Here is a 71,810-nt window from a genome sequence, read left to right on the forward strand (position 1 = left end):
AAAGTATCTGAAAGAAATACCATTTTGTTGATTCCAAATGTTAATAGGTGTTTTGGGGTGTTGGTATTATAGATGATTTTTACTTTCTTTTATCTTCTGCACAGTCTGAAATTGTTACAGTATGTGTGTAATAGAATGTTAGACTAGAACTCTTCCTGCCTCAGTTTCCACTGCAGCACAAATACAATGGATACCAAGATTCCCAGGTGAGTGTGAGGCAGACACCACATATGCAGAATTTACAAAAAGAATAAAGGAAAATCTGCCCCCTCAGTCAGGCCAAAGATAGAAAAACATCAGAGGAAAGGATGAAGTTGTTTCTTTAGAGAGAGCCACTGCCAGCCTCCGAGTTCCTTGGGTCCCCTCTAACCCCAGGACCCCAGGAAAGATGCCTTAGTAGGAGGTCTTGGGGCCCCTCCTGCAGCATGGGGGGCCCAGACAGGTGCCTGAGAAAGCTGAAGCTTCTGTGAACAGGGCCTGACTGCCTGCAAATCTAAAAGATGATAAGGGGCCTTGGAATGGAAACCAGAGAGGGCTGCTGCCTTGGAATTGGTCTGCACTGCAGGTGTCCTGAGAGCCAGATGGGGTCAGACAGGTGGGGAGAGAGCTTCTTTAGAGTTGTCTTAGGTTGGAAGGGAACTTTTGGATGCCCAGGGGTTAAGAAAGGAGCTACAAGTGGCTACCTACATAGAAAGATAGAGAACCACTGAAGAGCTTAAAAAAGTGGCCAAGAGGGGAAATATCAGCTTTAGTCTGCCAGGCTCCCCAGAGACACCAGCTTTAAACATCTGCCAGGCCTAGAAGCATTGAACCACCCCTACCTATCCTAGCTCTCCACTGCCCATCCTCCACGTTGGCCGGGGTGGGGGTGGGGGTGAGCTACAAGTGATTAGAGAGGAAAAGCTAACCATGCCCCCACCCCTTTTCCACTGGAGGCTTTAGTCTGAAACCAACCTAAACTGGCGGAGTAGAAATGATGCAATGCTTTTTGGAATTTTTATTGTTATAGCAGAGACTATCCTAATTTCTGAATTGAGACTGCATTTGTTACTTAAAGTGACATAGCACTGTGTATTACCTAAAAGGAACAGAGAAGTAATAGGACCTTCCAGAGTTTTCATCTAGAAGCAAGAAAGACTAAAGGAAGAATGGGAGAACAAATAATCAAATTGTGCATTTTATCACAATCCCCATCATCTTGTTACGGGAACCCAGATGCCCCCTGGTGCCTACTTCTATCATTTCTTGCCCCCACAAAGATAACCCTATCTAGTCTTCTAACAATATAAATTTTTCCTGTCTTTGTACTTCATATAAATGAAATCATTTAAGATGTGCTCTTTTGTGGCTGACTTCTTTCACTCAATTTTATGGGAGTTTCATTCATATTATTGCATGTAGTTGTATTTCATTTGATTTTATTATTATACTAGAGGCCCGCTGCACAGATTCGTGCACCATGGGGTCCCTCGGCCTGGCCTGCACCCTCTCCCAATCTGGGACCCCTCGGGGGATGTCAGACTGCTGGTTTTGGCCCAGTCCCACAGGCCAGGCCGAGGCACCCAACGGGTTCACAAATCCGTGCACCAGGCCTCTAGTATGCATATAAGATCTTTGGTTAAGGGGGCTGGCAGGACCCTGACCCCAAGATGGTGGCGCCCAATGAAGTGGAGGCACCTGTCTCAGGGAAGGCAATGGTGTGGTGAGGGTAGCTGCTTTGCATGCTGGTTGGATGGATGGTTGGAGGCGCCTCCATCCTTCTGCAGGAGGAGAAGAAGGAGGAATAGAAGCTGGACACTCTGCAGGGCACTGTCTCTGCTTTCCTGAGATGGAGAGAGAAACATTGATGGGAGAAGGCATTGACAGGCTGCCCCATGCATGCGCCCTACTTGGGATCGAGTCTGCAACCCAGGAATGTGCCCTCACCTGAAATTGAATTGGCAATCCCTCAGTGCATTGGACAATACCTAACCACCTGAGCCACACCAGCCAGGGCACAACCACCATCTTCTGAAGCATTCTCTAATTTCTCATCTAATTCATCCTGCACTCGATTGACAGATTAATTTTCTTAAACCATTGATGTGATCTATCACTTCCCTACTTAAAAAATGTTTAATAGTTTCTCAATAGACAAGTCAAATAAAAAAACTTATTCAGCTTAAAAAAAAAAAAAAATCTTGGGGGCCCGTGCGGTCCAGCTGCTCCGGGCAGAGCTCGAGTGTATGGCTCCGCAGAAACCGGCTCCTGGGCCCCATAACGGTCCGCCCCCGCAGTTCCCGGCGCGGGGAGAAGGTCTTCTCTGATCTGAGAATGGCTACCCCTCGATATGAGCCAGTGGCTGAGATTGGTGTTGGTGCCTATGGGACGGTGTACAAGGCCCGTGATCCACACAGTGGCCACTTTGTGGCCCTCAAGAGCGTGAGAGTCCCCAATGGAGGAGGTGCCGGAGGGGGCCTTCCCATCAGCACAGTTCGTGAGGTGGCCTTACTGAGGTGGCTGGAGGCTTTAGAGCATCCCAATGTTGTCCGGCTGATGGATGTCTGTGCCACTGCCCGAACTGACCGGGAGACCAAAGTGACCCTGGTGTTTGAGCATGTGGACCAAGACCTACGGACGTATCTGGACAAGGCACCCCCACCAGGCTTGCCAGTGGAGACCATCAAGGATCTGATGCGCCAGTTTCTAAGAGGCCTGGATTTTCTTCATGCCAATTGCATTGTTCACTGAGATCTGAAGCCCGAGAATATTCTCGTGACAAGTGGTGGGACCGTCAAGCTGGCTGACTTTGGCCTGGCCAGAATCTACAGCTACCAGATGGCACTTACACCTGTGGTTGTTACACTCTGGTACCGTGCTCTGGAAGTTCTTCTGCAGTCTACATATGCAACACCTGTGGACTTGTGGAGCGTTGGCTGTATCTTTGCAGAGATGTTTCGTCGAAAGCCTCTCTTCTGCGGAAACTCTGAAGCTGACCAATTGGGCTGCCTCCAGAGGAAGATTGGCCCCAAGATGTGTCTCTACCCCGAGGAGCCTTCCCCCCCAGAGGGTCCTGCCCAGTGCAGTGGGTGATACCGGAGATGGAGAAGTCTGGAGCACAGCTGCTGCTGGAGATGCTGACTTTTAACCTACACAAGCGAATCTCTGTCTTCCGAACCCTGCAGCACTCTTATCTACAAAAGGAAGAAGGTAACCCAGAGTGAGCAATGGAATAGCTGCAACAGAACCAAGAGAAGCTGTCATTTACCTTCCTTTGAACACTAGAGTGCAGAGCCTCCACCGAGAAGGTGCTGTGTCTTTTTATCTGAGGCTGTGGAGACACTTCCTCCAACTTTTTACAGAGAATATCTTGCTGGCTGCCTTAATGACACTCCCCTCCCTCCCCTCCTTTGGGGATTATCCTTCTCCTGCCCTCCTATTTCCTTATACCAAGGAGTATGTCCCTTGTTCTTCCCTTCCTTACCTTGATATTGGGATCCTTTTTTATACTGGGGTGGTGGGGGGAAACAAAACTAAGAAAAAAAAAATCTTTGGTTAATCTCTTTCCACCCTCCCTCCTCCCCTCTTCCCTCTGAGATTTTATCAGTCTGTTTCATGTTTCCATGCCTGTGCATTGAACATCTGCCCCCTGGTGATCAGTGCGTATCATACCTACTGGTCGAATAGTCAAACGGTCACTTAGGCTTTTATATATATAGACTAGAGGCCTGGTGCATGAATTCGTGCACGGGTGGGGTCCCTCGGCCTGGCTGGCAATCAAGGCCTATTGGGGGGCCGGCCCGGGGGAGAGACCCTGGGAGGTTGGCTGGCCCCGCCCTCGATTGGGGGGCGCCAATCGGGACCAGAGCGGGCCAGTTGGCCGCCGCAATGCGTGTCATAGTGACCGGTCGTTCCACTGGGCTTTTATATATATAGATAATGTTCTATAGTGTGAATATACCACAATTTTATCTATTCTACTGGTTATGGGCTTTTGGATAGCTTCCAGCTTTGGCCTATTACAAAGAATCTATACTTATAAAAGCATAATATGCTAATTCGATCAGACATCCTTCTGGATGACCTTCCGGATGAAGCTGGGGCTGCGAGGGAAGCCCAGGTCCCAGTGCCTGCCGGCGGCTGGAGGGAAGCCTGGGTCCCGGGTGCCAGAGAGAAGCCTGTGCCGGCAGCCAGGAGAAGGAAGGCCTACTCTAGCACAAATTTTGTGCATTGGGCCTCTAGTACTACTATGAATAGTGTGTTATGTTTAATATTGGGGGAGAGCTATTTAAAAATCTCTTGTAGCCTAGCCAGTTTGGCTCAGTGGATAGAGCATCAGCCTGCAGACTGAAGGTCCAGGGTTCGATTCTGGTCAAGGGCACATGCCTGGATTGGGGGCTCGATCCCCGTAGGGGGCGTGCAAGAGGCAGCTGGGCAATGATTCTCTCTCATCATTGATGTTTCTCTCTCTCCCTCTCCCTTCCTCTCTGAAATTAATTAAAAATACATGCAAAAATAATCTCTTGCAGATATTCTTTCCCTTCCATTCCCATTACTATTGCCTCGATTCAGGCCTTCAGAAACGTTCACGTGGACTCTTAGTAATAGCTTCCTGATTAATACCTCTATCTGTAGTTCATCATAAATAATGCCACAGGTTTGTCTTCCCAGAACAGCAAATTTTAACTGGTGTGCTGCAAGAATTTTTAAAACATGAAATACCTGACTAGCCAGAGGTACTGACCTCTTTTCTCTTTGTCAAATAAAAAAATGACAACAGCCAACAAAATAACTGTCTGGTGTGAATGAATCAAAATTATACTTTTTTTTTGTCAGGTTGGCAAAAAAATATATTTTTGGGGGTGCTGCAGAATTTTAGTAATTAGTTTATGTGTGCCAGGAAATGAAAAAGGTTGAAAATTGCTGTCCCAGAACATAATTCTAATCATGCTGCTGCTTTTACTGAAAACATTAAATGTCTCACCGCTGCCTTCTAACCAGAGCCCTCGGTTCCTTCGCTTGGCATTCAAGGCCTCCTCCCTGCATTTGTACCCTAATCCAGAACATTTTGTGTCCTAGTCAAATAGGCCATGGCCACGCCCTAAGCACAGGCTCTTCTTTCCCCCCTCTGCTTCTTTGTTCATGCCACTCCTATTCCATGTTGTGTTGTGATGTCACCCACACTGATCCCACTCTGTCAGAGTCCTTGTCTTCCCAAGCTGTACTTGGATATACTTCTTTCAGCAGGCAGCTTGCTTCCCCTATGGCCCAAGGTAATTTCCCACCTGCAGTCCTTTGTTGGAACCTGCCTTATGTATCATGAGCTGCCTGTGTTAGTATTCATGTTTCATCTTCCTCACTGAGCGCTGGTGGGGACCCCGTCTGTGTCTCAGAGTAGCCAGCTCAGCTTCTTGCCCATAGAAGGGGCTCAATAAATGTTAGCTGAATTGCTTTGGAGAAGTTGTTTGAAAATGTCTTCCTGATTTTTATCTCTGATTCCCACTTCTCCTTTGTGAATTCCCCTCTTGCTCCTAGGTTTGTTTGTTGTTTTAACTCTTCACCCAAGGACATGCTTTTACTGATTTTCAGAGAGAGAGAAACATCAATCGGTTGCCTCCTGTACCCTCCCCAACCTGGAATTGAACTTGCAACCTTTTGGTGTACAGGACAATGCTCCAACCAACTGAGCCACCCAGCCAGGGTGCTCCTAGGTATTTTGTGTATGCACTGGCTAGCTCAAGAACATAGTCACTGGAGTCTGATATTTTGACTGATCCTCAAGAAATAACTTCTCGCCCTGACCGGTTTGGCTCAGTGGATAGAGCGTCGGCTTGCGGACTGAAAGGTCCCGGGTTCGATTCCGGTCGAGGGCATGTACCTTGGTTGCGGGCACGTCCCCGGTGGGGGGTGTGCAGGAGGCAGCTGATCGATGTTTCTCTCTCTCATCGATGTTTCTAACTCTCTATCCCTCTCCCTTCCTCTCTGTAAAAAATCAATAAAATATATTAAAAAAAAAAAGAAAAAAAAAGAAATAACTTCTCAATGCCACTCTCTATAGTCACACCATTATAGTCAGACCCCCCCCCCCATGTCTTAAATGAATTAAATGTTTACTTATTAGGCATCTATGTACATGGCATTATGATAAAATTTGCTCTGTACCTATAACACATCATTCCAGAGTTTTCAATCTTGGAAATGTTTTATTTTTTCTTTTTCTGATATTTTTACATATTATTTTTCAATTATAGTTTACATTCATTATTTTGTATTAGTTTCAGGTGTACCAGTACAGCATAGTGGTTAGACAATTATATACTTTACCAAGTGTTCCTCACAATATTTCCAGTACCCACCTGGCACGATACATAGTTATTACAATATTATTTACTACAGTCCTGCATTCCCTGTGCTGTACTTAATCTTTAGAAATGTTTTAGATCTGCTGCCTGTAGTTGACTTTTGTTTTTGTTGATTTTTTAAGAGGGAGAGAGAAAGAGTGGGGAGTGGGGGGAGACATTGATTTGTTGTTCTACTTATTTATGCATTCATTGGTTGATTCTTGTACTAGTATGAGCCCTGACTGGGGATTGAGCCCTCAACCTTGGCATATCAGGCAACACTCTAACCAACTGAGCTACCTGGCCAGGGCCTGTGATTGATTTTTTTAAAAAACTTGCCCTTGTTTCACCACTATGAATGAAGTGCAGTTGATTAAGTTTGGGGACTTTAGCTGAGATCCATCAAGTCCTTTCACAGCAAGTGAAAAATAAAACTAGAGCACTCTTTTGCTTTCTCAATAACTGGGTTCTCAAGAACTGGTTCCTAAATTAGTGACTGAAAATATTGGTGATAATGGTCCGAAACCTCATTTATTTGCTCTCCCTGCCATTATCCCAAGAGAATTTGGCTTGTTCTGAGCATCAGAGATGACTTAATTTGTGGTAAGAAAATAGGAATTAGAGGAAGCCAATTAGGAAACCTCAAGGAAGAGGAACTATCTCTAGGCTAAAGGGAAGGCTGTTGAATCTTATTTCCTCTCTGTTCTTGACTCACTTTCTTGGTTCCTGGCCAACCTCTGCACCTCCCTATCCCCACCTGATCAAGGGGCTGGAGTGGGGGTGGGTGTAAGGGTGAAGATGGTGAACAGAGTGAATAAAGTTAAATACCATTCATAAAGACCACAGGGTGAAGGGAAGCACCACGAGTTGAAAATCTCAATGAACTGTTTGATTCTTACTGTTCCCACCCTCCTGTCCACAGTCATGGGTGAGGTTGCATGTGTATGGGACAGGGTGGGTAAGAATTGGCTGCTTTCTGAGTTAAGAAAACAGACTGAGTTTCACTTCTGAACAACAGCAGAGTACAGTGCAGGTTGGTGTAATACTTGGTTTCCTTCTCTATTAGGGATAGATCAAAGCAAAATAGCCAGCAATCTAGGCCTTACCAGTCCCTTTCACAGAGAAAAACTGAGTTCAAGCTTACTAGTAGGTGGCTTATTTTCACTGTAGTAATTAATATTTTTGTCCTCTATACCTATAAGGTTGATACAACATGCTCACCTTTTGGCCATAGTCACCAGGTTAGTCTGTGGCAAGGTTCAAATTCAAATTCAGCGCTTTTTAAAAAATATATATATTTTATTGATTTGTTACAGAGAGGAAGAGGGACAGAGAGTTAGAAACATCGATGGGAGAGAAACATCCATCAGCTGCCTCTTGCACACCTCCTACTGGGGATGTGCCCGCAACCAAAGCACATGCCCCTGACCCGAATCGAACCTGGGACCCTTCAGTCCGCAGGCCGACGCTCTATCTACTGAGCCAAACCGGTTAGGGCAAATTCAGCGCTTCTGGCACTCAGAGCAGAGCCTAACCATGTTCAAGACTCGGGTCCCTCTCTTCCCCATCTTACTTTTCACTGGAACATTTGGTGGTTTCTCAAGCTATAAGGCTTTCCTGTTATCATGTCTAAGGGGAAGTTGTATGTTAAAACCACCAATGGTTAAGCCCAAGCCAGCTGGGGTCTCCCATTGCTCCTTCCAGTATGCTGTGGAGACCCAAAAGAATTCTCAGTGTTTCTCAAAGTCCATGGCTTTCAGAAACAAAAGATCAGTCGGTCCTTTGAGCACTGGGTCTTCATTTAAGAGGGAATTTGGTAAAACAAGAAAAACATCAAAAGTTGTAAGAGATAATATTGAAGTTGTTATAGCTTAAAATCAATGATAAACTGAAAGCTAAAAGTTTGGGCTCTATAGAAGGGGTAGTTTTAGTTAAATGGCCTTTGGGTTGAGCTCATAAAAGTTTATTCCCTTTCAAATCAAAGGATGGCATTATTATTATTGGGGATGAATGATATAATCCAGGCACTGAATTAAAGAAAGGAGGGAGGAGGGGAATGCCAGTTGTGTGACTGCTATGTTGCTAGACACCATTTTGTACTCACTACTAGTACTGGAGGGTGAGAGAACCACACTAGATTTTATGGACAAAGTGGGGAGGGAAGTATTGCTTTATTGGAATCTGGTCAGGTAAGAGGTTTTTGAGTAGAAGCATAATCAAATGCCTCATGTAAGCACACCCCAACTCACAGTTGATGCTTCATTTGTCCCTCTCCTTTGCCCATAAATTATAGAACTGGAGTACAGAGAAACCACCCTTTTCTCCTTCCCAGAGACTGAGCTAGAATGACAATTCCTAGGCAGCCTACCATAGTTATTGGAAGAACTGCAGGACTGAGATTGGTGTGAGAATGATTCAAAGAGAGCTAGGTTCTTGCCCTTAGTCCCCTGAGGAAGCATCTGATTGGTGAAAGTCTGGCCAGGGAGCTGGGCAGAGCTCTGCCTCCCTCCAGCTGTTCACCCAGAGCTGCTACATCCCTAGCTCTGTCCTGGCCACACCTGACCTTTGGGGCCCCTTAACATCGGGGAGTCCCAACTTTCCTAAGATACTCTATTACCAGTGTTTATGGCCAACTTACAGGGAAGTGTGTTTCAACACCTGCTAATAGCATATACACTGAGTGGCCAGATTATGATGATCTCTGAACGCATAATAATCTGGCCACTCAGTGTATATCCTATATAATAAAAGGCTAATATGCAAATTGTCCCCTCGACCAGGAGTTCAACCAGCAGGCAGGGCGGCCAGCCGCCCATGTCCCCTCCCCCATGTCCCCTCCCCCTGGCCAGGCTAGCCAGACCCCACCCATGCATGAATTCATGCACTGGGCCTCTAATACACACACACACACACACACACACACACACACACACACACACACACACTGAGTGGCCAGATTATTATGCGTTCAGAGATCATAATAATCTGGCCACTCAGTGTAGAAACACAGATAAGCTTTCTTTTTTTATTCCCTGGCTCTGAAACTGCCAGCAGAGCATCATAACCTAAGGGCTAAATTCTTATTTGTCTTTAAACACCATGGCATTCGGCATGTCTGCAGTCACTGGGAACTTACCCTGCCACTCTTTACCTTTGCCTTCTGGGTAACCCATACCTTCCATCTACCTCCACGCCCAGGGGAGAATGTGAGCCTTGCCAAACGGAAGCCACCAGGAGATTTTTCCAAGATTCACGAGATGTCAAGTCATCTCTGAAATTTTTCAAAAAACCAGAAAGTCATTTCAAAAAGTCTAACTTGGTGGCCCCACAGAGAGGAAGAGCAAACTTTCCACACCAACACAGCAAGTCTGCCCCCATAGGCTTGTGTTAAAGCTGCAGGAGTATTTGTACTCAGACTTTGGTGAAAGCTCAACCCAAGGGGAAGTCCACCTGGTTGAGTAGTTTAGCTGCTGCTTGGCACCCAGTGAAATCTGCTACCAGGGGATTTCCCTTAGCAATGGAATCAGCAAGGGGTTTTGTCTTTCTGAAAGATTTCCCAGAGGAATTCATTTGCCTATGTAGAAAAATCTCAAATTCTAATATAAAATCTCTGACCTTTTTAAGTTTTTGAGATCTGGATTTCTCATTTATTCACAAATCTCTTCAAATGAAAAAACAAACACAATAGAAAACCCAAATAGTGAGAATGCATATTTAGTGAATGATCTGAGTATTTCATGCTAGGCAATGTTTGGCATTGAGATATACTGGAGAGCAAAACACATCTAATTCTAGCTTTCACTTTATGTTTGTATTGAAAATGAGGTTGATTCCTTCCAGTATTAAAGTGTATGTAGCATCCAAAATCCTATGTGTCTTTCAGGGCCCAGCTTAAATACAACCTCAAGAAGGAATCAGGATTTGTTTAATGTGAGAAATAATTCTTACAGCCTGCAGTGTGTGTAGTTTAAAATATCCCAAACTTCCCTAGCCAATTAGCTCAGTTGGTTGAGCGTCCTCCCATGTACCGACAGGAAAACTATAGGAATTACAGTACACGAAGCTCACTTAGAGTCTGAGAGAAAAAATACTCAAAAGGTCAGGAGGAGCCCTAGCCAGTTTTGCTCAGTGGGTAGAGCATCAGCCTGCGACTGAAGGGTCCTGGGTTCGATTCCGGTTAAGGGCCTATGTCTGGGTTGCGGGCTCAGTCCCCAGTAAAGGGCATGCAGGAGGCAGCTGATCAATGATTTTCTCTCATCATTGATGTTTCTCTCTCCCTTCCTCTCTAAAATCAATAATATATATATATATATATATATATATATATATATATATATATATATATATATTTTTTTTTTTAAAGGTCAGGAGGAGTTGGTCCTGAGTGAAGGGACCTGAACCAAAGCAAGGGACTTTTATCAGGACACTTGGGAATTAGGCAGAGCTGGAAAGTACCCTGTGTGCCAGAGATGCACTGAAGTATTTTCTCAATCATGTTTCAGTTTTGAATTTTTTTTCAGGTTAATAAAATAGAAGTTTATTAAAAAAAAAAAACACTTGAGAAACTGGAGGTTCCTAAAGAAACTGCTTAAAAAGTTCTTACAAATGTTTTATTTAAATGGAATGTGAATTTAAGAGGAAATGCATTAAAGAGGTAATAATCCCTCCTTAATGTACTTACAGCAGGCATTAAAGTGGCAGAAACCTTGGTATATCTGGCCTTCCTGGTGCACAAACTAGGGGGGAGGGGCACACAAGCCTAACATCATGTTTTTCATTTTATATTCAGAAGAAACTTTTTCTATTGCCAGTGGCTACCATAACCTAACTAAAATTAACGGCTGCAATCCATTTCTCCCCACAGCAGGAAGGAAAGTGGGTGGGTAAAGAATAGGCTAGAAAGGGTTGTGGGTTCATCCCCAGTGTGGGGCGTGCAGGAGGCAGCCGATTAATGATTCTCATCATTGATGTTTTTTTCTCTCTCTCCCTTCCTCTCTGAAATTATATTTAAGAACAGGTTAGAAAGGACGCCAGCAATTTAGACGCAGGCTGGTTATACAGGGCCCAAAACTAACGAGAGATGAGACTGTGGAATACACGATCCATTTAGGTCACACTTAATGGCAAATCACTACTCTGGACCCAGAAAGTTTTTTCGTTCTTGCTATAGTCAATTCATTTTCCAGATGACAGCTCTAAACAACAACCGAGTTTCACCTGGCATCCTGAAGCTGCGCACACACGACCCTGACGCAAGCGCACTCCGAGCCCCTACGTCCCTTTCCCCACCCCCACCAGGGGCGGGGCTCGGAGCTTTCTCCGCGCGCGAACTGACGCTAGAGTCGTGAGTTCGGCGCGCAAGAGCGGATGAATCTGGCCGATGCACCGGAAGCAGTCGCTGCGGCTTCCGGAGGGGTTTGTACGCCTGGTTTGGGAGCTACCAAGCCCAGAGACCGTTCTTGAAGTAGTGGCTGCTTCAACATGTCCCGTGGTTCCAGCGCTGGTTTTGACCGCCACATTACCATTTTTTCACCCGAGGGCCGGCTTTACCAAGTAGGTGAGTGAACCAGGTCCGCCTTTGATCCACTCGAATTGCTCTGTCATGGTGCGGCCTGGAGTTTAGTCCGGGGCTGAAGCATGGCCGGAGTTGGGACGGGAGAAGGGCCTAGTCTGGGTTGACGTCCCGTGGTGTTCTCACCCCAGACTGGAGGCAGGGATCAGGGGCCCGAAGGCTGAAGGCCTCTTGCTGTTGAGGGCGAGCGGCCGCACTGCCTGGGCACAATAAAGAGTTAAGGAAGGCAGGACCTAAATGTCTGACTTCTGACTTCCTGAGGCCTATTAACTTGTTACATTTTGGCGTAGGTGGACTCGATGTCTGTACTTCTCTAAAGGGTCATTAGTTCCTTAACCTCCCAATTAAAACGTTTCCTCTCCGTTTTCCTTTGTTTGCAGCATGCACTTCCTTGTCCTGAGGTATTTGTTTCCACACAGGCATTCAGAGCCTTCTATGTGCCAGATACTGCTGGTCCTAAGGGATACAAAGATGTCACAGCCTCTCTTATGTTGAAGCTCGCAACTTAAAGGGAATGCCAGATAACGTAAACAAACGGAGAAAAAGAAAAAATACCAAATTACTGGTATCTACAGAGTTCAGGACATCTTTGGAAAACTGGTAGATAGAATGAGTGATTGTCAATTGTAGAGCTGCTGGTGGAACATCCCCTTTTAACCCATATCTGTTTGACTACTGTAGTTTAAAAGCGGTTGATTGTAGATGAGGTCTAGTGAACTAGCTCTTTACTGAGGAGCAACTCTAGTGGGAATAAACACTATACCTTATCAGTTATTCAGTATTACAGTATATTTTATTGGCTCTAAGTGGTGTCAAGAGTTTAGGTTATGATTCTAATTCGGATCCTTAATCTCTTGCCATAGAGAATTTAGTATCAAGAGATCCTGATTTACATGTGGCCCAGAATGGTTTTATTTTTGAGTGAGTTTAGCACCTCATGCCTTGGCAAGGACAGTAATACAACCTGTGTTTGGAAATCATAAGGATAGAGTTGGCCTACAGATGAGGTTCTCTTCACCTGTACATTTTAGAAATAGTTAATTTGGAATGAAACCAGTCCACTATATGGCTACATACTTAATATAATGTAGCAAGAAAACAACATCATATTGGGTAATTCAGTAACCCTTTTAACTCATCACCAATTGAAAAATATGATCAATATTTTGATCAATAATGACCAATATCTAGACAGAAATATGATCAATAATATGTAGTAGAATTATTTTAAACTCTGCCTTGTAAAATAACACACTCCCATTGCTATTCAGGGCACTAATTAGACATTGCTAGGAAAAGGAAAGTGAAAGAATAGTTAGTATGAGCAAGCAGTATTGTGGTGAAGAGTTCAGGCCCTGGAGCCATAACCTGGGTTCAGATACCTGCTCTGCCCCGTACTAGCCAACCAAATGATATAACTTTAGCCTAGTTTCTCTTTGCAAAATTGGGCTGATAATTCCTTGTGGTTGTTTTGAGGATTAAATAAGGTGATGTTTGTAGAGTAATTGTACAGTATTAAGTGCTCAGTAAGGGTTATTAGATTCTTGTTTTTCTTTTTCGGTGTATTAGATTAGTTGCTCTGTAGACCTGGAATATATCCCTTTTTATAGTCCATGCATGCTTAGTTCTCTAGTGAAATATATGTACATTATCTTAATATCATAAGTGCTGTTCATTAGTTTATAACTTTAGAACCTGCCTAAGATAAAGTACATAAAATTTTAGAATGCAAACTTTAACGTTGATAGTGGAAAAATGATATAACAAAAGTGGGAAAATGACAAGGGAAGGAAAGATTAATGGAAAAGTGAGTATGGCATGGCCCAGTGGTTGGGCATCGACCTATGAACCAGGAGTTCACTGTTCGATTCCTGGTCAGGGCTAATGCTCAGGTTGCGGGCTCGATCCCCAGTCGGGGGGGGTGTGCCGGAGGCAGCCAATTAGTGATTCTCATCATTGATATTTCTATCTTTCTTCCTTTCCCTTCCTCTGTAAAATCAGTTAAAAAATATTTTAAAAAAAATGAGTATGCTTCTCATCTTTCATAGTTGGGACTCGAGATAAATGTAGTCTAAAGTTGATAAATCAAAAAATAGAAGTATAAATTTAAAGTTACAACGCTAACCATAATTATAAACAAACGGTTGACAGTGTTTGCTTCCAGGGAGTAGGAAGAAAGATTTTTTTAAAATTGATTTTAGAGGAATGGGGCGGGGGGAGAAGAATATCGATGTGAGAAATATCAATTGGTTGCCTTCTGCATGTGCTTTGATGGGATTGAACCTGCCACCTTTTGGTGTATGGGACAACACTAACCATCTGAGCCACACTGGCCAGGACAGTGAGAAAGATGTTTTTTTTTTTTTTATTGATTTCAGAGAGGAAGGGAGAGAGAGAGAGAAACATCAATGATGAGAGAGAATCATTGATCTGCTGCCTCCTACACACCCCGTACTGGGGATCGAGTCCGCAACCCAGGCATGTGCCCTTGACCAGAATCCAACCCTGGACCCTTCAGTCTGCAGGCCAGTGCTCTATCCACTGAGCCAAACCAGCTGGTGCAAGAAAGATTTTTGATTGTCATTTGTACCCTATGTAACTACTGAAAATTTTCTCTTGACATATGTATTCAAGGTATGTGTATGGGCGTGCCCGTGTGTGTGTGTGTGTGTGTGTGTGTGTGTGTGTGTGTGTGTGTGTATAGAAAAACTGTAGAGCTATATACAGAGCACCTACCTTTGAAATCTAATTTTAGGAATTCCCGAAGTTATCAGTGGGGCAACTTAAGGCCCAGGTGGAACATATAAGCCTGGCTGTTTTCAAAGCCCTCTTCTGCTTGCTGATCTTTTGCTGGATAGGTCTGGCAAGAGAGGAGAGGAGCAGTCACTTGAATTTGGCTGCCAGGTGGATGTGAGCACTGCCTGGATGCTTCTAAGAAAGGAGCATATTGATAAAGGACAGGAAAGAAATGGATTGGTAGAGACAGACTAAAAGTGGACAGTTTTCTAATCTGTATTGAAACCAGGATTCCTGGGTTCAAGTCCTTGCTCCACACCAACTTTGAGAACTTTCTTCATATGTAAAATAGAAATAATAATTCCACCTATCTTATGGGGCAGTAAGATTTAATGCATTAATAGATGTAAAATACTTATAACAGTGTCTGTCACATAGTAAGTGCTCAATAATTGTTTCTGTGAAGGATGCTGTCAGGAAGAAATAAGTGACTGACAAAAATGGAATCAGGAGTTTACAAATAAATGGACTGAGAAGTACTAATTGTTTGCCTCTTTTGCTGTTAAAAAAAATACTCTTGTTTTAAAATAATGTTTCTCAACCCAGACTTCTCATGTCTTCCTTGAATCTGATTTGAAGTTTAATGTCGGGGTGTACACATGCATACATCTGTATGTATGCATACATAAACACATACCTATTATATGTATACATAAATACATACCTATTATAACTACATACAAAAAAGTAACGAGATCAAACACTGCTATGTTTTGAAACTTCATATTCCCCTTCCCACCACTGCCAAGATTTTTAGTGACTCCATCTGCTTGTAGGTCACTGTTTGAAAGTGTAATAGTTGGAGGCGCTTGAAATGAAACACACTTCCCATTTAAGTTACAAGGTTAGAGAAAGAACAACTTCCAAAAACCTTAACAAAAAGTTTCTAGTCATACGGCATTGAAATTGAACATAAACTTATCCTGCAGAGTACCAACCTACCTTCTTGCCTCAGAACAATTCTTTTAATAACCAAATTTCATAGAATATATGGGTCTTTCAATTCATTTTTTCACCAGCCTGTGAAAAATGGGGGGGGGGGTATTATTTGTTTCCCAAAACTCAGTCAACACTTTAAACAAAATTATGAGTGAGAAAAATCTTGAAGTGTATTCCTATGATTGGCAGAACTTCAAAATCACCTGTAGATGCTGATGAGCATGCCTAAAGGGGATGTGCGTCTCCACTATTGGTAACATCATACTGTGAGCCATTGTCTGGCATTGTGTGCTTGTCCTGAACACTTTGTCACAGTGCCTTTTATATTTAGTTCCTGTTTTCCCCCAGTATTACACAAACGAGTCCCAGAAATGTTGGGGAAGTGTTGGGGAAATTTGTAGGGAAGGAAGCAAAGTAAGAGATTACTGTGAAAAAGAGTCTCTATACAAAACAATTATTTATTAACCATTTTGTGATCAAGGAAGCATTCTACTCTTATGGTTTGCTGTTAGGTCGATTTTGATCATTTTTTTACCTATAAAATGACTTTCATGTGGTTCAACCAAATATTTACATATAGGTACATACTTTACTATTATTTAAGTTACAATCTAAAAAATTGGGGACTCAGCAGTTGAGTGTAATCCATTATAATTTATCCCATTTAAAAAATGGGAAATGGACTCAGCCGGTGTGGCTCAGTGGTTGAGTGTTGGCCCATGAACCAGGAAGTCATAGTTCTATTCATGGTCAGGGCACATGTCCAGGTTGCCGGTTCAACCCCCTATAGGGGGCATGCAGGAGGCAGCTGTTGGATGTTTTTTTCTCTCTCTCTCTCTCCTTCTCTCTAAAAACCAATAAAATATATTTTTAAAAATGGGAAATGGGCTGTCAGTTATCATTTTCCTGCATAGTCTTGGGCATTCAACAACAGATTACTAAGATTACCGTAATGGTGTTTGCTAGTTTTACAAGTTTCTGACATTTTATCCAAATAAAATAAAATCTTTAGTGATGTAAATAAAGTGTATAATTACTATTTCCAGCATTTGAATTCTGGCTTTAAAAAATAAATATGCCTTTTCAATGCTGCCTGTAAACAGTTCTGTTTTTTTCTTAAGTGGCCTTCCTTCTCACCTCTGCTATTGGGGGGGGGGGAGGGGCAGTATTATTTGTTTCTTTAGAAGATATTCTTTGGTTATTAAGTTATCTCTAGGTCCTTTACCTGGCAGTTTCTATTTTTCGGGAAATTATTACACAATATATATTTTTTGGTAGTAGTATTATAATGGGGATTCAAGTATACAAAATTTTATTGAAATTTATAACATGGTGAGTATTAAAATAACAGTACAAAGTAAGGCACTGAAGGAAGTGACACTTCCAGGGAGAGCCAGGAAAGGTTCCTCAGAGAAGATGACTTGATTTAGATGGAGATTAGATAAAGAACTTTTGGGGGACCAGTGCATCGGTCAGTGTGACTGGAGCATAGACAGTTGACAACTGGAAAAATAGAGTGTAGCAAAATTTTAAAGAGATTTGGGTACCATGCTAGGGTTTGGACTTTGTCCCATGGGTTTTGGACATAGCTAGCAAAAGTCATTAAGAGTGACAGGATTATTAAATCAGAATGCAAGAGGGTTGAGTGCAGAATTAGAATTACAGTAGAAAGGGGCTGATGGCAGGAAGACCAACTAGAAACTTAACTAATCCATATAAACCTTAATGAGGTATTGAGAGAGAAAGGATAAAGAGGAGATTGAGTAGATATAAAAGTGGACACTTGATAGAGAAGGGGTGAAGAATCAAGGATGGTACCCAGGTTTGTAGCTTGGAAAACTAAGTGGTTAGTAATACCATTGATATAAGGACTATAAGAAAAGTAGCAGATTTACAGAGAGAGGAGTTTGTTGTGGTACATGCCTGTGGGTGAAATAGGCATTGGCAAGTATGGGTTCAGAGGTAAAGATGACAATAGTGGTAAGATAAAATCACCCAGGGATAGGGAGAAATGACAGAATCCTGGGAAATACCAATTTAAGGAGCTGGCTGAAGAGGTGGAAGCAGTGCAAGAGACTGAGAAGGGAAGTTCAGAGAAGTAGGAATGATACTCTTTAAGAACTTCAAAATTCAGTTCCTCAGTACTCAATAGCCACATGTAGCTAATGGCTTTTATATTGGACAATGCAAATATAGAACATTGTCATCATCACAGAAGATTATTTTGGTTAGCACTAGTCTATTTATAGAGGGAGGGAGGAAGAGGACTACTTGAATGAATCCTGGCAAATTCACAAGTGCATTTTCTATTGAGGAACATTTTTTAATATGTAAATAATTTTTATTTTGTGGGACAAGATTTTATTCTGTGGTGGAGGGTTGCTTTATCTTTTGTGGCTTTTATATTTTGTATATAAGCAGACCAGATAAATAATACAAATGAGTGCAACATGCTAGGTGAGATATGACAAGGAGTGGTGGGAATTGGAAAACTGCAAAATATGTGCCAGCCCTAGATGATTTTGCTACGTGCGAATGAGGGGCGGTATTAACAGATTTTTTTTTCCTAAGAAAAACTAAATCCTAATTTTATTTTTATCTGACTTTTAGTTAATTTGAATCTTTCTAGAAAACCATGCATTCCAAGCCAACTTCAGTAAGTGGGATTGGGTCCATGGCCAACTTTTGACTTAGTATCTTCTGGTTGGCAAATTTAATTTTAAAGTTTCTTGGTTCCTCCTTTCTTTGACTGGATGTAGAAGGCAGAAATACATATTTTCAAATGCTAAACTTAGTGGTGAAATAGGAAATGCTATCGGAATCCAGAGAAAGTGTCCATGGGAAATGGCAGGGGCTTAAAGGGGAAGGGCAAGCTTTGGCTAGGTGGACATAAGAGCGAGAAGGCCATCCAGGCTGGACATAAAGAAACAAAGACATGAGTGTGGGAAGGATCAGGATCTATAAACATAAAGGGTAATGTAAGAGGAGAGTTGGTAAGTATTACAAATAGCTCTCTATGGCCTTAGATGGGATGTTTTTTAGGCCAAAATTGTGTTCTGAACAATTGGGTAATAAAAGCAAGCAATAGACAATTAGGCAATATTAAGGATAGTGACATAGATATAAGAATCATCTGTATGGAAGTGATTGTTCCTTACCTCTGTAATCTATAGTGATAATCCCTCCTTTAGTCCTGATACTGATGATTTGTGTTCTCACTACCTTGATTATTCTAGCTAGTGATTTATATTAGTTTCCTCTGGCTGTTGTAACAAATCACCACAAACTTCGTGGCTTAAACAACAGAAATTTATTTTCTCACAGTTCTGGAAACCAGAAGTCCAAAATTAGTATCACTGGATCAAAATTAAAGTGTCGTGCAGGGCTGTGCTCTCTCGAGGCTTTTAGAGAGAAGGTATTCTTCACTTCTTCCACTTCTAGAGGCTGCCAGTATTCTTTGGCTTATAGCTTCATCACTTCAGTCTCATAGACCAACATCATTGTCAAATCTTATTCTGCTCCCTCTTCACATCACCTTTTCGTTCTATGTGTGTAAAATCTCCCTCTGGTTCTCTTATACATATGATATGATTGCATTTAGGACCCACCAGGTTAACCTTCCCCTCTCAAGGTCCTTGAGTTAATCACATCTGCAAAGATCCCTTTTTTTTTTTTTTTTTTTTTTTTTTTTTGAGCCATAAAAGGTAATACTCATAGGTTCTAGGGATTAGACATGGATATCACTTAGGGACCATTTTTTAGCATACCAAAGTGTTTATAATTTTGTTGGTTTGTGTAGTTTATCCATTCTGGCAATTTCTGCTTTTTATTGGAGTATTTTGTCCATTAACATTTAATACAATTGTTGACATGATTAAAGTTTACCATTTTATTATTTGTTTTTCTGGTGTTCTTTTTTGTCTATTTCTTTGATTTCTGATCTTTATTTCTTTTTTTCTAATCTGGATTTATACCATTTTGCCCTTTTCTAGTTTCTTTTTTTTTTTTTTTTAATGAGGTTTTGTTTCATTTATTTTTTTATTTTTTTTATATATTTTATTGATATTTCACAGAGAGGAAGGGAGAGGGATAGAGAGCTAGAAACATCGATGTGAGAGAAACATCGATCAGCTGCCTCCTGCACACCTCCCACTGAGGATGTGCCCGCAACCAAGGTACATGCCCTTGACCGGAATCGAACCCGGGACCTCTCATTCCGCAGGCCGACGCTCTATCCACTGAGCCAAACCGGTTTCGGCCTTTTCTAGTTTCTTATTGTGGAAACTTAAGTCTTTGATTTTAAACCTTTCCTAATATAAACAATTAAGACTATTGTATTAGTTTTCTATGCTGCATAAAAATTACCACAAACTTAGCAGCTTAAAAAAACACACACTTGTTATCTCACAGTTTCTTTAGATCAGGAGTAGTCCCGGCATGTTTTAGCTGAGCCCTCTGCTTAGAATTCTTACAAGGCTGCAATCGTAGTGTTGTCCGAGCTCTGTTCTCATCCCGAGGCTCAATTGGAGAAGAATCTGCTTCCAAGCCTCACTGAGGTTGTTGGCAGAATTCATTTCCTTAGGGACTGGACCCCAGCTACTTGCTGGCTGTTCACAGGGGATTTCTTGCCATACACCTTACCGAGCCAATAAGAAGAATCTCTAAAGTGAGTCTGCTAGCAAAACAGACACTCATCATGTAATCAGGAGTGAGATATCCCATTCTTTCATTATATTCAGTTTGTCAAAAGCAAGTTATATAGGTCCTGTCCAAACACAAGAGGAGGGGATTACACAAAAATGTGAACACCAGGAGGCAAGGATTGAGGTGGGGAGGCCACCATAGGGCCTGGCCCCCATAGCAATAAAATCCCTTAACACTGTTTTATCTGCATTCTGCAAATTAACATTCAATTCAGAATATTTTAAAATCTCCCTTCTGATTACTTCTTTGACCCAGGGACTATTTAGAAATGTGTTTTTAAATTTTCAAATTACTTAGGGTTTTCAGTATTTTAAAATTTATCAAGACTTGTTTTATGGCCTAACATGAGCTGTATTGGTAAATGTACTGATATGTCAATTTTCCTTTCATGTATTTTAAAGTACTCTTTATAAGGTACATATGCATTTATGATTGTTGTGTTTTATTAATTGACTAGAGGCCCAGTGCACGAAATTTGTGCACTGGTAGGGTCCCTAGCAGCTGCCGGCCGGGTACTCCCTCCCGTTCTCTGGATGCCTGCCGCCGCTGCTGGCCAGGGCCTCCCTCCCTTCCCCCAGCCGGCCACGCCCCCTGGTTGAACTCCCGGTCGAGGGGACAATTTGCATATTACGCTTTTATTATATGGGATTCTTACACCATTTTGAAATGCTCCTCTTTATCTTGATAATACTATCTTAAAGTCTACTTTGTCTGATATTAATATAGTCCCTCCAACTTACTGGTGCTTACTGTTTATATGGTATACTTTTTTTTAATCCACTTACTAAAGTGTGTCTCTGGTAGACACCATATATTTGGGGGTTTGTTTTGGGGTTTTTTGTTTTTGCTTATTTACTTATTTTTAACTAGGGGCCTACTGCACGAATACGTGCACCTTGAAAGGAACTGTGGGCTGCGAGGCTGAGGTGGGCACAGGGGTGGGTCTTGGCCCATCCTCTGTGCCCCTGCCCAGCCCCTCGTGCCACGGCCCCCCCGCATCCCCTCTCTGCCAGCAGCCCTGCTCCGGCAACTGCTGCTCACACCCACTGATGGTGCAGAGCATTTGGGGCCAGCACCAGTAATGGGTGTGAGCAGCGGCTACTGCCCGATCACCCCTCAGGAACAGCGGGAGGTGGAGAAGCCCTCAGGGGCAATCGGGGCTGGCAGCTGCCACTCGCATCTGCTGACGGCCCTGAGCGATCAGGACCGGCATTGGGCACTGGCAGCGGGTGCGAGCAGCAGCTCTGGTGCTGGCAGTGGGTGCGAGCAGGGCCAGTGCCGGCAGCAGGTGTGAACACCGGGCGGGACCGCGGCACATGAGAGCAAAGAATTTTCAGTAACCACCAGAGGCTTGCCCTGATGATAGCAACCGGCGCCCCGCCTTGGACTGGCACCCCCGCTCACCTGTTCCACCATCCTGCTGCAGCCAACACCCGCCATGTTCCACGCTCTGCCGCTTGCTGCCAATGCCTGCCATGTTCTGTGCACGTCTCCTGGTAGTCAGCACATATCATAGCAACCGGTTGTTTGGTTTTTCTGCCGTTCGGTCTATTTACATATTAGGGTTTTATATATGTAGATTAGTTCTCTTGTTATTATTTTTATTCTTTATTGTTGAAAGTATTACATATGTCCCCTTTTTTCCCCCATTGACCCCCTCCAGTCTACCTCCGGCCCCCCTCCACCTAACCCCACTCCCCGCCCCAAGCCTTCAGCACCCTATTGTCTGTGTCCATGGATTATACATATATGCATACAAGGTTTTTGGTTGATTACCTCCCACCCACCTGCCCTCCCCTGCCTTCCCTCTAAGATTCCACACACTGTTCCATGATTTCATGTCTCTGGATCTACTCCATCAGTTTATTTTGTTACTTAGATTCCACATATGAGTGAGATCATGTGATACTTGTCCTTTCTCTGACTTATTTTACTTATTATGATACTCTCCAGGTCCTTCCATGATGTCTCAAAGGGTAAGAGAGTCTTCTTTTTTTACTGCTGCATAGTATTCCATGGTATAAATGTACCATAGCTTTTTTATCCTCTCGTCTACTGATGGGCACTTGGGCTGTTTCCAGATCTTAGTTATTGTAAATTTGCTGCTATGAACATAGGGGTGCAAACATTCTTTCTGATTGGTGTTTCACGTTTCTTAGGATATATTCCTAGAAGTGGGATCACAGGGTCAAATGGCAGATCCATATTTAGTTTTTTGAGGAAACTCCATACTGTTTCCATAATAGTTGCACCAGTTTGCATTCCTCCCAGCAGTGTACTAGGGTTCCCTTTTCTCCACATCATCACCAGCACTTGTCATTTGTTGATTTGTTGGTGGTAGCCATTCTGACACGTGTGAGGTGATACCTCATTGTCATTTCAATTTGCATCTCTCTGATGTTCAGTGACTTGGAGCATTTTTTCATGTCTCTTGGCCATCTGTGTGTCCGCTTTGGAGAAGTGTCTGTTTAGGTCCTTTGCCCTTTTTTTTTTTTTTTTAAATATATTTTATTGATTTTCCACAGAGAGGAAGGGAGAGGGACAGAGAGTCAGAAACATCGATGAGAGAGAAACATCGATCAGCTGCCTCCTGCACACCCCCCACTGGGGACGTGCCCGCAACCAAGGCACATGCCCCTGACCGGAATCGAACCCGGGACCCCTGAGTCTGCAGGCTGACGCTCTATCCACTGAGCCAAACCGGTTTTGGCCCTTTGCCCATTTTTTAATTGGATTGTTTATCTTCCTGTTGTTACATTGTACAAGTTCCTGGTGTATTTTGGGTATTAACTCTTTATCAGATACAAGAGTCCCAGTGCACGAAAATTCGTGCACTGCAGGGGATTGGGTCTCTCAGCCTGGCCTGCCCCCTCTCACAGTCCGGGAGCCCTCAGGGGATGTCCTACTGACAGTTTAGGCCTAAGCTGCCATATGGCCTCCCTCTGCGGGAGGCAACTGGGCTGATCAGGGGAAGGCGCCGCTCCCATCATGACACGGCTCCCATCACTCCATCGCTACTGCTGCCTCTGGCCTCCCTCTGCAGGAGGCAACTGGGTCGATCAGGGGAAAGTGCCGCCCTCATCACCCCGCTGCTGCTGCTGCCACTGCCAGCCACTGCGGCTGCCTGCCCTCTGTTGGAAGCCGCCCATTGCCTTCACTAACAGAGAGGTGTGGACAAGGAACCTGGAAGGCTGGTCAACCTTGAAGCTCTGAAAGGTCAGAGCCAACCACCCACTGTTTAGTTGAGACAATGGTTGAGACAATGGTAGCTAAAGCAACTTCCACCTTTTAATCTTATGTAAATCCTTGCTGATTGACTATCATTGGAATTGCCTGTCTAAAGGCTATGGGTGTATCCCATAGTCTTAATAAAAGGGAAAGCAAGGCCAGAATGGGGTGGAGTCCTTCCCCTTGAGTTGGGCTCCTGCCTGGCCCCCAATATTTCCAAATTAATATTTTCTAGTCTCCTCCAGAGCCCGAACCCTGAACCTGAACCCTGAACCATGCAGGACGTGAAAGGGGTTCACTACAGCCCTCCTCGGCCCTCGCAGCCGCTGCGGCTTTGTCCAGAAGGACATCTGGTCTATCTGGTCTAATTAGCATATTACCCTTTTATTAGTATCGATATCATTGTCAAATATGTTCTGCTAGTGGGCTCTCTTTTTGTTTTGTTGATGGTTTATTTTGCTGTGCAGAAGCTTTTTATTTTGATGTACTCCCATTTGTTTATTTTCTCCTTCATTTTCTTTGCCTTAGGAGATATATCAGTAAACATAATGCTATGAGAGATGTCTGAGATTTTGCTGCCTATGGTTTCTTCTAGGATTTTTGTGGTTTCATGACTTACATTTAAGTCTTTTATCCATTTTGAGTTTATTCTTGTGTATGGTGTAAGTTTCTCTTTTTTTTTGCATATATCTGTCCAATTTTCCCAACACCATTTATTGAAGAGACTCTCTTGACTCCATTGTGTGCTCTTGCCTCCTTTGTCAAATATTAATTGAGCGTAATGGCTTGGGTTGATTTCTGGGTTCTCTGTTCTGTTCCATTGATCTATATGCCTATTCTTGTGCCAGTACCAGGTTGTTTTTATTATGGTGGCTTTGTAGTATAATTTGAAATCTGATATTGTGATTCCTCCAACTTTGTTTTTCTTTCTCAAAATTGCTGCAGCCATTCGGGGTCTTTTTTGATTCCATATAAATTTTTGGAGTATTCTAGCTCTGTGAAATATGCCATTGGTATTTTATTTATTTATTTATTTATTTATTTATTTATTTATTTATTTATTTAAATATATTTTATTGAATTTTAACAGAGAGGGAAGGGAGAGTTAGAAACTGATGAGAGAGAAACATCGATCCGCTGCCTCCTGCACACCTTCCACTGGGGATGTGCCCGCAACCAAGGTACATGCCCTTGACAGGAAATCAAACCCGGGACTCCTCAGTCCACAGGCCGACGCTCTCTCCACTGAGCCAAACTGGTTAGGGCTGCCATTGGTATTTTTATGGGGATTGCATTGAAAATGTAGATTGCCTTGGGTAGTATGGACATTTTAATAATGTTGATTCTACCAATCCATGAATATGGTATATTCTTCCACTTGTTATATCTTCTTCTGTCTCTTTTCCCAATATCCTGTAGTTTTCCCAGTACAGGTCTTTTGCCTCCTTGGTTAAGTTTATTCCTAAGTATCTTAATGTTTTTGTTACAATGGTAAATGGGATTGTTTGTTTAGTTTCTCTTTCTGAGAATTCATTATTGGTGTGTAAAAAAGCCACTGATATTTGGGTGTTCATTTTGTATCTTGCTACATTGCCAAGTTCATTTATTCAATCTAGTAGTTTTTTGGCTGTGTCTTTAGGTTTTTTTATGTACAATATCATGTCAACTGTGAATAATAAGAGTTTTCCAATTTGGATGCCTTTTATTTCTTCTTTTTGTCTGATCGGTGTGGCTAGGACTTTCAGTAATATGCTGAATAAGAGTGGTGAACATACTTGGCCACTGTGAGTAATGTTGCAGTGAACATAGGGGTGCATGTATCTTTGTGAATAAATGTTTTTCAAGTTTTTCGGAGATACCCAGAAGAGGGATTGCTGGGTCATTTGGTAACTATTCTTAATTTTTTGAGGAACTGCCATGCTGTTTCCCATGGTGGCTGTATCAGTTTACATTCCATCAGCAATGAATGAGTTCCTTAATAGTGAAGTTGAGCATCTTTTCATATATCTGTTGGCCATCTGTAGGTCTTCTTGTAGAAAGTGTCTCTTCAGGTCCTCTGCCCATTTTTTAATTGGTTTGTTTGTTTGGTCTTGAGTCGTGTATGTTCTTTATATGTTTTGGATACTAACCCCTTGTCAGAGCTGTTGTTTGCAAATATCATCTTCTATTCAGCTGGTTGCCTTTTTGTTTTGTTGTCAGTTTCTTTTGCTATGCAGAAGCTTTTTAGTTTGATTAGCCCTATTCATTTATTTTTGTCTTTATTTCCATTACTTTTGGGGTCAAATTCATAAATCCTCTCTAAGACCATAAAATATTCTCTGAGAGGCTCAGTCACTTCAGAGGTGGGTAACAAGGAGCAAGATGTTTTACATCTTGAATTGACAAGTGTTTGACAGCCAAAGTTATTTTCCCCTGGAGATTATCTTTTTTTAAAAAATGTATTTTATTGATTTTTTAGAGAGGAAGGGAGAAAGAGAGAGTTAGAAACATCGATGAGAAAGAAACATCAATCAGCTGCCTTCTGCACACCCCCTACTGGGGATTTGCCCGCAACCAAGGTACATGCCCTTGACCGGAATCGAACCTGGGACCCTTGAGTCCACAGGCTGATGCTCTATCCACTGAGCCAAACTGGCAGTGGTCGGCTGGAGATTATCTTTGATAACAGAATTCTTCTGGGTAATAGTTGAGTGTGTGGTTTTGTTTTTCGAAACTACTTCAGCAAGATGTGAAAAAGAGAAGAGACTATGGAAACTCATCTGATTCCAAATATAATGGAAGTGGATCCCCAAGTAGCCTCCTCCTCCAGAAGAATGGGTCAAATTAATCATCTGCATGGTCCCAACCCTCCTCCAATGGCTGATGGATGAGGAAGATAAATGTCTGCTCTAAGAAGCAGACAACTGGACATGCACATTTCATGGCAGAAGGAACAAACCATCAGGCAGTAGAAGGATATTTTTATTGGATATAGTCAGAACTGATGGTTTTTCCATCCCTTCACTCTCATCCAGTGTGTGTCTTTTGTTCTGAGGTGGGTCTCTTATAGACAACATATAGTTGGGTCATGTGTTTGTATCCATTCAGCTACCCTATGCCTTTTGATTGGACCATTTAATCCATTTACATTTAGGGTTATTATTGATTAGTGGCCTGGTGCATGAAATTCGTGCACATTAAAAGGGGGACCCAGAGTCAAGTCCCTGCCCACCCACATGCGCCTCAAAATTGCATGAGACCCAGACCTGGCCAGTCCCACCCTTGTCAAGCCCCACTGGGCCGGGGGCTAGCCTCAGGTCCCCTGGCCTAGCGCCAGGACGGTGGGCGTGGCCTGAAGTCCCCCAGATGGGGCGGGGGGCGTGCCTTGAGGTCCCCCATCAAGCCCTGCCAGGTGGGGGACATGGCCTGAGAGCCCCTGTCAAGCCCTGCTGGGTGGGGGGCATGGCCTGAAGTCCCCCGTCAAGCCCCGCCAAGCAGGGGGGCGCAGCCTCAGGTCCCCCATCAAGCCCCGGTGGGCAGGGGGTGCGGTCTGAGGTCCCCTGTCAAGCCCTGCCAGGCAGGGGGGCACAGCCTCAGGTCCCCTGGCCTGGTGCTGGGGCAGGGGGCGCGGCCTGAAGTCCCCTGTCAAGCTCCACCTGGTGGGGGGCGCGGCCTGAGGTCCCCTAGCCCAGCACCAGGACAGGAAGCGCACCTGGAGGTCCCTTGTCAAGCCCTGCTGGGTGGGGGGCGTGGCCTCAGGTCCTCTGGCCTGGTGCCAGGGCAGGGGGCTAGGCCTGAGGTCCCCTGTCAAGCCCCACGGGGGCTGGGGAGGGCGTAGCCTCAGGTCCCTGCTGATTGCTTGTTAAGGCTCCTTAAGGGAACTTGGCCTCAGCTGTGACTGGTCAATTAGCATATTCCCTCTTTATTAGATAGGATAGGTACTTATTTATTGCCATTTTAATTTTCTATGCCTAGGTTTCTCTATTTCTTCTCATTACATCAGTCCCTTAAGCATTTCTTGTAATGCTGACTTGGTGGTGATGTACTCTTTTAGCCTTTTTTGTGTGTGTGTCTGGGAAGTTCTTTATTTGACCGTCTATTTTGAATGATAGCCTTGCTGGATATAGCAATCTTGGTTTCAGATCCTTGCTTTCCATTACCTTGAGTACTTCATGCCATTCGCTTCTGGCCTGTAGAGTTTCAAATGAGAATTCAGGTGTCAGCCTTATGGGAACTACTTTGTAGGTAACAGTTTGCTTTTCTCTTGCTGCCTTTAAGATTCTCTCTGTGTCTTTAATTTTTGGCATTTTAATTATGATGTGTCTGGGTGTGGGTCTGTTTGGGTTCTTCTTGCTTGGGGTTCTCTGTGCCTCCTGAACTTGTGTGATTTTTCCTTTACCAGGTTAGGAAATTTTTCTGCCATTATTTTTTCAAACATGTTCTCTATCTCTTTCTCCCTTTCTGCCTCTTCTGGCATACCTGCTATTCTAATATTGCATGGAAATTTTTTTCTTTCCATACTTTAATGATGTTCCACTATCTTTAGTGAAGCCTGTGGAATTCAAATCATTGTTCTCTTATGTATAAGCTGTTCTTTTTTCTGTGTTTTCAAGTTTCCTATTTTTAGTTTTCAGGAATCCTATATACTCCTATATAATAAAGAGCTAATATGCAAATGGTTGTCACACCCTCACTCCTTAACGTAACAACTCAGACACTCAACACTGGGGAGAGAGGAATGGGAACCAGCCAGGCTGCGGCCTGGGAGAGGGACAAGCCACCTGCCCCATGGTCCTGGTGGCCAGTTCCTGCGGCTGTGGCCCAGGCAAAGCCACCCGCCCACAGTCCCCTGCGGCTCCAGCCGGCCTGGGTCCTGGGTGCCTGCGGCAAGCCGAGGTTCCAGGTGCCTGCGACTGGCCGGAGGAGGGAATCCTGGGTCCCAGATGCGGGGCGAGGCAGAGGTGGTTAGGGGCGAAGAGGCCAGCAGGGAAGCAGTTAGGGGCAATCAGGCAGACACACAGATGTGGTTAGGGGCAATCAGGCAGGCAGGCAGAGGTGTTAGGGGCAATCAGGCAGGCAGGTGAGTGGTTAAGAGCTAGCGGTCCCGGATTGCGAGAGACAGTCAGACATCTCCCAAGGGGTCCCGGATTGGAGAGGATGCAGGCTGGGCTGAGGGATCCCCCTCCCCCTCATGCACGGATTTTGTGTACTGGGCCTCTAGTTTGAATATTGGAACCTACATGCAGTTTTCTTTATATTTATCCACTTAGAGTTTGCTGGATCTTCAATCTGAAACTTTATGTCTTTTGCCATATATGAACCATTTTTAGCCATTATTTTTTCAGATTTTTTTCCCACATAGGATTTCAATTACATGTACATTATATCTTTTTTTTTTTTACAGTATTGTAACAAGTACTTTAATGTACAGTGGCAACCACTATCTACCCACTTTTCCAAAATAGTTTCCTTCCAAGGAGAATTAAAATACAGTTTGGATCTCTAAATCTCACTCCACTCATTCCAGTTTGGATGCCTTTTATTTATTTTTGTCTGATCACTGTGGCTAGGACTTCCAGTACTATTCTATCTAATAAAAGAGTAATATGCAAATTAATCATCACTCCGCTACACCCACAAGCCATGCCCACCAGCCAATCAGGAGCGAGTATGCAAATTAACCCAACCAAGATGGCTGCAGCAACAGAGAGAGCAGGAGGGAGGCTTGGGTTTCCCCAGCGATGGAGGAAGCCAAGCTTTCCGCACACCCTGGCTGGCCCAGGCCTCCGCTTAAGGCTACAAAGTTTCAATTATAGAAGATAAATAAATCCCAACAGAAATGGCTGCCACCACGGAGCGAGCAGAAGGCTTGGCTCCGCTCCAGGCTACAGTTTTAATTATAGAAGATAAATAAATCCCAGATACCAGGGTCTCCGCTTGGGTCGCCGGGGGGCGTGGCCAGCCTGAAAACCACCACAGGCTCCTTGCCCAGGCCACCCACGCCCCAAGGGAACCCTCACCCTGATCCAAGACACCTTTCAGGGCAAACCAGCTGGCCCCCACCCATGCACCAGGCCTCTATACTATCTAATAAAAGAGTAATATGCAGATTGACCATCACTCCAACACACAAGATGGCTGCCCCCATGTGGTCAAAGATCCTGCCCCCATGTGGACACAAGATGGCCAGCAAGGGAGGGCAGTTGGGAGGGACCAGGCCTGCAAGGGAGGGCAGTTGTGGGCAATCAAGCCTGCAGGGGAGGGCAGTTAGGGGTGACCAGGCCGGCAGAGGAGGGAAGTTGGGGGTGACCGGGCCTGCAGGGAAGGGCAGTTGGGTGGGGACCCAGGCCTGCAGGGGAGAGCAGTTGGGGGTGACCAGGCCTGTAGGGGAGGGCAGTTAGGGGCAAATAGGCTGGCAGGGGAGCAGTTAGGCATCAATCAGGCTGGCAGAGGAGTGGTTAGGGGGTGATCAGGCTGGCAGGCAGAAGCGGTTAGGGGCAATCAGGAAGGCAGGCAGGCGAGCAGTTGGGAGCCAGCAGTCCTGGATTGTGAGAGGGATGTCCGACTGTCCGTTTAAGCCCGATCCCACCAGGATCGGGCCTAAATGGACAGTCGGACATCCCTCAAGGGGTCCCAGATTGGAGAGGGTGCAGGCTGGGCTGAGGGACACCCCCCCCCTCCGTGCACAAATTTCATGCACCGGGCCTCTAGTCCTATATAATAAAAGGGTAATATGCAAATTTACCCCAACAGCAGAATGACCGATTGCTATGACACGCACTGACCACCAGGGGGCCGATGCTCAATGCAGGAGCTGCCTCCTGGTGGTCACTGTGCACCCACAGCGGGAACTCTGCTCAGCCACAAGCTGGACTGACGACTGCGAGCACAGCTGCAGTGGCAGGAGCCTCTCCCACCTCCGCGGTAGTGCTAAGGATGTCCGATTGTGGCTTAGGCCCGCTCCCCATGGGAAGCGGGCCTAAGCCGTCAGTCGGACATCCCCTGGGCTGCCAAAGGGATGTCTGACTGCCAGCTTAGGCCTGATCCCCTGGGAAGCAGGCCTAAGTCGGCAGGTGGACATCCCCCAAGGGGTCCTGGACTGCCCTGGGCCTCTAGTGTTGAATAAGAGTGGTGAAAGCAGACATTCCTGTCTTGTTCCTGTTCTTAGGAGATATGCTTTAGTTTTTGCCCATTGAGTATGATGTTGGCTGTAGGTTTGTCATATATGGCCTTTATCATGTTGAGATATGCTCCCATCATGCCCATGCTTAGTCCTTAGTTTAGATCAGCCGTGGGCAAACTACGGCCCGCGGGCCGGATCCTTTACTTTGAATTTATATTAGTTCACACAAACACTCGATCCATGCTTTTGTTCCGGCCCTCCGGTCCAGTTTAAGAACCCATTGTGGCCCTCGAGTCAAAAAGTTTGCCCACCCTTGGTTTAGATGTAGATTATATTCACAGCTCACTTAGCCTTGGTTCATGGTTAATTAGGCTAGGTCCTAGAAAGAAGTAAAAACCTATTGAATGTGTTTTATTCTTGGTATGTACTTTGTGAGAGGGATCAGTTTTCAGGATCTTCCGAGTGTCAGTGAGTGATAAAATCTAGCCATTGAAATTTGTTGGATATAATACTAGGGGACTCACCTAGCTCCAGGTTCCCAAGTGGAGCAAAGAAACTTAAAGAAAAAGAGGAAGTATAGTATTTCTATATAAATAAATAAGTGGGGGAAAAAATGCCCAGACAAGTTTGATTCCCTCCTGTGCCTGTCTACCAACCATGCCCCTTTACATTGGGGTCAGCTGCTAGTCCATGGCCTGCTGAGAGAGCATTACAGATGTGCAGTGCCAAGATTCAGCTATTAGTTCTTGAGGGACAGAAACTTAAAGCTGTCATCCAGGATCGACCTGTTGCTCTGTGTTTTGTTTTGTTTTTATGTTGGTAACAGACCATACCACCAAGAGCCAAAGCAATGAGCAGGAGAATGACACCCATGGCAATTAAGACAGAAGCCAGCATCTTGATATCCTTTACAGGGATCTGCATGCCCAGCATCCTCACATTGCCTTCTCTAAAGTCTCTGGAGATTGCTTTCCCAATCTCGGCGGTGGTGGTGGTGGTGGTGGTGGTGGTGGTGGTGGTGGTGGTGGTGATAATGCTTAAGTGTTCCCTTTGGTACAAGACAGTAACATGGCAGTGAATCAGCCATGTCCCAGGTTGCTGACCACCATCTCCACAACTTCAAAGGTACCCAGGAGAGATCTACCACATCTGCTTGGTAACTCTCTTCATTCTGATAGAGGAAGCTCTCTGCATAGATGTACACAGCGTGCAGGTCAGTATCTTGGCCCATGGCTAGCATGTACCAAGCCACTCATTCCCCTTTGTACATGGTAAGACACTTGAGGTTGGCATAGAGTTTTCCATTAATGGCCTGCATTTTATTACTCTCCAAGAAAGTTTCATCCTGTAAGTTAACACGATCTGGCTCCTGGGGCCCGTGGATTGCCACGTTCTTATCCAGATACCAAGACTGGTTCTCATTAAAAATCAAGAATAACAAGGCAGATTCTTGGTCCATGTCATTTCATAATCCATGGGGCTCCAAGATCCCTTTCTGCAGATAACCAAGGGCACCATCAAGCCACTATTCATGACTTTGATGGGATCTATTGCAGAATAATAAAGCCAGGAAACACAAACAGAATCATTGGGTCCAGGGCCAGATCTTTCTGGGATGTTCCCTTTGTAAATGAGAATCTCACCATTTGCAACAGCATGGATGGACCTGGACAGTATTATGCCAAGCAAAATAAGCCAGTCAGAGAAATTACATTATACCTTTCAATATTGGCCCACAGACTTACTGTCTTTTTTAATCTTATTGATTAATTTCCATATTTATGCACTCTTTATTATCTTTATTCTGCAGTTAAGTCCATTTGGTTAATTATTTTATTGCAGTTATTTGTCTCAGTTCTGCAGTTTCTATTTGTTTTTTGTGATGGTGTTTTTTTGTGCTTCCTCCACTGAGATTTTCTATCTTATTTCATTTTGAGAATTTTGAGCATAGTTTTAATAACTTTTCCTGCTAATACATCATCTGGGTTATCTCAGGGTTGGTCTCTTGCAAATGAATCACATTTTCCTGATTTGGGTTGTCTTATAGTGTGTGTGTGTGTGTGTGTGTGTGTGTGTGTGTGTGTGTGTGTGTGTTTGGTTTGTTTTCTTTTTTGGTATGTTGGAATAATTCTTAATTGTCCTGAACATTTGTGAATGATAGGTTGGGAAGACTAGATTCTGTTATATTCCTACAAAGGGTGTGGATTTGTTCTTGGAGGCAGTTAATTTGGGTGGCAGCTCAAAATCTCACTTTTTTTATCCTTAGCTAGGCTGCCTGGAGTCTGTCTTGTACATGTGTGGTTATGGAATTAGCTAGAGATTTAGGCAATGCTTATATGTAGAAGTTGGGGCTCTCCCTCTCTGGTTCTCTTCTTTCTCTCCCTGACTTTCCAGCATCTGTCTTTACCCCCATACTGCTCTCTAATTCTCTAGGCCAAAAGGACCAAGTTTTCTATGAGTGTTTAGCCCTGACGGGCCTGGATGCAGGCTATAGGCCATGAAACTGGAAATTCATCCCATGCCATTTCTTTCTTCCAAACATTGACACCCCACCTCCCCCCTAGAATCTGCCTACTTGGGCCACTTTCTTGTCTCTTTGAGCAGTTATTATTTTGTCTAGAATATTTGTGGAGGGATGATGAGAAACAGAACTGAAGAGCATTTTGAAACATATATTTTTTTAATTTTTTTAAAAATATATTTTATTGATTTTTTACAGAGAGGAAGGGAGAGGGAAAGAGAGCTAGAAACATCGATGAGAGAGAAACATCGATCAGCTGCCTCCTGCACACCTCCCACTGGGGATGTGCCCGCAACCAAGGTACATGCCCTTGACCGGAATCGAACCCGGGACCCTTCAGTCCGCAGGCCAACGCTCTATCCATTGAGCCAAACCGGTTTCGGCATTGAAACATATTTTAGAAGTTATTTGCAATGTAATGGGATGGTAAAAATATTATAATTAGCCAACCTAAGCTAGATTTGAGGATTTCCTTGAAGTGATTTTTCTAGTCTTTTTACTCTATTCTTTTGTTCTCTCTTCAATATATAGCCATTTAGAAATATTTGATAAAGATTTTTATTATAGCTCCTATCAAAGGAAATTCTTTGGTAGGAGCTATAATATAGGTAGTATCTTTCTTAGCTGGTCCTCATCACCAATGGCTTTATGAACAGATGAGGCCAGGCCTCAGACCCAGTTCCCAGAGTAATACTTACAGAATTTTAAAAGCATCTATTATGCCCAGGCGGTGTGGCTCAGTGGTTAAGCATCAACCCATGAACCAGGAGGTCACAGTTCAATTCCCAGTCCGGGCACATGCTTGGGTTGCGGGCTCAATCCCCAGTTGTGGGTGTGCAAAAGGCAGCCAATCAATGATTCCCTCTCATCATTGATGATTCTCTCTCTCTCTCCATCTCCTTTCCTCTCTGAAATCAGTAAAAACATATTTAAAAAAAATAAAGGTACTGATTGGAGTTATGAGTAATATTTTCTTTTATATTATCTTGTCTTCATATTTCCTACAAAGAGCATATATTAATTTCTGTTGTGTTCCTAATTACAAAATACATGTTTAGGTTAAATATATGGAAATACATAACATAGAATGGGATAGTCTCATCTGTAATACTACTTTCCAAAGGCTGTCATTATCAACGAAACTACATGGTGCCAAAGTCCTTTGTTTTTATGCTACTACTAGAGGCCCGGTGCACGAAAGTTGTGCACTGGCAGGGGTTGGAGAGGTCCCTCAGCCCGGCCTGCACCCTCTCGTAGTCCAGGACCCCTCGCTCTTTACTGCCACCTGCAGCGGAGGCAGGAGAGGCTCCCGCCACTGCGCTCGCCAGCCGTGACCCCGGCTTCTGGCTGAGCGGAGCTCCCCCTGTGGGAACACACTGACCACCAGGGGGTAGCTCCTGCATTGAGCATCTGCCCCCTGGTGGTCAGTGCATGTCATAGTATGTTGATACAGCATTTTAACTGGGTAATGGTTTGATAGCAACTAAAAGTGTATAAGCTGAAGTTTGTTATAGACAAACTAAAGAATCCTATAAAAATGCAAAAAACGTGATCCCGAAAAATTCAGCTTGGTGGGGAAAAGAAATACAAAATAATCTAAGAGCAATTAAAACTATGGTCAAATTAGTTATTGACCAAAAGTTAACAAAAATATTAAATCTAGAGCAACTAAATTTGACCTAGATAAACCAGACTTAGAAATAATGGCCACAAAAACCAACTTTTAAAATTATAAAACATAGCCCTGGCTGGTGTTTTTCAGTGGTGAGAGCATCGGCCCATACACTGAAAGGTCATGGGTTTGATTCCCAGTCAAGGGCACATACCTGGATTGCAGGTTCCATCCCTGGCCCCCCATCGGGTTGTTGCAGTAGGCAACCAATTGATATGTCTCTCTCAAATCGATGTTTCTATCTCCTTTGTCTCTCTCCCTTCCCCTCACTCTCTGAAAAGCAATGGAAAAAATATCCTGGGGTGAGGATTAAAATACATTTTTTTCCAATGATAAAAAATAATTGACAAAGATATAATAAATTAACTAAATCTTTATTTGAAATTTGGTACTTGAGCCTGATAAAAAAGATTTCAGTAAAATTAAAATGGAAAGAAATGGAGTTGGTTTAGCTATGATTTATTATTTCCATTATTTTGACTTTTCATGTCTTAGCCGGCATTCCATATTAGCTCGTATAGCTGTCTCATTCTTTTTAATGACTGCTGTTATCCATTGCATAAATCTATGATAATTTATTCTGCCTTTTAAAAAACTATTCTGTCTTCCAGAATATGCTTTTAAGGCTATTAACCAGGGTGGCCTTACATCAGTAGCTGTCAGAGGGAAAGACTGTGCAGTAATTGTCACACAGAAGAAAGTACCTGTAAGTAATACTGCCCAGATAGCCGATTATTGCAGAATATAATGCCAGAATTTTTCATAAGTTTGTACAGAGGGATATTATTACCTATAAATGTTAACATTATTCTTGCTTTGACTCTACTTTCCTAGTATTTACTTATTAGTTTTAACTGTAAAGCAAACAAAAAACATTTATTATATAGTGTATTATTTAATTTCACAGTATTTTTATCACTACACAGATTTTTTAAAAGTTACCGTGATTTCTTTTGTTTATTAGGACAAATTATTGGATTCCAGCACAGTGACTCACTTATTCAAGATAACCGAAAACATTGGCTGTGTGATGACAGGAATGACAGGTAATTGGCTCAATGTCTACTTAGATTTGTTATTTTCTTCTAATTATTTTTGAGTTTTGTACTAATTTTAAAAGTATAATAGAATTAGATATCCATACTACTGTTAGGGAAACTGGGCCCCTCTCACAGATGATTTATTTCAGATGTAGTTAATAGTGTCAGGGGACGTAAGTCAGTAAATCTCAAACCTGGTAATAATGACATTGGTTAGAAGTAGGTGAGAATTATAAAAAATTACTTTGGGTTTCTATTTTCTGAAATAAGGGAAAATTCAAGCTTACCAAAAAAGATCAAGAGAAACATTCTCTCCTTAAGATTTGTTCTTAGGGAGTTATTAGTTATAGAAACTATTTTGGCAGTTCTATACACAGTACTGCCCTTTAAAGGGCTCAGAATAAAATGACAGTACTGTGTATGGAACCTCATTTTAAAATTTTTTCTTTTTGTTATATACTTATCATTGACTATTAATTGGTGGGCTAAAAAACCATAGTGGACTACTTCTGCTTTCCTTAAGTCGTAATGGAGATATATATACCTCCATTATATATATATGGAAAATTGTCTGGCTTGGAGGGTCATTCTTTGCTTCTAAAGAACTAAACCTTTTTTATGCTCTTAGCTGACAGCAGGTCCCAGGTACAGAGGGCACGCTATGAGGCAGCTAATTGGAAATACAAGTATGGCTATGAGATTCCTGTGGACATGCTGTGTAAAAGAATTGCTGATATTTCTCAGGTGTACACACAGAATGCTGAAATGAGGCCCCTTGGTTGTTGTAAGTATGCTAAGAAGTACCTTAAGTAATTGATGAATTTAGAATTTTTCTTAGAGAAGATGCATAAAGAAAATTATTTCAGTAACACCTAGGTTCTGAACATGTGGTTTGGAAATTGTGAGGAAATCTTTATAATTTATAATTAGTCAGCAATGAAGGATAGGTTTCACAACAGTACTTACAGTATTATCTTGAAACTTTAGATGCTATTAGACTTTTTATCAAAATATTTTTGTTTAGTGTGTGTGATTTGAAAGATCTAAATTGTTGTTATATTAGGCTTTTGTAATGGGGGTTCTACGGCAATTCTAGATTACTTGTTCAAAGGAAATACCTAAATTAGGCATGTTGCAATGTAGTTGTTTTCTTGACCACTCTAAAGAATCAGGCTCACACACATATGCCTGATTCATATTTTTAGAATAAATTTCTTTTAAAAAAAAAAAAAAGGGAAATTTTATTGGGAGAGAGATATGGTTTACTGATTTTAGACTTAATGTAGTAAATTACTCTGAAAAATTCAACACAGGTTTGCTTTTGGCATAGTGTCATTCATTCATTTATGAGAATTAAAGCAGTCAATGTAATGATTTCTCTTTATTATCTAATCCTATTTTTTAACCTCTCACAAATTCTCCCTTCATTTCTTTGGTGATACTCTTCCTGTACCTCACTTTCCTTAGCTCATCCTCTTCTGTTGGTCTCTTAGTAATGTTGCTCACCAGGTTTTTCTCTGTGGTCCTCTCCCTTTTTGTTCTGTCTGTATGTTCTCACCCTCTGTCACATTAGCTCTAGCCCAGTCCCTTCCTCCATGTCCCACAGAATACTTCAAATTTGAAATCATTACTATTTTCCTACTTTCTTTTTTAAAAAATATATTTTATTGATTTTTTATAGAGAGGAAGGGAGAGAGAGAGTTAGAAACATCGGTGAGAGAGAAACATCGATCAGCTGCCTCCTGCACACCCCCTACTGGGGATGTGCCCACAACCAAAGTACATGCCATTGACCGGAATTGAACCTGGGACCCTTTAGTCCGCAGGCCGACACTATCCACTGAGCCAAACCGGTCAGGGCTATTTTCCTACTTTCATCCTTTTCTTTTGTATCCCCACCCCACCTTCCCTGGTCATCTGATTAGTCATCAGGCTTTTCCTCAGAATATCTGTTTCTTCTCCATTTCAGGTTACTTTTTCATTATCTCTTGCCTTTGCCACTAAATTTACTTGTTTCTTCTCTCCCTTCTCACTCTTTCCGAGTCTGTCTTTCATATTGCTGCATGAGTTAATCATTCTAAAGTCAAATTTGGTTGTTGCTCCCTTGGAAAAACTGATTACTATTGGCTAGTGTGTCAATCCCAAACTCCTTATTATGATATGCAAGGCCTCTTACAGTTTACTCCCAAGTTGCCTCTTTCTTGTACTGCTTTCCTCCCTCTTCTGAAGACTCAGTCACACACAGATCATTTTTCATTTCTTTGGTCTACCCTGACCTTTCATGTCTTGTTCCTTTTGCTTTGATCGCCTTGCATGTCCTTATAACCTATTAAACCCTGTTCAGCTTGCAAGACCCTGGAGTAGAGAAGTGTTTCTTGCTTCCCCCAGGCAGTAAGTGGAGATACCTTTCATGTTGCTCTTGTACTTGGTCTATATCAAGTATGAAATGTAAAGAAAATTACAGGGTAACATAACATTTGAATAAAGCAGATATCGGATCACCGTGATAGTGTTTGTCAATAAAATAAGGTTGAAAATTCCTCATTAGGAGACTGTAAAACATCTATAAATTTGAATAAAGTAGTCAGCTCATACTGAATTTTAGAAGAAGGCACTTTAAAAGAGGTTCATATCTAGAATGTAAGAAAGCAGGAGTTAAGCCATTCTTTAAATACATACTTCGTTACCTGCTCTGCTGAGAAGAAAGAAGTTTGATGGTAGTGGCTATTTTAGTTGTCACATCATATGTCAATCTAATAACATTAGATTTGTAATAAATTTATGTACAGAATTTAGAATTTTAATTATACTGGCTTCTAGGGGAATGTTTACCAATAACAACAAAGATGGGCAGTGTAGACGTGAGCATTAGCCCCTGTGTGTATTTCACTTTGCTCCAGCATTCCCAAGGTGTGTTGCATATACTTTTAGGTCCTTGGAACTTTCATCACTAGTTCTTAAATTTAAGAAAAGAGAAAAAGTATTTCTTGGTTAAGTAAATTTAAGGACTACTGAGCTAAAAATAGGTCAACCTACAGCAGAACACTTTAGAACACCTATGCTATTGTATATTATTTTCTCCAAAAGAATAATAAGTGTACTTTCCAAATTTATTTGACCAAGTAACATCTTGAGGAATTAGGATTCAAAGAAACATGCTTTGAGTAATAGCAAGGATTCAGAAAATTTTTTGTGGATTACATTTGTGATAATTTGAACTTTCTAAAAATCTGTATTAAAACCTTTTGCAGTGTTAACCTGTATTTTGTTTATCGGGGTTTTTTGTTTGTTGGTTGGTTTTTTTGTTTGTTTTTTCCTTCTTTGTTTTTAAATATATATTTATTTTAGAGAGAGAGGAAGGGAGAGGGAGAAAGAGAAAGAAACATTAATAATGAAAAGAGAATCCATCAGCTGCCTCCTGCATGCCCCCACTGGGGATCAAGCCAGCAATCTGGGCATGTTCCCTGACCAGGAATCAAACCGGCGAACTCTTGGTTCATGGGTCAGTGCTCAACCACTGAGCCACACTGCCTAGACTGTTTTATCAGGTTTTTTTTAGAGCAAAACACATATTCTAAAATAGTTGGCCAGAGTAATGATTAATAAGAGCTATATGACAACACAAGAATTTTTGCTGTATAAAGGTATAAGATATTTAATTAGGATCTTCCTTTCTTTTTAGGTATGATTTTAATTGGTATAGATGAAGAACAAGGCCCTCAGGTGTACAAGTGTGATCCTGCAGGTTACTACTGTGGGTTTAAAGCCACTGCAGCAGGCGTTAAACAAACTGAGTCAACCAGCTTTCTTGAAAAAAAAGTGAAGAAGAAATTTGATTGGACATTTGAACAGACAGTGGAAGTAAGTTAGCCAAAAGAAGCTAAGGTTTTTTTAATGCTCTATAGAATAGTAAAGATCACTGCATACTTGACATTCTATAAACTCTATTCCTGGGTTATATCACAAGATCCAAGTTTGTTAGCTGAATAGTAAAATAGCTGACGTGGGAACAATGAGGACTTCTTTTCACTTAATTTCTTATCTCATTCCATAACGTATTTGAAATTGCTTTCAACAAAACACATCTAAGATGGAAAAATATAACTAAGAATAGGAATCAAAGACTAGACCTAAAAGCCTGCATGGTTATGACTCAAAGTAGGCTTACACTTCTTGGTAGCAAAAGCAAAAAAATTGAGTCAGTAATGTTGCTCTTATGGTGTGCTAAAGGAAAAATAAATAGCCACACATCAAATTCTCTTCCTAGTAAAAGAACATGCTCACAGGATGACTTGGTAAAGTAATTATATCTGGGATGCAAAAATAGAGCTAGCTTTATACAGGGTTCTTGAAGGGATTATGTATTATGATTGGGAACTTTACCTTGTTAGGACAAGATAAGGTTCTTTTTTTTGACAAGCTAAAATTCTTCTACAAATATTAATAACATTAGACTAAAGAAGCCTCTTATTTATTGCCAAGAAGTTAAAAAAAAATTTAGTAGATATTGGAATGAGGGTCTGTGATACAGCCCTTTCTAAAGACTAATAATATGATTCTGACAAATGACAAAGGGAAAATTACCATCTAATCCTATATAATAAAAGCCTAATATGCTAAGTGTCTGGTTGTCCAGTCATCTGTTCAACTAATCAAAGTGTAATATGCTAATGATATGCTAAGGACTCTCAGCTGCTTGCTAGGACGTGCACTGACCACCAGGGGGCAGACAGTCGACTGGTCGACCAATCGCTATGACATGCATTGACAACCAGGGTCAGAGGCTCTGACCAGTAGGTTAGCTTGCTGCTGGGGTCCAGCCTATCGGGACTGAATGGGACTGAGCGAGACAGGCCGAACATGCCCTGGAGCCCTCCTGTGGTCCCTTCCTGGCTGGCCAACCTCCTGCGTCCCTCCCGGCCCCAGTTGTGCACCGGCGGGGTCCTTTGGCCTGGCCTGTGCCCTCTCACAATCCAGGACCCCTTGGGGGATGTCGGAGAGCTGGTTTCGGCCTGATCCCACCGGCCAGGCCGAGGGACCCCACTGGCACACGAATTCGTGCACCGTGTCTCTAGTACTTGTATGTTTGGTTGGCAGTATTATTTATACTAACAGGTGATATAAAGCTTGTTTTCATCTGGGAGGTACTATGCCCTGTTTAAATGTTTATTAAAGGTTTTTTCTTATTGCAATTCATAATTACATAAGTAATTAATCACATCAGATACAGAGCCACTTAAAGCATTCTTAAATTGTTATTACTATAAATTCCTTGAAAGAAGACTATATCATTCATCTTTTTAAAAAATTGTTTTTATTGATTTTTAGAGAAAGAGGAAGGGAGAGGGGGAGAGAGAGAGAGAAACATCGATTGACTGCCTCATGCACACCCCCTAGCAGGAATTGAGCCCACAACCCTAGCATGTGCCCTCGCCGGGAATCAAACCAACAACCTTTCAGTGCACAGGATGATGCCCACCCAACCGAGCCACACCATCCAGGACTATATCATTCATCCTCTCCTCATCTCACCCCAAATGCTAAGCATAGAGCCTGGCATGTAGTGGTCATTAACCAAATAGACAGTTTTGTGTAAATGTTTCTATTTTGCTTATGGACCCCTTTGATTTATGGCTGGACTGATATAAACAAGTTTCTTTTCATTGGCAGGCGACATATTAGAGTTAAGCAATCTGTTAGTGGCTATGGAAGTACATCACTGAAACATGGAGCAAAAATGAATAGCATGTGGTTAATTCATGATTTGAATAAGCTTGGAATGAGAAAATCTTGGAGTCTCTGAAAAATACCATATTTTAATATTGATACTTTTTTCAGACTGCGATTACCTGCCTGTCTACTGTTCTATCAATTGATTTCAAACCTTCAGAAATAGAAGTTGGAGTAGTTACAGTTGAAAATCCTAAATTCAGGTGAGTTATTTTGTTGACCAGGTACTTTATTTTATTTATTTTTTTAAAATATATTTTATTGATTTTTTACAGAGAGGAAGGGAGAGGGATAGAGTTAGAAACATCGATGAGAGAGAAGCATCGATCAGCTGCCTCCTGCACGCCCCCTACTGGGGATGTGCCCGCAACCAAGGTACATGCCCTTGACCGGAATCGAACCCGGGACCCTTCAGTCCCCAGGCCGACGCTCTATCCACTGAGCCAAACCGGCTAGGGCTGACCAGGTACTTTAGAAGTTTGCCAAGTGATAAATTCCAGCCTAGAAAGTTAGACATGTGGGGTCCATTTGTCCTATAGCATGGGGAAAGGAAACATTTTCTTGTTCTACAGTTATAGTATTTTCCCTTCAGCACCTGAGAGATCTGTTGTTAAACTTACTGATGTCTCTTTAAGACAGATATAACAGCTTTTCTTCTCATTTCAGAGTGATTTTTTTATCTAATACCATAGGTGATATAAAATAACCTCCTTTATAAAATAAGAAGTAAATATAAGTGTTTTTCTTTTTTTAGTTTAATGTCAATAGAAATTCAACTGTCAAAGTAGTTTTCAAGTTTTTCAGGTAGAGCCTCAATTATTTAGTGGTTATATATGTGAAGAACACATATGAAATACTAATATACATCAAACCCTATCTAGAGATCTTTGGAAGCCCCAAATTTTGAATACAGCTCATTGAATTACAGATGCTGGATGTCTTGTCTGTTCTTACTAAGTGAACTAAGTGACTAATTACCACAAATCAACCTTATAGCTTCCATGAGTCAAATCTATACTGGATGCTTAATACATGTAAGCTCACTTAATCCTCCCAGCAACCCTTTGAGGTCATTACTTACCATGAACTTGGTTGCTTTTTTGAATAGTGGAAAATACTTCAGTTAAGTCCACAGATGCGAGGAACTGCTGGAAGGGAAAGCATATTAACTATTATGTATATCTGCTTTTAGGTCACAATTATAAGTACACATGGTTATGGTTAGGGGTAGACCAAGCCTTGAAGAGTTTTTCAGTAGTATGCCTTTTTCTACTTTGTTCTTTTTGTTTCCTGCAGGTAAGTGATACAAACATGAAAGATTTAAGAAAAATTAACATTTTTGTTTTCTGTAGGAAAAGATTTTTTTTAAGATAAAATACAATTCTTTTTCTTTAATCAGTAAAATTTAATCAGGAACAATTTACAGATCTCTCTAATGGATCTGCAATTAGTTTTTGTTTTCTATTCTGAGACCTTCCTATAACCTTTAAAATTCTTACTTCCATCAATTAGTTAAATAGATAAGAAACCAAAGATCTTATGTTTTCAAAAAACCCTTGTATCATTTATAAATCCTGTGATAGTAAGTTTACTTAAATAATAACTAGACTATATAACATAAACATCAACAACTATATAAGCTGCTTATATTGCCCCAAAATGCCCTAAATAATGTCACTTTGACAAATTTTACTTTTTAGTGGTCCAGCAGTGATAGGTATTAAAAGTTACCAAGCAGTTGATTTCTTTGGGGCAAACATCATTTAGAAAATACCATATGTTCAGCCATACCATATGGAGTGCCTTCTTATCTCTCAGCTAATACAAACTTGGGCATTTTGACGTAAGAGCTAAAATAGAATGCTTTATGTGTAGTTTAGCTTTATATTTAAATATTTTCTATCATAGGTGCAACTAAAAGACCTAATTCTAGATTTGATGTCAAGTAATCATTTGTGTATACAAGGAGTTGCTATAACATCTGGGAATTCCTTCAAAATAACCTAAAGGAATGAGTAGTGGGTGTATAGATTTTTTTAAAGATTAGCTATAAATTGACAATTGTTGAAGTTGGGTGTTAGGTACACGTGTATTCATTACTAGCCTACTTCGTGTGTGTTTGGAATTTTGAATAATAAAATTTTTCAAAAAGTAAATAGTTTTGGTTTTTCTTGCCCTTTGCTTTCTAGGATTCTTACAGAAGCAGAGATTGACACTCATCTTGTTGCTCTAGCAGAGAGAGACTAAACATTGTAGTCAGTTTACCAAATCCATTACGCCACTTGCCAGTGTGTTTGGTAACAACAGATGAACATTATGGAGGCCTTTGGATTGAAAAAGGAACCTCTCCCACTCCTCCTGCCACTGAAGTGGTTAGGGCTCTATATAAATAAAAACAGTGCTTTTGGAAAATAATTGCATCCTGTCTTTTTTACCTCCAGTTTTATGTATTAATCCATTTGTACATGCAGGCTGTTAAATGTTCATCTTGACATTGTGGCTTTATTCATTTTGTTGACAGAGATCTAAGTTTCTGTGGCTTAAACTTAATTGCCAGAAATTTATACTATAGCTAAATGGCATAATTAATAAATAGCAAACTAGAACTCTGGCTTTAAAACTTTCTCTAACTGTAGGCAAGGCCTTTATTTCATAATTCCTCATTCATTCAAATGGGATATTTCTGAACGTGGATTCCAGGTTCCATTGGAAGTTTTAATTGTAGTAAAAGATTAGCATTATTGATATTCAGTAGTTTTGAGATACACATTTAATCTATATTCAGTAGGAACCAGTATTTTTAAGAGCAGAAATTAGAGTTACCTTTGGGAAATAGTAGGGCTAAAAGAGCTGTAGAATATGTGTATTTTATATGTTGCCTTAAGATTAATTATTTAAATCCTACTCTAAGGAGTGTTCTATAGTAGATATATCATCATAAACAATGTTAAGGAAAAAAGAGCAAACTATATACTCAAAATAATCTTTATTTATGTACAGAATTAAGTTTTTTAAATTTCCAGAGTGATTCTCTAGTGGCCTAATTGTTTTTGGATTATCCAAAAATCTTGGAGTGTCTAAGGCTGATACATTCCATGTCCTCATTTGCGCTGGATGAGACTGGTGCTTTTGGTGTTCCCTCACACAGGTGAGTGTGGTTGTTGCCAGTCCCTGGAGTCAGTTGCCCCTCTTTCTGTAGCCACCAGGCCCACACAAGGGGACGCCATGTGAACTTGTGACCACCAGAAGCAGGAAACTTCACCAACCACATCCTCTGAATAGCTAAGTCATGAGTTGTAAAGTGTCCTAAAAGGGAAGCAGGGTTCTTCCAGTTTAGAGGTTACTGCTCTGGGATTACCCATCCAAATCCACTAGGCTCCATAAAGAGGCTGCCATCATTTTGAAAGTGGAGTCTGTGTAGAAGTTTCCTGAACAGACCATGACATTATATACCTTAGAATCTTGACTGACTGTTACAGGATAGTGAAAAGTTAGGAAAATTCCTAAGTGGAATAGGGAAACAGACAAGAAAGTGAAACAAGGCCAGACAGTTTGTGCAGCTTGCAGCAAAATCTTTTTTTTTTTTTTTAACGTATTTTATTGGTTTTTTACAGAGAGGAAGGGAGAGGGATAGAGAGTTAGAAACATTGATGAGAGAGAAACATCGATCAGCTGCCTCCTGCACACCTCCTACTGGGGATGTGCCCGCAACCAAGGTACGTGCCCTTGACCGGAATCGAACCTGGGACCTTTCAGTCCGCAGGCTGACGCTCTATCCATTGAGCCAAACCGGTTTCGGCTTGCAGCAAAATCTTAATCTTGAGAACAAATGGCTAATACCTCTCCTCACTAAACAATGAAGGAAAAGGGGGAATTTTAATGCCTCTTCTCCCTAACTAGAAAATACATAGCATAAATCACCCTGGAACTGTTAAGGCAGGAGGGGGGAAGGAAAAAGGGAAGAGTTTTATCACCCACTAAACAAAGAAGTCAGCTGTCTTGGGGAAAGGACAGTTTTATCTCCTTACACAGATAAGCCAGCAGCCTCAGGACTTGTCAGGATAAAATCACAAAGCCCCAGGGGCCGCTGTGGCTCGGTTGGTTGAGCGTTGTACCGAGACCATTCTGGGTCAGGGCACATGCCCAGGTTGTGAGCTCCATCCCAACAGATGGGCGTGCGTGAGGCAACCATCGATGTTCTACTCTCACATCTCATATCTCCCTCTCCCTCTCTCTTTAAAACCAATAAAAATATTTTTTAAAAAAGATAAAGTCGCCAAGTGCTTTTCAAATTCTGGAAAAGCCATAAACAAAAGGATATCTGGTCTGTACAAGGATATTTGGCAGAGGAATTTTAAAACAGAAAAGTATAAAAGCCAAACCTCTACCAGGCAGCACTCCGAAGATGAGCTGAGAGGGCCTATTTCATAAGCCAGATGTATGTTGATAAGATTTGCATGCCATGCTTCGTTGATGAATTTACTTGCTTTACTTTAATAAATTCGCTTTACTACAACGCAACTGTCCATGGTTACTCATTTGAATTCTTTCTCACGAGACTGACAAGAACAGGAGGGGACAGCCCTCTCCAACTCAGAGGGCTGTTCAAGTACACCTTTGCTGGTGTTTCTGGTGCCTGTAACAAGTTTATTTTCCTGGAATCATGGATTGGAGACTAGCAAATAACTCAATTCCTATAAGAAAATACCTTCTAGTGATAGCAAACAAAAATTCTCTCTTAGAAAAATAAGGCTTTTACAATTGTAATGCAAAATCTAGATGAATTAATTATAGCTTTAAGGATGTTGAATTATTTATGCTTTAAAAAAACTAGAAGAAATAAAGGTCAATTTAAGTCTGTGAACATGAAATCTGTGTTGTTTATTTAAATAATCTGGGATGAATAACAAGGGTATGCAGAAGTCTTATACAAATGCTAAGAAATATATCTTTACAACTTTAACTACCTTTTACCCATAGGGCATTCTGATAAACTCGTAAGAAATATAAGAATACATTTGAAAATTGACATTCAGAGGGTTATGTTCAGACATTCATGAATGTGAAGCTATTTGGATAGACATCTGGCTTCCCTTTTGGTTCCCGTTTTTATGAAGAAACAGTTTTGGCCGAGCTGCTGTGGCTCAGTGGTTGAGGGAGGACCCATGAACCAGGAAATCAGGGCACAAGCCAGGGTTGTGGGCTGGATCCCTAGTAGGGGGCGTGCAAGAGGCAGCTGATCGATGATTCTCATCGATGTTTCTATCTTCCTCTTGTTGAAATTAATAAAAAAAAGAAAGCAACAGTTTTGTACCATTTGGGTTGTAAGTGATCTGCAAACCAAGTACTCGACTCCCTCACTAGCCCCCAAATCCAAGATTCAGATTTGTGCCACAACCAAATTACTACATTAAGGATCTTCAGGATCTCCCTTAGGGTCAGCAATGCTAAGGTTAAATATATTTTGACTGGCTACTGCATTTTCAAAATAAAAAGTCTAAACAGTAAACATTGTAATAGTGAATTAGTGGTAGGCACTTCCATTGAAATCAGGGATGATTCCAGGATGACTGTCAACCTCCATTTTACATTCCAGAAAATCCAACTAATAGGAGTTATCAGAACACCAATAGAAAAATTTACTAACAACATAGGTCATGAAAATTTTCTGATCAATAGACTTGGAAAAAAATGATTAATCTCAAATTTAAAATGCAAATTACAAGATATTTCCATTAAACTTAAAAGTATAATACAAAATGTACTCAGTACTTTGCAAGTACTTAATAAATATTTGTTGAATGAAGGAATGATGAGATATGTTAGAAGTTATTCACCTGGTGGAAGGATAAATGGTCACTTTCTGGAGGGCAACTTGGGAATATGAATCAATAAAAAACTAAGAATTTTTCCTAAGGAGGTAATTGAAGATGCAGAATTATGTCGGTAATTTTTTGTACAGCAATAAGTTACATTGCATCCAATATTGTGGAATATTGGACAGTCATTAAAATAAGCTTTGAAGAATAATTAATGAAAACATTCACTATGTAATATTATGGAAGAAACAGGATCAAAAATATATGGTGTGATCCATGCAGCAGACACTTTTGGAACACATTTCATTCCCTCTGCCTGGACTGCTTGACTCCTGCCTGCAGTAATCCCACCTCCAGTGCTCCATGCGTTTATTTGCTCCCTACAGTTAGGCATGTGCTCAGTGTGTGCAAGCCTAACACAACGAGCAGGCTGTAAATGCCAACTGAAAGTTGGTACATAAATGTCCCAGCCTCATGAGGTATTTCTGGAATGGGCCATAGAAAACTGAAACTGCAAAATTTAGTGCATGTCTTAATTTCCTGGGAGAGACCCACACATAGCTTTCATCAGATATTCAAAAAAGTCTGTTATGCACGAAAGGAGCACCACTGGCAGGAAACAGTAGAAGAAGAAAATATAATGTGAACAGTGGTTATTTCTAGTGGGGATTATTTTGGTTGTATAAGGCAGAATTATGAGCACATTTTATTTTTTTCTTTATATTCTCTTTTGAATAAGGAATATGCATGAATAAGTTAAAGGTGGATGTGTTAATGTGTTAACTGATTATAGCTCAAAATATTTTGCTGCCATTAAAAATGTTTTAAAATAATTTAAAATGACATTTTAAAATGCTTACAACATAATTCAGAAAAAAATAAGATTGTTTACAAAGTCTGGATTTCAACAATGTAAACAATGTATGGAGAAAATAACCCCTGAACTAATAAGTGTTTATAGGAAGGTTGCAGGACACAGGCTAATATTCAAAAGTCAATTGCTTTTCTACATATCAATGAACGATTGCAATTTAATATTAAAAACACGACATCACTTACTTTAGAACCAAAATGTGTACTAAAGCTAAAGAGGAAAACTATAAAACTTGGATGGAAGAAACCAAAGATCCAAATAAATAGATAAGGGGGGGCGAACCAAGATGGCAGCATAGGTAAACACCTAAACTGCTGCCTCGCACAACAATTTCAAAACTACAACTAAAAGACAAAACGTCTATCACCCAGAACCACGGGAAAGCTGGCTGAGTGGAAGTTCTACAACTAGAAGGAAAGAGAAAAGAGCATTGAGACGTACACAAGTGCTGAAAAGCTGAGGTACAGAGGCGCACGAATTGGGCTGGTGGCGGGCGACTGGGTGCGCTGCTTTTTTCAACCCGAAGGGAGACAAGCTCCTGATTACTCTGAACTCCAGTTTCTGGGGAGACGCTGGGGACCCAAACTCCAACGAGGAGAAGCTGGACTGTCTGCCATCGGGTCGGAAAGTGAGGATGGCTTTCTTGCAGAGGTGCACGCAGCAATCATTGTTTACTGCGCTGGGGCAACTTGGAAATGCGGAGACGGCTGACTGGCAGCCATTGCTGTTTGCCACACCCTAGCCTAGTGACTCCCTGAGACCCCGCCCTGCACAATCTACAAACCCACCCAAGCTCCACGCAGCAGCTTTTGCATATAAATGGTCTGCCCTATCGCAGCTTAACCTAACAAACTGCAGCTCTGGTCAGACAGCTCCAAAACCTCCAAACCTCAAGCAAAGAGGAGAAAACTAGTTCTCGCTGTAGCTCCTGCTGGGTGGCCTCAGACAGTAGCTGACCTGCACCCCACTGGAGATCCAGAAGCTAGTGTATCTAGTGGTCAGTGTGAGACGACACCAGATTTCAACTCCTCACATCCATAAGTGACACATTCAAGAGGCAGACTCAGTGAGCACCAAAGCCCCACTGAAGCAAGTCCTGCCCCATAAGCATGTCTCCAGCACAGCAGTTCTTCCCTTATAGACACAGCGGGTCCTCACAGCCAATTGGCCTGGAGGTCAATTCCTCCCAGTGTACCAACAGCAATCAAGGCTTAACTACACCAAGACTTTGCACTCAGCCCACAAAGGGGTGCACCAAGAGTGTCTACCTCAGGTGATAGGCTGAACCACTGGTCACCTACCACAGAAAACCACTCCATCATCACAGGGAAGCAGCAAAATGTGGAGACAAAGAAACATGTCATGAATGAAAGAAATGGAGGAAAGCAAACTACTGGACATAGAGTTCAAAACCACATTTATAAGGTTACTCAAGAATCTTCTAAAAATTGCCGAGAAACTTGATGAGACCTCTGAGGAGCTTAGTGAAACCTTCAAGGACCTTAATGAGAATGCCAAAAAAATGGAAAAGGACCAGTCAGAAATTAAGCATACACTGTCTGAAATAAAGAATATACAGAAATTCAACTGTAGATCAAAGGACCCCAAGAATCAACCCAAAGATCTGAAATATGAGGAAACAAAAAACACCCAACTAGAAAAACAAAAAGAAAAAAGAATCCAAAAATATGAAGATAGTGTAAGGAGCCTCTGGGACAACTTTAAGCGTACCAACATCCAAATTATTGGGGTGCCAGAAGAAGAGAGAGAGCAAAATATTGAAAACCTATTAGAAGAAATAATGACAGAAAACTTTCCCTACCTGGTGAAAGAAATAGACTTACAAGTCCAGGAAGCACAGAGAACCCCAAACAAGAGGAATCCAAAGAGGACCACACCAAGACACATCATAATTAAAATGCCAAGGGCAAAAGACAAAGAGAGAATCTTGAAAGCAGCAAGAGAAAAACGGTTAGTTACCTATAAGGGAGCACCCATACGATTGTCAGCTGATTTCTCAACAGAAACTATGCAGGCCAGACGGGAGTGGCAAGAAATATTCAAAGTGATGAATAGCAAGAACCTACAACCAAGATTACCCAGCAAAGCTATCATTCAGAATTGAAGGTCAGATAAAGAGCTTCACAGACAAGAAAAAGCTAAAGGAGTTCATCACCACCAAACCAGGATTATATGAAATGCTGAAGGGTATTCTTTAAGAAGAAGAAGAAGGAGAAGAAGAAGAAGAAGAAAAAGGTAAAGATAAAAATTATGAACAACAAATGACAACAAATACATACCTAGCAACAAGTGAATCTAAAAATCAAGTGAATAAAAAATCTGATGAACAGAATGGACTGATGAATATAATAGAATCAGGGACATAGAAAGGGAGTGGACTGACAATTCTCAGGGAGAAGGGGGTGTGAGGGGCACGGGAAGAGATTGGACAAAAATCTTACACGTATGGATGAGGACAGTGGCAGGGGGTAAGGGCATGGGGTGGAGTGGGGAATCAGGTGGAGGGGAGCTATGGGGGGGGAAAAAGAGGAACACCTGTAATAATCTGAACAATAAAGAGTTATTTTAAAAAAACCAATAAATAGTCATGTTTACAGATAGGAAGAGTCAATATTGCCGATGTCAATTTTTCAAAATCTATAAATTTTGCACACTCCCAATTAAAATTCCAGCAAGTTATTTTGCAGCCATTGAAAAACTGTTTCTAAAGTTTATATGGAGGAAAAAAAACCAAGATGGCGGCATAGGTAAACACCTAAACTGCTGCCTCGCACAACAATTTCAAAACTACAACTAAAAGACAGAACGGACACCATCCAGAACCACAGGAAAGCAGGCTGAGTGAAAATTCTACAACTAGAAGGAAGGAGAAAAGCTCACAGAGAATTGGAGGTACGGCAAAGGGGCTTTGTGCGCGCAGAGAGGAAGGGCGGCTGAGAGCTTGGCTGACTTCCTCTGGCGGAAGGGGGAAGGAAGCCTCGGACCGCGAGCTGGGAAAGGCAGAAGTCTGAAGGCGCACACGGGCCAGTGCGCACAAAGGCTGCAGAGGTAGCCATAGGCTTTCCCTAGTGAAAGGGAGTCAGAGGATCCTGACTGAGCCCCAGTTCTGACTGCAGTGAACCCCGGTTCCAGGCGAGCCCCTGGGGACCCACGCTCTTGTAGGGGGAGTCTGGACTCTCGGGCGGAGACTCAGGAGCCGGGGAAGGCGGAGGACTGAAAGTGCGCACACGCGCCGCGCCGGTGCGCACAAAGGCTGCGGGGGTTGCCACAGGCTTTCCCTAGTGGAGGGGAGTCAGAGGATTCTGACTGCACCGAGCCCCAGTTCTGACTGCAGTGAACCCCAGTTCCAGGCGAGCCCCTGAGGGCCCACGCTCTTGTGGGGGGAGTCTGGACTCTCAGGCGGAGACTCGAGCTGGGGAAGGCGGAGGACTGAAAGCGCACATGCGCGCAGGGGCGGGGCTGACAGGAAGCCAAAACTGAGACTCCACCCCATCCAAGCTGAGCACAGAGGCTATTGCAATTTGGCAAGTCTAATCCTATAAGGCTGTCTCCAGCACCGGGCTTCTCCCAGCATAGACACAGCTGATCCTTACAGCCAACTGGCCCGGAGGTCAATTCTTCCCAGTGATACCAACAACAATAAAGACTTAATTACAACAAGGCTGTACACACAGTCCACAAAGGGGTGCACCAAGAGTGTCCACCTCAGGTTAACTGGGGAAGCAGACCCACTGGGCCATATTGGAAACCTAGCACAAATATCTACCTTACCAACTCAGGGATTCAGTGAAAATGCGGGGTCAAAGAATCAGATCACAAACGAAAGAAATGGAGGAAAACAAACGACTGGATATAGAATTCAAAACCACCGTTATAAGACTTTTTAAGAATATCCTAGAAAAGGCCGATAAATATAACGAGACCCTCGAAGATATGAAAAAGGACCAACTAGAAATTAAACATACACTGACTGAAATAAAAAATATTATACAGAGACCCAGAAACAGAATAGAGGAACACAAGAATCAAGTCAAGGAATTGAAATACAAAGAAGCAAAAAACACTCAACCGAAAAAGCAAAAAGCAAAAAAAAAAATCCAAAAAGTTGAAGATAATGTAAGAAGACTCTGGGACAACTTCAAGCGTACCAACATCAGAATTATGGGGGTGCCAGAAGAAGAGAGAGAGCAAGATATTGAAAACCTATTTGAAGAAATAATGACCGAAAACTTCCCCCACCTGGTGAAAGAAATAGACTTACAAGTCCAGGAAGCCCACAGAACCCCAAACAAAAGGAATCCAAAGAGGACCACACCAAGACACATCATAATTAAAATGCCAAGAGCAAAAGACAAAGAGAGAATATTAAAAGCAGCAAGAGAAAAACAGTTAATTACCTACAAGGGAGCACCCATACGACTGTCAGCTGACTTCTCAACAGAAACTATGCAGGCCAGACGGGAGTGGCAAGAAATTTTCAATGTGATGAATAGCAAGAACCTACAACCAAGATTACTCTACCCAGCAAAGCTATCATTCAGAATTGAAGGGCAGATAAAGAGCTTCACAGATAAGAAAAAGCTGAAGGAGTTCATCACCACCAAACCAGTACTATATGAAATGCTGAAAGGTATTCTTAAAGAAGAGGAAGAAGAAAAAAGTAAAGAGAAAAAATTATGAACAACAAATACATATCTATCAACAAGCCAACCTAAAAATCAAGTGAATTAAAAACCTGAGGAGCAGAATAATCTGGTGAATATAATAGAATCAGGGGCATAGAAAGGGAGTGGGCTGATAATTCTCAGGGGGAAATGGGTATGGGGGGGTTCATGAAGAGAATGGACAAAAATCATACACCTATGGATGAGGACAGTGGGGGGGAGGTAAGGGCAGAAGGTGGGGTGGGAAAGGGGTGGAGGGGAGCTATGGGGGGAAAAAGGAGAAATAATTGTAATAATCTGAATAAAGATTTATTTAAAAAAAAAAAATAAATAAAGTTTATATGGAAAAGCAAAAGACCCAGAACAGCCAACACACTACTGAAGAACAAAGTTACTACCTAACTTTAAGACCATACTACAAACTACATTAGTCAAGACAGTATGGTATTTTTTTAAATATAATTTTATTGTGTTCAGAAAGGAAGGGAGAGAGAGAGAGAGAAACATCAATGATGAGAAAGAATCATTGATGGGTTGCCTCCTGCATGCTCCCTACTGGGATCAAGCCTGCCACCCAGGCATGTGTCCTGACTGGGAATCGAACCATGACCACCTGGTTCATAGGTCAACACTCAATCCCTGAACCGCGCCAGCTGGGCAAGACTGTCGAATTAATGAAAGAATAGATTAATAGTACAGAATAGAGATCCTAGAAGTAGACCCACCTATATATAATCAACTTTGAACTAGTAAGTGTTTATAGGAAGGTTGCAGGACACTGGTCAGGGGCATGTGGGAAGCAATCAATCAATGTGTCTCTCTCACATCGGTGTTTTTTTCTGTCTCTCTCCCTTCCACTCTCTCTAAAAATCAGTGGAGAGAATATCCTCGGGTGAGGATAAAAAAAAAGAAAAGAAAAAGAAAAACAGGAGCAACACCAATTCAATGGAGAAAGAACAGTCTTTGAAATGGTTCTGTAACAACTAGATCTTCACATGCAAAAACAAATCACCTATCAGAAAAAGTAACTCAAAAGAGATCATAATGTAAAATACCAATCTATAAAACTTCTAAACAATAGAGAAAAATGTATATTGTAAGTGAAAGAAGCCAATCTGGAAAAGCTACATACAGTTTGATTCCAATTATAAAGCCTTCTGGAAAAAGTCAAAACTCTAGAGACAGTAAAACTGATTGGTGGTTGCCAGGAGTGTGGAACGGGGGAGAGGAGCACGACTCTGCATTTGTCAAAACCCATAGAAATGTACAACATAAATGGTGAACCCTTATTGTAAACTGTTGGCTTTAGTTCCTAACAGTGTACCAATATTAGTTCACTAAAAGTTTATTTTTCAAATGCATGAGGAAATTCTCAAGAGATAAGCCAAAATGTTCACACTGGTTATTAATAATTTTTCTCATTTCTTATACTTTAATGTATTTTCCAAAATTTTTTTAACACATCAGGTATTGACTTACAGAATCAGACCAAAATTAAACTCTGAATTCTAAAAACCTATAATGAAAAGCATAGACTTTAAAAAATCTGATTAAAGTTTCAGTCTTTTTATGAACAAATAGGCCCCGATTTTCCCAATAAAATACTGAAGTGAAGCCCTAGCGGCTAGGCAAACTCATTAGTGGACGGCAAACTCATTAGTCAACAGAGCCAAATATCAACAGTACAACGATTGAAATTTCTTTTGAGAGCCAAATTTTTAAAGTTTAAACTTCTTCTAACACCAATTCTTCAAAATAGACTCGCCCAGGCCGTGGTATTTTGTGGAAGAGCCACACTCAAGGGGCCAAAGAGCCGCATGTGGCTCTCGAGCTGCAGTTTGCCGACCACGGCTCTAGCCGGTTTGGTTCAGTGGATAGAGCGCCAACCTGTGGACTCAAGGGTCCCGGGTTCAATTCCAGTCAAGGGCACATGCCCAGGTTGCGGGCTCAATCCCCAGTAGGGGGCGTGCAAGAGGCAGCTAAACAAAGATTCTGTCTCATCATTGATGTTTCTATCTCTCCCTGTCCCTATCTCTCTAAAATCAATAAAAATATTTTTTAAAAAATACCAACGTGAAGGTTTGGATATTCTTACCCAGTTTTGGGGTGTTCCCACATCCCTCTGTAGCATTACCTGGAGAGGAGCCTTGCTCAGCTGGTCACCTACTGGCTGAGGCCCCTTGTTCAACCCTGTGTGAGGCATTTGTTTTCCCTAGTTTGGGGCCACAGACAAGCCCAAACTCTGCACATGCATTAAGTGCCTTCACAATTCCTGGGTCAAAGCCATCATCCGGCCAACATTCCCTGGTGCACAATCTCGCCCTGGTTGCCTGTGATCCATCTGACTGACTTCAGGTTTGAGCAGCCTCACCTTTAGCCCTAGGACCCTGCCTCCCCTTAGTTTTACATGAAAGCACACCATCAGGTCCTGATGCTTGTTTCTGACTCAAAAAGAACTCCCTGGGTAACAAAAAGCACTTTTTGCCTCCTGACCCCTCTACGCAACAAGGAAATCACTGAGTTCCGTGTGGTTTGAAATTCTCTGCAATACCACTTTCTATGCCCACATCTCACGAAGGTGAGCAGTGGAGACTTTTAAACTGAAACGGGCTAGACTAGCAGTTCGTAGCCGGGGTTTCACATCAGAACCACGAGGGAACTTTTTTGAAGTATACAAGCCTGGCCCCAGACTTGGGCTGCCAAATCAGAGGCTGCCAGGGTGCTGCTGTGGGCACGTGCGCTTTGAGTGCAGTCCCCGTTAGGTTTGGTGTTGGCTGCTGGTTAGGAAACCATGTAAGAAGTAACTAACTGCAGGTGGCATGATCATAGTCAAGTGTAGCTCATCCCACCTCTACTTTTTGGTCAGTGGGAGGCGGTCCATTGTGCGGAGGAGTCGAGCAAGTTTTCAGGAAGTGACCCCTGTTCATTAAGTTCATATAATCTGTGCTCTGCTGACCTCATCCTTGACTTCTAAAGCCAGTCAAGGGGACAAAAAATGCAAATGTCTAACAGTAATTAACCCCTCCCAGCAGCCCAGCTTGTAGCAACCTCTTCCTGGGGTTCCCCTTGCAAGGGCTCAAGGCAGATCCCCAGGGCTTTCTGCAGACGCCGCCCCAAGAGAGGCTCTCCCAGATGCAGAGGGCTGGGAAAGGAATCCAGGTAACCATTCTTTAGGAGAAGGGAACATGCAGTGGTCCCAGAAGGTCCCTGGGGGTGTCTCCAATGGAGCCATCAGGAAGGAGGCCTGGAGGTTGGTTTTGCACAAGATGCCGAAACTTGCTGAAGTGATGGGTGACCTTTTTGAGCAGTTACCACAAGAAGGCTGTCTGATTAGAGGTATCCTTCGCACAGAAAGCAACGTCTGATCTTATTGCAGGAGGTGAAGTGAACCGCGAAGTTAACCCCATGGAGTAGGTTTTATCAAGAGTAGCAGGGATTGAACCTCCACTGGGGACTGGAATGACGATGAGAAGAAGCAGAACAGGAAAGACCTGGTTTCCCTGGGCAGAATAGGGATGAATTGGGGGGAGCCCCAGCTAACAGCCTCCAAGTGCCTGGCCCAGCCGGGGTTTTCCAGGGAGAGAGGCCGAGAGTAGCAACTTGGTTATCAGCTGCATCTAGCTGCCTAGTTGATAACTACCGTCAGGACCACGTCTGCCTGCGTCAGTAAGCTGTGGCCACCCTACCTGGGCAGCCTCCAGGGGCCTGACGGGTACAGGTTTCAGGGAGCTTAATACGTTCTCACCAGGAGGGAAGACAAAAAACGTTTCGGTGAAGACAGCCATGCTGGCATTTCTTAGGTGGTGGTGGACACAACCCAGGACAAAAGCACCTTCTCCAACCAAGTAGCTCATTGATCCTAACAGAATGGCTGCAGAGCCTCACCGTGGCAGGGTGACCTGGCAGAGGCCTCCGGCTGCTCTGTGTCTGTGTCCAGCAGCCACCTGAGAAGATGTGCATCAAGAGGGACCCAAGGCCGAAACCGGTTTGGCTCAGTGGATAGAGCGTCGGCCTGCGGGCTGAAGGGTCCCGGGTTCGATTCCGGTCAAGGGCATGTACCTTGGTTGCGGGCACATCTCCAGTGGGAGGTGTGCAGGAGGCAGCTGATCGATGTTTCTCTCTCATCGATGTTTCTAGCTCTCTATCCCTCTCCCTTCCTCTCTGTAAAATATCAATAAAATATATTTAAAAAGAAATAGCACAGCTTAGCTGTGCTTAATATTAAAAAAAAAAAAAAAAAAAAAAAAAAAAGAGGGACCCAAGGAGGGAGGCGCAGGGGCCATGCTATTGCACTAGATCCTCTCACTGTAGGAAAAGTTCTCTTAGTTCTTTTGATTGATCAGCAAATATCTTTGAGCCCCTCCTTTAAGTGCAGCCTTGGGTGTGAGACAGTGATGAGCAAGGCAACACAGGCTAGTTCTCTCCAGGGATGAAAATTTGGCCCTTGCAGCTCTTGCAGAGTATCTCCTCCAAGTGCACCATCACCGAGGTATCTGTGGCATCTTCACATCCTGTCTGCGTCCAGCAGGGTGGGGGTGCACCCCTTCATAGGAGCAGACTGGCATGAAGGCATCTTGTGCAAAACCAACCTGCAGGCCTCCTTCCTGATGGCTCCATTGGAGACACCCCAGGGACCAGCAGCAACCTGCCCATGATTGGTGAGAAGATGCCTCTACAACTCCAACCTATAATACACATGGTACACTCCTGTCCGGCCACAGACTATGTGAAGATCCCATCTGGGTTTTTTCTTTTTTTCCCTTCTGTGTTCTTAAAAACCAAAACATCGTTGTAAAAGAGGGTATTATGCAGTTTCTTCTAAAGCAGGGCAGGTTGCAGGTGCTCGCAGCTGATTTCACATTTCTGAAAACCCCCAGTCCAGGCCTCCCTTTTTTAAAGTCGGAGGAGCTGATGGCCTTGGAGGGAGGGGCTCTCTGTGGAGGGGGATAAATGGTCACATGGACCCTGTCTAGGTACCTGGACATCAGACAGCACAGCAAAACGGGGTGTGGGGAGGATCCCTCTGAAAAGGGCACAGCCAACAGCTCCTGACGACTGCGCACCCAGCATCAAAGTCCCAGCCCTGCATTTGCTCCCGCTCACACTGGGCCTCCAGGTGACCCAAGGGACAGAGGCACTGACTAGGGAGGTGGCGTAAGGGGCGCTTGCCTGCCCAGCCTTCCATCTGCTGGACTCCAGTGCTAAGGACGTCAGCTCTCCCGCAGAGGCTCACTGAGTTCTTACAGCCTCAGTTTTCTCTGTGTGGAATGGTTTAATCACAAGATCCATCTCAAAGGGATGCTATGAGAATTAAACGACATAATGCATTTAACTGCTGAAAAGAACAGTATCTACTCTGTCAACAGTATGATGTAGCGCTCCAGAATGGCTCTTGAATGCTTTCAAGTTTCTGAAGCATCTTGACCTCACAAAATATGATTTCCTGAGAACATTTTCACCAAAGCAGTGGGGTCAGCAAGGCAGAAGCCAGCCTGCAGTTAAAAAGCACCGCCCGTCCCCCCCACCCCGACACACACACACACACACACACACACACACACACACACACACACACACGCAGGGCTGAGTCTCTGTGGCCCTGTGTAAGCAGCACAAGCCAGCGAGCCAACTTCCCACTTTTTTTCTGGTGAAAAGTTTCCTTCCTGGGCCTTCTGTCACTCACTTCCTCCTGACACATGACAGGCACAGGCCTCAGCTTTTCCCCATGGGGGTCCCTGCCTTTAGGGCAGTCCCTGGAGGAGCGCACACGATGGCATCAGGAAGCAAGCTGCTTCCAACCCCCCCATGGACCAAAACAGTCTCCTGGCCTCAGATCGGTCCCCCTCCCCTCTGCTCCCAGGACCTGCAGAGACCTCAAGAGGCTGGCTCAGCTGGACCCCAGCACAGAACAGGAGGCCCTGGCCTGCCTTCCCAGGGCTTCCCCGCCCCCGCCCCCCCCCCCCCCCACCACCACCAGGGCACCTCTCACACCTTGTGTGAGTCAAGGTGAGCAGGGAGGGAGGGGCGGAGGTGGAGGAGCCCTAGGAGGCAGAAGAGAGACAGGAAAGATGGGAAACTTCTGTGCTGCCAAGCCCCTCCGGGTGCCTCCGGGCCAAGCCAGGGGTCCCTGAAGTGAGACAGCCCCTATCATGCCCAGGGCTCTTCCACTTTCTCTTCAGATCCTTGTTGAAAGAGCAGCCTCTTGAAGTCTATTTGTATGGGAGGAATTTTGCAACCTCCCAATGGCTTTTGTCCCATAGAAAACTACAGGTCAGCTAATAAAGGAGCTTGCTTATCAGGTGATTGGGGCAGGGAGATTGCAGGCCTTGGATGGGGAAATCCTATCTTGCATGACTTCCTTCCTCCCTCTGGTGAGGCCCCACAAGGGTGGGGACACCTTCTTGGCCTTGGCACCCAGCGGCTGGGCTCCCAGCCAAGTGTCCAAAGGACACTCTGCCTGACACCTGGACCCTCTCACCTCCCGCGGCACAGGGAACGGCGCCAGGCCTCTGTTCTGGAGGCCGGTTGACTGGAAAACCCCTGCCTTTCCAGGGCCTCGAAGTAACCGTGCTAGCCTGGCTTTCTGGGAGAAACTGGGGAAGAACAGTGGTCAGGAGCATTTCCATCTCGCTTTGCACTGCATCGCACATGTCGGCCTGCTGGGGGCTCTTCCCATGACCGTGCCAGCACACAGCAGGGCCCGCGGGCACTCCTCCTCGAGGCCCCAGGCCCAGCTAAGTATTGGTTGAACCTTAGAATGTCTGCACCTGGGCTTAAAAAGTGACTTAAAATTCCTGGTATGCTTGTGGAATGCTGCTTAATTTTTTAAACCAACATGCCCCCCCCCCCACTTCTTTATATTCTCAGCCTGTTTGGAAGCACTGTTGGACCTTCATTAAATGCAGAGCAGGTCTGTCCGCTCTCATTTCCTAATGGCCTCCCATCCCCACCCAACACACCCACTAAGCCCGTAGTCGGGCCAGTTCCCAAGTTGCAAAAACAAAGAGAAAGGTCAAAGGCCAGGATATCATTCCCCGCCCCTTGAAGTTGTTCAGTTGCTGTGGCCTCCCCCGTGTTTGCCCCTCAAGCCCAGAGGCCGGCCCTTCCCCAGTGCAGTCAGGGCCTGAATGGAGCAGAGTACCCGTGCGCCTGCCCCAGGTGCAGCCTCGGGTGCAGGAGCGCTGTGGGAATTTTCCATCTTGCTCTACAGCCTGGTTGGCTCCTCCTTAGAGCATCACCTGCCAGTGACACAGGCCTGGGTTGGGCAAGTTTTCCTGCAGGACACCAGGGGTGGTGGAGGCCATGCGGGGCCTGCTGGGGGCCTGGCCTGCCCCTCTGCAGGTGGGAAGGCTGGAGGAGGGATTCAGGGCCCCAGGTAACCCTCAGGCCAGGGCCTCAGGCCAAGGCCGAGTTCCCGCTGCCTGCACCTGCTGCCTCTGCCCAGGCCTGTTTCCTCCTGGCCTCCTGCTCTCCTGTTTCCTTGCCTTTCCCTCTGGGTGGCTCCCAGCTCTTCCAAAAAACCCCTCCAGGAAATTTGCTTGTTGCCATGAAATAATGCAAATGTGCTTGTGGGGCTGCCCAGGCAACAGCAGCCTGTGTCCTGGAGGCCTGGAGAGAGAGGGCAGGCAGTGTCCCTCTACAGCTGCCAAACTTAGAGGACAAACACCTTCAAGCCCCACGGAACTGAGTAGTGACAAATGCAGGGACACAACGGAGGACAGCAAATAAGTCCTGGCTGTTTGGCTGTTTAGGGCCCAAGCCTGGCATATGCCCCCTGCCACAATGACCTGAGACCTGGGATAAGGAGCCTGTGGCCAGAGAAAGATCAACAGCAGCACCCAGGTGGCTGCACCCTGCTGGGCTTTCCCCTGTTCCTCCAGTGGCATGGGGCAGGAGGTAGGGGTGACCTGTATGCGGGCCCAATGACTGCCATTTCCAGAGGAGAATGGGGGTTGGGGGGGGGGGAACTGCATAAACAGTTCCCTGGCAGAACGGATTGATGCCCAGACCCTCTCAGTTGTGTGCTCCCTGCACTCTCCTCACCCTCTCCTCACCATTACCTGTGGTCCCTGGGCTGAGGGTCTGATGAGAATGTTACTCGCCTGCAGCACTCCTCATTTCTTGCTGCTGCTGCCTCCATGATGGGGCCATGATTGCTCAGTAAAGGAATGGAATCCCAGGTGCTCTCACTCCTAATAAGTGTGTGTGTGGCAGGGGGGGGGGGGGCGCGGGGGTGGCAGGGACACCCAGGACCATCCACTAGGTACCAGGCCCTCAGATTGGTACTTAAAAATAAACAGTGAACAGTGCTTCCGTTGACGCTCAAAGCAATCCTATAAGGTAATTGTTTTCATGCCAGTTGACAGATGGATTCTGAGGCTCAGAGAGGTTAGTGACTTGTCCAAGGTCACACAGGTGGTAGGTGGTGACTCAAAGCCAGTTCTGTTTGGAGTTCAATGGCCATGGAGTCTTTCCGGGTTAAAGGGCTGCTGTGAATCCAACACGCAGCTCTTGCCTTGTGAAACCTGGCACCGTTCACCCACATTCTCACTCGCCTCCAAACTCCAAGTCTCATAGGGTCTTTGCACCTATAAAAGGGAGCCCAGAAACTCTGAGGCCCCTCGAAGACACAGGTGTTTGAATCCAGCTCAGCTTTCTGGAATGGCCTGGGAATGACAGGTGGGAACCAGCAATGACAGGTACGAATAATAGAGCAGGCGAAGGCTTCCCATTTCCACACTGAGCCCTCCAAATTAGGGCCTCAGTCTCAATGGGAAGCCAGCTAAGGTAACTTTACCTCATGATTTCAGAGCAGAATTTGCCTCATGTTGGATGGTATTATTCGACTAAGTCTATTCAGCTGTCCAGCTCTGTGGATTTCATCAGCCAGAAGCCAGGAAGGGGTTAGGGCTCGGGGCTGAGCCTGTGGGCCTGCCTCCCCTCACCCATGGCAGCTCTTGCGGGATGAAAGGCCACAGGCCAGAGCTAGGACCGGGCTGGAAAGGGGAGGGAGTTATCAGGGCAAAATCTCCTCCTGTTAGATAGGACCAGGGTCTCAAGGTCTGGGCCATTCTTGCTAAATGCTATTCCTGCTAAATATTACATGTAGCACAGTATTTTGCAAACCAGCTGTAAACATAACGAGCTTGACGGGAGCCCAACCCAGCAAGTGTAGCCAACTGCAATCCATGTGTAACTGACTGAATAGTGTCTGCTCTAAGCTCAGACTCCCTTCTGGGATGCAGAGCTTTGGATAGGAATCCCCTGTCTCCTTTACTTGCGGCGACAACCACCTCTCGGGTTTTTCGTTTGTTTTTAACTATATTTTTATTGGTTTCAGAGAGGAAGGGAGAGGGAGAGAAACATCAGTGATGAGGGAATCATTGATCGGCTGCCGCCTGCACGTTCCCCCTCAGCATGTGCCCTGACCCGGAATCATAGGTTCATAGGTAGATGCTCAAATACTGAACACCTTCTTTTTTCAATAGAGCACCCCAGGTGGCAAATCCCTTCAGTTTGGTAACACTCCCACAAAGGATATTGAAATACCGGTGCAGTTTGGTAAGTCCTAACACACCTCATGCTGCTCAGCGAGGGCCTTGGGGCAGCCCCACAGATGGGCACCCCGCCCCATTCCCAGGCTGCAGTTCAGCATCAAGGAGACAGCAAGCTACAGGTGAGTATAAATCCTGACTGAGAACTGAAAGCTTGTGCTGTGAGTTCCACCTGCCCACAGACGAGCATCTCTGCTCGGACCTCTGCCTCAGGTTCTTAGCAGCTGTGAACTCTCTCTGTTGGCTGGTGGTTTCAAGCCTTTCTTCTGGTATGTTCCTTTTTGTCCACTGACGACGTCACCATCAGGTGTGAGTGCTGAGAAGTCAAGGACTTCCATGTGGGCAACATGCCTTTCAGCCTTGGATTCCCAGACCTGAGGCTACACAAATCTTCACGTTCGATTTGTTCAGGCTGTTTTTCTGGTGTAAAACCTTTACTGAGAAGGGGGAGGGGGGACTCTCAAGACTCTAGCGTAGTCCTTGTTTGTCTGTTGGAGCACAGGGGGAGCTGGTGGGGTGCCAGTGAGACCTTAAGGTGGCTGTGGGGGCAGAGGTGGCTTAAAGGGAAATTCCTGGGTCTCCAGTCTGGTCGGTGAGCCCCAGCCCCTGCCTCCCTGGGGCTCCTGTCCCGCAGAGGCCACATTTGCAGAGCTCGGGACCCCTGGCTGCCTGTATGAGTCGCCTGGGTTCCACCCTACACATTCTGATCCCAGAGGAGAGAAAGAAGGACAAGGCGTCTCCATGCTAACAGGCTCCTCTGCCCCCGGGTGACTCTTGTGCCCTCACGTTTGAGAACGGTTGCCCTGCAAGCTCAGATCAGACCCAGACGGGGAGGCAACTCTATACAAAGAGCCTGTTTCCTCTTCCCCAGCCAGCTCCCCGACTCCCGAATGTCTGTGTGAATGACGGGCCAGTCCTGGTGTTCTTCGCAGAGGAATGCATGGCTAGGCCTGAGGAGAAGCATCAGCCGGTCCTCCCGGGGCCCCTCCAGGCCCTCCTTCCTCATAACCCTGCCTGGACCTTGCCCTGTGGGACATCTGCCAGGTTGACAGCATGGGAAATCCCGTGGCGGCCTGGGCGCCATGAGGAGGCAGAGTGCGAGGCAGAGGCCTCTGGCTTCTCTCCTTGGGGTGCCCGCTGCACCCCATTGCAGAGCACGCCCCTTCTCTGCACTTCTGTGCTGGGCAGACCTCCGCTCGCCAGCCTGCAAAAATTTGGATTCGTCTTTCAAAACGGATCCCAACGCCCTCACCCTTTCTATGAGTCCTTCCTGACACCTGTCAGAGGACTCTCTCCCTCCTGTGGCGCCTCAGAGGTGGCCGGTCCCTCATATCCGTGGTCATGTCCCTCGCACCCGAGGGCGTACAAAGCCTCTCTGCGGCCTCCCCTCGGTGAGCAGCCGCCCTCGGAGGAGGTGGGCAGGGAAGTAGTTCTCCATTTGGTTCTGTGGTCTGGACAGAGTTCAAGGATTGTTCCTCCACTGACAGTGGTTTGGGCGAGTTTTTTCATTTCAGAAGTGAAGCAAGACCAGCTCAGTCACCCCTCCAGGCTCCCAGTGGGTCCCTCACCCTCTCTGGCTGCTGCTCCCTATGGACCGCCGTTTGCAGTCACTCTGCTTGTTTGCGTGGGTTTTGCTCTGTCTGCCCGCGAGAATGTGAGTGGGGACTGCCCTTGCTTCCCTACGGAGTAGTCAGAGACGTGCTGGCGAGACCCGCGGAGTGCTGCAGAGATGTTTACTGCCTGCGGAATAGGGTTTTGAGATTAGTTTTTGTAAGTCTGAACAGCCTTGTGCGATACGTAAGGATGAGTATGAAACTGAATCACTGGTCCTCATTTGACAGGCACAACATAGACCTCCGCAGTCTCTATTTCCCAGACCCAATGCGGGGACCTTCCGACTCCTGGCCTCAGCTTCCACAGGCCCCTGCTGCATCCTGATTCTGTGCGACTCAAGCCACTCGGCATGACATCTGACTGGTGTGGAGGTCACCCTGCCGCAGTGGCGGAAGTTAGTCGGCAGTCAGGAAGGGACGGGAAGCCAACAGCCTGGGAGGAGGAAAGGAGTCCGGGCCTCGGGCTACGACTCTGCAAACCTGCCGGTCGGTCGCCTGAGGGCGGCAAGCCCGAAACACAGATGTGCCAGGTCAGATGTGCAGCTCTGAAAGCGTCGTCCCATCCTCTGGGGGAGAGCAGCCCAGGCCAGCAGCTACTCCAATGCACAGGCCTCATTTCTCAGTAGCAATGCCCTCTGACCCCAGCCGGTGGGCACCAGTCATCGGCCTGAGCAGGGCCTTCGTGTGGTTTGGGAGAAGGTGACCCATCATCTAGATGGACACAGCCCAACACGAGCCAGGTTAGCCCCCACTCACACCTCAGTCCACACCTGCACGGCTGTGTACAGCAGCTCTGACCTCAGGAAAGTCCCCAAGTTTTGTAGGAAAAGGAAAGGCATACACAGACATTCTCCAGCAGGCTGCTTCTCTGGGTCTTCCCCGAGCATTCCATCCCTTTCTGGCTCTGCCACATCCCAGCTGGATGAGCCTTGGGCCACTTCCCCCTTGGTAGGACCTTGGACCCTGGACCCTGGACCCTGGACGCAAGGGGCCGGACCTGCCCCACATGCAAGGATTCTAAGTCAAGTTCCTAGTTGGAGCCAGCGATTGGCTGGGCTGCCCAACCTGGCTCCCCTTCAAGGCCTGGCTCCGGTTCCTGCCAGCACCGCCCTGCCCTCTGTCCCCACAGTGTTTACCACAAAGAAGGAGGAGAGCTGGGAAACTCCCCGGCCGCCCGCCCGCCCCGCGGCCAGCTGAGGATAATGAGGCCCGCCCTCCCACCGTGCGACACTGTGCTTGCCAAGCCCCTGCTTCTGCGCTTATTGGCAGCGCCTCTGGGCAGTCGAGCCTCCCGGCCTCCTCCACTCAGGGACAAGCAGGAGCTGAGAACAGAAGAGGGGAACAAGGCCAAGATGGGGAGGCCGGAGCTCGGCCTTGGAGTGGCCGTCTCCCCAAAGTTACTTCCTCACCCCTTTCGGGCCCCCACGCAGGGGTCGGGAGGGGGAGATGCATCTCTGGGCATCTCCAGCCGGCTTCTGCCCTTGCTGGCCGGTGGGGGGATTTCCACTACAGAAGCCTGCTGGGCTGTCAGAGGCCTTAGCTGACCCCAGTGATGTTTCAAGTGGTTTTGCTTTTGAGGAACCTGCTGCCCAGGACTTCCAGGCCCTCCCTGGCCCATGTGTGTCTCAAGGCCTCCACTGGCCCCATGCCGTTCCCACTCCGCCGGCCGCTCCTGCCCACTTGCTGCTGGTCCCGGGCTCCCTCGCCTGAGGAGTGAGTCCGGGCTCTGCTGGAACGCTGGAAGATGGGCAGAACCGGGATTACTCTGAGGCCTAAACCTCCAGCAACAAACTGTCACTCCCTGGCAATGACCCCTAATTTCCACAGGCCCCACCTGCACATCTGCTCACATGTCCCAAGGACCCCCCTCCTTAGAGAACGATGGCTCGAGGCTGGTCACCTCAGGGACTATGCAGAGGAGGACAGGAGTACACCCTTCCCTCTTTAGGGGCAGCTGGGGACGTCACGAGGTCCATCTTGGTACCAACTGGGTTTTCTTTCTCACACAGCCAGGGCACCAACCACCCAGGCTGACCTCCTTCTTTCTGAGGGATTTGTAAGCTGGGACCACCCTTTCTGGGGCTCACTGCTCTTTTTTAAATTTCATTTTCCTTTTTATTCCCATCTCTCCACCCCCTCTTTTTGGCAATCATCAGCTTATTCTCTACATCTGTGGGTCTGTTTCTATTTTGTTTTGTTTATTCATTTGTTTCGTTTTCTTAAGATTCCACGTGTGACTGAAATCACACAGTACTTGTCTTTCTCTGACCTGACTTATTTCACTTAGCATAATACCCTCTAGATCCATCCATGTTGCTACAAATGGCAAGATTTCATTCTTTTTTTAAAAAGATTTTATTCTTTTTTATTGCTGAATAATATTCTATTGTCTATATGTATCACATATTTTTTCACATTAAAAATTTTAAAATTTATTTTTCATTAAAAACAAATCCCACCCCCCCCAAAAAAAAACAAAAAAAAAAAAAAACAAATCCCCAGCTATATGGTAAGTCACTTTTAAAATCCAAACAACTTTGTTATAATATTTTATTTGTGAAAGTAATTGTGCAGTAGTTATCAGGAAAGTTGAATACAATAACAAAGTACATAGGCAGCAGATACCAAAGAAATCCTATATGATTTACACAGTTGTTCTAGTAAACACAAGAAAACTCTCGTTTGGTTTACATTAACTATATATGAAAAGGATAAAGACAAAACGCTCTTCTACCTCAAATTAATCAGGTTTTGAATGGCAGCTTTTCAACATAAAATAAAGACATAAAAAACAAAGATATCTCACTCTAAAACATTTCTTTTTAGTCCATTCGTACTTTGAATAATCTTGTATTAAGTTTTTGTTTTGTTTTTGTGTGAATCCTCACCCAAGGATATTTTCCCATTGATTTTTAGAGAGAGTGGAAGAGAGGGGGAGAGAGAAACATTGATAGGAGGGAGACATCGGTTGGTTGCTGCCTGCACGTGCTGGGCCAGGGCTGGGATCGTGCCCTTAACCAGAATCAAATCCAGGACCCTACAGTCTGCAGGCCAACGTTCAATCCACTGAGCCCAGCCAGCTAGGGCCTAGATACCCTTTCATAAGACTCCCTCCCAGAGACCTGCGTTTCTTATTCTGGTGATTGTAAGCAGAATGCTGCTTTCCTAGGATAAATGAAAGAGGGTGCTGTGCTGTGCGAGGGCAGAGGGAGGGAGAGCCCTGCCCAGCAGCAGACTCTCTGTGCTCCCGGACCCCTAGGCTCTGCTCAATGAGCCAGTTACAGGTTTGGTACTTTGGAAATGTAACTTTCTGCTCTCATAATTTTATTTTTATTAAATTAAAAATTTTTTATCTCCTTTCCTCCTCCCCAGACTGTTTGTTTTCTGCTGCAATAAATAAATAAATAAATAATCCTACACATTTGTTTTTTTGTTTTGTGGGTTTTAAAAAGATATATTTTTATTGATTTCAGAGAGGGATGGAGAAGGAGAGAGAGATAGAAACATCAATGATGAGAGAGACTCATCCACCAGCTGCCTCCTGCATGCTCCCCTAAGCCACTCCGGAGCTCACAACCCAGGCATGTGCCCTGACCAGGAATCGAACTGTGACCTCCTGGTTCATAGGTCGACACTCAACCACTGAGCCATGCTGGCTGGGCTTTATTTGTTTATCACATATCTTCTGCCACTAGAATGTAAGCTCCGTAGGTCTGAGACCTTTTCTGTTTTGCTCACTATTATTTTCCCCCACACAGTGCATGGTGAATAATAGGTGCTCCATGAATAGGTGTTGAATGAATGAAATGCCAACACATCTTTGAGCCTGTGAGCTGGCCCTGTCCTCTCTGCCAGGAACAGAACTGGCAGAGAGGATCATTTGATCACTTGGGAAGTTCATATGAAAATGGCTATTTTGATTTCAGAGGTCCTTGAGGCTGCCTCCGGCGAGGGACTCCCCCTGCCCTTTTCTCACGGAGATGCGCAGAGTAGAGCTCACAGGCATCGTAAATCATCCCTGTCATCCCAGGAGGGCTGCTGACCACTTGGTCTACATTGTTGCTGAAAAAGATAGCATCTGTCCAGGGCTGGCCTTGCCGACAAGAATCAGCAGCTCCTGGTCAGTGGCCCCACGGCCTCTTTCCACCATGGGAGGGCAGCCCCCTCCTTTATGGATTGTCTTCTTCCTAATGTCCAGTTTAGTTTGAACTTTGACCTTCAAGGCAGGAGTGAGGAGGGCGAGGGAGAGATGATCTAGGTCCGGATCTTCCTAGTGCTGCCTCAGCCTCTCACAATTCAGCATAGCAGGACGGACTCAGGTGGTTGAGTTACCCACCGGGGATTCTGGAAATACACTAAGGGACAGGTGCACAGACATGTCTCCATGAATGTTCTGACCAGGGTCTGCCTGCTTGACTGGAGTCTTGAGGACTGTGAAGAAGGACCCAGGTCTCCCCTAAGCCACTCCGGAGCGAACAGAACCTCACCCTGCAAATAGAATCAGAGGGCATAATTATGCTGTGGCCTTGGTGTCCTCCATTCCAGGCACTGGGTCAATGCCCAGCCTCAGACAGGGGTCCTGACCTTAGAATGAATCTCAACACCCCCTCACCCTTGGGAGTCTGGTGGCATAAGCTCAACTCCGAGAGAAAAGGCTTCTTCCCACAGCCCGACTTCCCTGGCGCTTCCAAAGGGGGGCTTACCCCAGCCCCTTCCACTCAGGCGTCCACGCGGTCCCGTCCGTCCTCTTTACCACCTCTCTGGCTTCCTGCCTTCCCCCCGCCCCTCCCGATGATGCTACACTTGGGTCCCCCAAGTGGTGACCCTGACACCACCCTTTCTCTAACCTCTCCTTGTTCCTCGGTGAGAGAAGTCTCCCTTAAAGCCCAGGTTGCAGCTGCCACTGGGGTAAAATCCTGTCTCTTCAGCTCCTATCAGAGCCTTTCCCAGGTAGCCCAAACTGCCCTCCCTGCCTCATCCCCAGCACCTCTCCACACGGGCCTCTTTGCCTCCCCCGCCCCACTCCCCTCCCAGTGAGGGCCTGTGATTCCCCCCTGCTGGCAGGGGTGGTGCGGGCTTCATGACAATGGACACAGCAGGCCCAGCTCAGTGCTGACACTTAGAGGTTTGCAAGCTGTCAGTGTCTCAGAGATCATCCCTCTGTCTCTGCAGAGCCTCTCCCGACCCTTTCCCACCTGCCTGTGTCTGGAGAAGGCCCACCCTGCTAGATCCTGCTAGACTGGAGCCCTTGCCCTCTGGTTGCCTTTCCGTGTTGGCCAATGGGAAGCCCAAGAGAGATCAGAGGGCGGGAAGAGGTAGGAGTCTGTATTAATTCCCCTGCCCTCCTCCCTGCAAGGTCATCAGGCTGGCTGTGCCCTGGAAGGAAGGTCTCGGGATCTCCGGGAGGCAGTTGCTATTGGCCCCAGGTGGTGGCTCCATGCCCTGTCTCCTTGCCCTTCACATCTTTGTAAATGAGCCGCCACCCACCACACGGCACTGCTTATCAGCCACTCATCCAGCAAGGCTTAGTCTGTCCTTGGGCCTTCCCAGTTGTAGCTTCCTTTACCTTTAAGGTTTCTTACTTTTTGAAAAGATTTCAATGGCACAAAAGGATGTACAGTGAAGGTCTCCCTTCCTCTTTTATTTTGAACACCCAGTTCTCCCCATAGGCAACTAATGAAGTGTTTTTGGTTTTTGTTGTGGTTAAATACACATGGTATAAAATGTAACCATTTAAATCAGCGATTTTCAACTGGTGTGCCTCAAGAATTTTTAAAACACGCAATACCTGACTATTTTGTCAGGGCCCTGACCTCGTTTCCCTTAGATTGTCAAATGAAAAACAGCAACAGCTGTCTGGTGGGAATAAATCAAAATTTGTCATATTGGCAAAAATGATATTATTTAGCAGGATGTTAGTAATTAGTTTATGTGTGCCATGAGACGAAAGGGTTGAAAACTGCTGATTTAAATCATTTTCAAGTAATCAGCTGTGCTATTAAGTACATTGCTGTGCAACCATCCTCACCAAACCTGTCTCATCTTCCCCAGCTCCCTGAAAGGCTGTGTTTGTTTGTTTTCATTATTATTATTTTATAAATTCTTCCAGAGACATTTTATACAGATTCAAGCAAATACATATAAATAAAAACACCAGTGGTAGCTTCTTTTTTACACTGTCTGCATCTTGCTTTCTTTACTTAATACATCTTGGATATCATTTCACATCAATATATAATGCAATTTCCCATCCTTCTGCTCAGCCTCTCTGTGTATGGATATTCCTACATACTCAGGCCTTCCTCCACAGATGGAACAATATGTGCTATGGCTCACTTCTAACCTGTTTCCGCTCCAGGCTTATGACCTCCCTACAGGGAAACCAATCACCGCCACCACTCGAGGGCCTCCCAGTCGGAGTTCAGACTGGCTGGCCCCTCTCAGGAGACTACCTGCTCCTTTGCCCTGGCTCTGCCGTGACCCCAGCACATGTCTCCTTGGGCCCTGTCTGCTGGGCCCAGCAGCCTCCCTGGCGGCCGATGTTCAGATGTGACAAACCACAGTGACACACTGACCGGAGAGGGCTCTGAGGTACCCTGGGTGGGGTTGTTTTCCTAACCCAAGCTCCTGGGGAGTGTCCACACTGCACCTGCAGGGGCAGGGACCTGCTAGGGTCTGCAGAGGTGAAGGCTTGGCACTAGATTTCCAAACCTCATTCAGTCCCAGCCAAATTTACTGGCACCTACTATGAAAGGTGAGGCCACTGAGAGCCTTTTTATCTTCCATCCACACCCTATACTGTTTTTCCTCTCTACCACTGCCATCACCATCTCCACCTTCTCATTAATAAAGGAATTGTAGAAAAAAAGACAAAGAACATGGTGAAGAAAACCCCCATCTTCTCTAAAAAAAAAATGTGACTCAAGATTTATGCTACATGGAGCAGGATCAATTACAATGAAAAGTGCTTTTCAGATCATCTATACTAATAAAAGGGTAATATGCTAATTAGACCAGGAGACCTTCCAGGAAACCTTCCAGACGTCCTTTCGTCCTTTCGGACAAAGCCATGGTGGCGGGGCCAAGGCAGAGGAGGTCAGGGGCGATCAGGCCAGGAGGGGAGGGCAATTGGGGGTGATCAGGCTGGCGCGGGGGGCGCCGTTGGGGGCGAGAAGGCCGGTTGGGGGTAGTTGGGAGCGAGCAGGCTGGCAGGCAGAGTGGTTAGGGGTGATCAAGCAGGCAGGCAGGTGAGCAGTTAGGAGCTAGCGGTCCTGGATTTTGAGAGGGATGTCCTCAATCAGATATCCCCCGAGGGGTCCCAGATTGGAGAGGGTGCAGGCTGGGCTGAGGGACACGCCACTAGCACTACTAATAATAGAGACCACATGTTTTATAAATGCCCACATGATGCCCGTGGAGCCCTCACACCCTCATGAGGTAATACTGTGCTGTTCCCTTTCATCACGTTACTGATAAAGAAAGGGGCTCAGATGTTGGTGTCAGAGGTGGAGCAGGACCCTCCTCCTGACTCCAAATCTCTACGAATGCCTACATTCCCCGATGCGTTTGGCCTGTACACCCACCCCACCCCCCAAGCCTGCTGGTGGATGGTGTTCTTGAGGAGAGGATTAATTAACAGAA

At 44.5% G+C, this 71,810-nt stretch overlaps 1 protein-coding gene and 1 pseudogene across 5 annotated transcripts; both read left to right on the forward strand.

Moving 5' to 3' along the window:
- The first annotated feature begins 2,298 nt into the window (after window positions 1–2,298).
- LOC308238189 (cyclin-dependent kinase 4-like) lies at window positions 2,299–3,203 on the forward strand (annotated as a pseudogene). Its single transcript has one exon. The product of its transcript is annotated as a cyclin-dependent kinase 4-like (transcript).
- An 8,413-nt stretch (window positions 3,204–11,616) lies between these two features.
- Window positions 11,617–46,490, forward strand: PSMA6 (proteasome 20S subunit alpha 6). 4 transcript variants are annotated; one of them, XM_080649802.1, is made up of 8 exons: window positions 11,742–11,877; window positions 22,285–22,307; window positions 35,466–35,560; window positions 35,819–35,900; window positions 36,523–36,678; window positions 39,577–39,755; window positions 41,733–41,827; window positions 43,814–46,138. In XM_080649802.1, the coding sequence occupies exons 4-8, from the start codon at window positions 35,885–35,887 to the stop codon at window positions 43,869–43,871; spliced, it is 504 nt and encodes a 167-aa protein (XP_080505928.1). In that variant the 5' UTR covers window positions 11,742–11,877; window positions 22,285–22,307; window positions 35,466–35,560; window positions 35,819–35,884; the 3' UTR covers window positions 43,872–46,138. The 4 variants fall into 4 exon arrangements, with proteins under 4 accessions (XP_080505925.1, XP_080505926.1, XP_080505927.1 ...); XM_080649799.1 differs by lacking the exon at window positions 22,285–22,307 and having other exon boundaries at window positions 11,617–11,877; window positions 43,814–46,490; XM_080649801.1 differs by lacking the exon at window positions 22,285–22,307 and having other exon boundaries at window positions 11,730–11,873.
- The last annotated feature ends 25,320 nt before the right edge of the window (window positions 46,491–71,810 follow it).

This window comes from Plecotus auritus, assembly GCF_963455305.1.
Source record: "Plecotus auritus genome assembly, chromosome: 1".
NCBI classification, from domain to species: Eukaryota; Metazoa; Chordata; class Mammalia; order Chiroptera; family Vespertilionidae; genus Plecotus; species Plecotus auritus.

Bases quoted from the DNA above. Each gene is read 5' to 3' on its own strand.
- PSMA6 (XM_080649799.1), top strand. From the start codon at position 11,802: ATGTCCCGTGGTTCCAGCGCTGGTTTTGACCGCCACATTACCATTTTT. The intron at 36,679-39,576 runs GTAAGTATGCTA...CTTTCTTTTTAG, and splicing joins AATGAGGCCCCTTGGTTGTT to GTATGATTTTAATTGGTATA. The intron at 39,756-41,732 runs GTAAGTTAGCCA...TACTTTTTTCAG, and splicing joins CATTTGAACAGACAGTGGAA to ACTGCGATTACCTGCCTGTC.